Source organism: Ceratotherium simum, chromosome 30 (genome assembly GCF_057802395.1).
Source record: "Ceratotherium simum simum isolate JZ-2026a chromosome 30, ASM5780239v1, whole genome shotgun sequence".
NCBI lineage: Eukaryota > Metazoa > Chordata > Mammalia > Perissodactyla > Rhinocerotidae > Ceratotherium > Ceratotherium simum.
In genome coordinates this window covers 38,316,952-38,389,040 of record NC_141929.1, presented here as the reverse complement: position 1 = coordinate 38,389,040, position 72,089 = coordinate 38,316,952, and the positions used below count along the sequence as shown (strand labels likewise).

Here is a 72,089-nt window from a genome sequence, read left to right as displayed (position 1 = left end):
TGTATTTATTTCCAGGACATTCGCATCACCTCAAAATTAGCAACGCCCCCCCCCTCACACACACACACCCGGGAAAGACCAATCAGATTAACGGCAGGGTGCTTTTTTCAACAGGCAGGCCCGAGTCATCCCTTTAGAATGTTTCCAAGTCCCGTTCCGTTCTCTGATGCAGCACTTTCGGCCCTCAAGGAAGCAGACGGTGGTGGGGGTGGAGGTGAAGGTGGACTGGGGGGCGTGTGTGGCATGTCCGTCCTTCTGTCACTGCAGAAATTATTTCGAAAGGAGGGAGGGACGGTTGGTGTAGGTAGACCGTACTGGGTGACGGGGGTTGGGGAGCTTTCCCTAGAATGAGGAGAGAGCAGTCTTCCCTGTGAAGTCAGGGAGCCGGAATAGGTCGCCCCCACATCGACCCGCTCTGGCACATGGGTTCTTTGGAATTCGAGGCCCTGGCCTTGAGAAACAGCGGGCACGAGAAGGGCACGGGACCTCTCCCTTTTCGTCCTGACCTGAAATCATCGGGAGATGAAGCTCCCACGGGAAAGGTGCCCTCACTGAACCAGGAGGAAAGAAGACACGCTTGTCAGCCCAGACGCTAGCCCGGAGGACTCTGTTTCAAACAAAACCTCGACTCCTCCCATCTCTTGATTGACCTTCCCACAGGTGGCTGGCCTTGGAAGCCTAGAGCCGCTTTCCTTTCTCCTGTCATTTCGCCACAACTGGATTGTCCGTGGTGTGACATGCTCTAGGAGCTGGAATTCAGTCAGAGCCGCCACTTCGGGTGACTTCCGCTTTAGGCTTCTCCCCGAGTGACGTGCCCTTGCACGCGTTCCTAATCTCTCTGTCGTTCTCTTCTGGATCTGTCTTTTTGTTACCGGGCCGGGGTGGGCTCAGCCAAGGACTCAGAAGGGGGATAGCGGCGGGAACATCATTTCTCCTCCCCTATGCCTGCTGAACGCAGGCTTACACACCGGAAACTCCCCCACCCTCACCCCTCAGTGGGATTCTGTACATCCTTCGGGTCACACACAGTCTGCATGCCTGGGCACCGACAGAAAGATTTGGCGACAGCCTTAGCTGCTCTGCGCTGGTTCCAAGTGCCGCCCCGCCTCCCCCCCCCCGCGCCCCCCCCCCCCCCCCCCCCCCCCCCCCCGCCACCACCACCAAGAGGGAGAAGTGAAGTGACTCCGGGGAGAAAGCCGATTCAGAAATTACACATAATTCAGCTGGTACTTGCTGTGAAAGGGGGACGGGGTATGCTTTGAAACGCTGAAATTCTCCCTGCCTTTCCTTGACGGGAATGACAGCGCCTACACCTGCTGTCATTGGCGAGTTTTAGTCACCTCGAGAGGAAGGACCGATTTCAAATGGCTGAACCCTGGTGGGTCACGCTGCAGGTGACGTGACCCTCTCTGACAGACGCAGGCAGTCCCCTGCTCCGGGTCAAGGAGAGAGGGTGTCTGTTGTTCTGTTCTTTAAAATTGTGCTTCAAGATGGACAGCACTTACAACGTAGCCTTTTCACCCTTCATAATCGTACAGCAGTGGCACGAGGTACGTTCACATCCTCCTCGTCGAGTTCACTGTTCCAGGGTTATTTGATTTTTAAAGTCAAATCTCGGGATCACGACTTGGAGTCACCATTTGCCCACTGAGAGAGAGCCCCCCCCCCCCGTTCACTCGGAGGTGCTGTCGGTGGGGGTTCCTTCATGTTTGTCCATCACCCTTCCTCTTCTTAAGGGTGAGGAGGCGATGCGTGAAATCGCCAGTGGGTATGTGGCACGAGACTGAGGACTTCCCGTGGGAAGCGGGTGGGAGAGGGAGGACAGACCGATCCAGCGGACTTGAAGACGAATGATCAGAACCTGCACCTAGAGCAGAGCGTCGCCAGTTAGGAGTTTGCTTGCTGGGCCCGTAACCCAGGGTGGATGAGTCAAACCATCCCCTGCCAGGCCTCTCCCGGCCCTCGGGACTCCAAGCCCGCGTTTGTCCCGTGAACTCCGACACACCGAGATGATCTGTTTGGTGTCCCCCTTTGACTGGGCTCCCCATCCCGCCCCCGCCCACGTGCCACGCGCCACGCAGTGAGGAAGACATAAACCGGGACGTCAGTCCCCACATCCGTGATTCTCAAGTGGTTTAGCGGGTTAGGGGAAGCGGGGGCGGGGGGGGGTGCTCTTTCTGTCCCAGACGAGTCGCGCTTCTCAGACATCCATGCTCCCTCCCTCTCTCCCTGCAGTTTGGAAGCTGCAGCCTAAGGGTGGGGGAGTTGAAGAGAGCCATTCAGTGGAGAGTCGCCCGAGGCGAAGTGAAAGGCTCCGACTTGACCGCAGAGCTTTCTGCATTTCAATGAAACGATTCCGTGAGGCCCATTGGAATGAATGGGCCTGACCTCCCTTCCCCCGCTCCCTGGCTGGCGAGTCCCACCCACTTGGCAACGGAAGGCTAGGGGTATCATCCTCCATGGTGAACCCAGGCCCCTCGTCCGAAGGAAAATCCCGCATGGGCGTGGGTACAGCCGAGTTGGTATCTCGGGCAAAGCCGTCAGGGTGGCGAGATGATGGTGGATGAGAGGAGACTTGTTCCGGGGCCGCCCTCCCCTATGGGTGCGAGTGGGGCTGGGGGCGGGACCCGGACCATGGGAGAGTGTAGGACGGGAGTAGCTGCCCGCCCGCCCGCCTGCCCGCCTTCGGGCTGAGAGCAGCACACACACAGGGCACGCTGGCTCCTGCAACTTCATTTGTTCTGGGAACCTTCTGTGGTGACCCATGAGGTGCCAGTTGCTCTGAGGAACAAAGCTCAACTCCTCTCTCTGCTTCTTTCCCAAGAGGCCTGAGTCTCAGCGACTACAGATGCTTCTGATTGCTCGCTAAATGGACCCACACGCACCCTCCCGTCCTGCCAGACCGGACCCTTCTACAAAAATCTCCACCTGAGGAGTTTTCTCGCCTTACCCAGAGCATACACACCACCCCCACCCCCACAACCCCTCTCCCTCCTTGCCGCTCCCCCGCCTAAATAGCTAACACACACGACACAAAAATCCAGCTGGTCAGGGCCGGCCGGCCCCGTGGCTTAGCGGTTATGTGCGCGCGCTCCGCTGCTGGCGGCCCCGGTTCGGATCCCGGGCGTGCACCGACGCACCGCTTCTCCGGCCGTGCTGAGGCCGTGTCCCACATATGAGCGACTGGAGGGATGTGCAACTATGACACACAACCATCTACTGGGGCTCTGGGGAAAAAGAAGAGGAGGATTGGCAATAGATGTTAGCTCAGAGCCGGTCTCCCTCAGCAAAGAGAGGAGGATTAGCGTGGATGTTAGCTCAGGGCTGATCTTCCTCACACACACACACACACACACACACACACACACACACACACACGCACACACACACACAAATCCAGCCGGTCTCCTTCTACCTCATCCACTTGAGAAGAGTCGCTCTCCTCTAAAGACCTTATCCTCAATGACTTACTGCTGCCTCCCTTTCCCTGGCACAATTCTCTCCCTGGATGTGCCCCATCTTAGACTCGCACAGCACTTGCAGGTCCAGGTCCTTCCCCAGGTTTGGGAAGTTCTCAGCAATTATTTCTTTGAAGACGCTCTCTTGCTCCTTTCTCCCTGTCTTCTCCTCCCTCTGGGAGATTATAAGCCTTATGTTACTTTTCCTAATTGAGCTGGATATTTCTCAAAGAATTTCGTGGTTTTTGAAAAATCTTAGTTCTCTCTCCTCCTCTACCTGAAGCATTTCTAGGCTTCTATCTTAGACCTCACTAATTCTCTCCTCCATAGGGTCTGCTCTTTTTTTTTTTTTTTTAATGCTTTTAACATTATTTTTTAATCTCACTATTTGTGTCCTTCATATCTAGAATTTCTGTTTGGTTTTTCTATTAGAGCTCCAATCTCTTTGTTGAAGTATTCCTTCTGTTCGTTAATTTTATTCTTGAGCTCCTTGAACTGTCTTTCTGTCTGAGTTTTTATGTAACTCGTTGAGTTTCTCTATGACAGTTGTTTTCTCTGTGTGTGTGTGTGTGTGTGTGTGTGTGTGTGTGTGTGTGTGTGAGGAAGATCAGCACTGAGCTGACATTCATGCCAATCCTCCTCTTTTTTTTTGTTCTGAGGAAGACCGGCCCTGAGCTGACATCTGTTGCCAATCCTCCTCCTTTTTTTCCCCCCTTTTTCTCCCCAAATCCCCAGTACGCAGTTGTGTGTCATAGTTGCACACCCTTCTAGTTGCTGTATGTGGGACGCCGCCTCAGCATGGCTGGACAGGCGATGCGTCGGTACGCGCCCGGACCCGAACCTGGGCCGCCGGTAGCGGAGCGCATGCACTTCACCGCTAAGCCACGGGGCCGCCCCCTAGGGCAGCTGTCTTGAGTCCTCTGTCAGATTGTAATCGACTGTGACTTCGGGTTTGCTTTCTGCAGAGTTGTCATTTTCCTTCTGTTCTGCTGTGTTACTGTACTGTAGATCTTCCTGCTGTTTGATGAATTGATCCTCTGCTGGGGCACATTTGTGGTAGTCACGGCCTTCTCTTATTTGGGTCAGGCTTCAGTTACTTTGGTTCTGATTGCCCGGGTCTTGTGTTCCTCCACTGGCTCTCCGTGGGCTCACACACTGCTGTCCCGTGCACCACCTGCACTGCTGTTCCCAGGTTGTCTTGGGGTGCTGGTTGCACTGCTGCCAGGGGTGCTGGGTTCACAGGTGTGCCGTCACTGGTGGGAGCCCAGGGACCCAGGGACTCATATGCGGCCCCCCCGGCTGGTGAAGCGGGGTTGGGTCACCGCTTCTGCTGTGGCTTCTAATGCTTCTGGCCACAGACTCCACCTGCCACGGCGGGGGCGGGGGTGACAGGGGGCTGTTTTGTTTTGTTTTTTTTTAAAGATTTATTTATTTATTTTCCCCCCAAAGCCCCAATAGATAGTTGTATGTCATAGTTGCACAGCCTTCTAGTTGCCGTATGTGGGATGCAGCCTCAGCGTGGCCGGAGAAGCGGTGCGCCGGTGTGCGCCCGGGATCCGAACCCAGGCCGCCAGCATCAGAGAGCACGCACTTAACCGCTAAGCCACAGGGCCGGCCCAGGGGCTGTTTTTTCTGTTCCTGCCCCATCTGCTCACAGTGGTGCCGGTCGGGCCACTCCAAGCTCATGCGGGCAGGACTGCCACCGCTCGGTGGGTGCTCTCACAGGCCAGGCATCTGCCAGTCCGTGAGTGTTTGCACGCAGGCTGGGCTGCCCCTGCCTCCACTCACAGTCACGCTGGCTGCAGCTTGAGGACCCATGTCCTGCATCGTCGCCACCGTCAGGAGGAAGGGGCCGCTTCCCTAGTTCCAGGGCTTCCCGAGGGTCCGGTCCACCCACCTTCAGATGTATAGCTGTGTGGGAGATCAGACTGGGCCAACCCAAAATGTGTCTCTTTGGCTTGATTGTTTTTAAGAACAAAAGACTCTGAAAGGAACTCTGACCTCCCCCCAACTGCCTAAAAGAATTTAAAATAGAAGGGACTATTCCAGGGATGGACTGATGCCATCACATAACTTTTTTTTTTTTTTTTTAAGATTTTATTTATTCATTTTTTCCCCCCCAAAGCCCCAGTAGATAGTTGTATGTCATAGGTTCACATCCTTCTAGTTGCTGTACGTGGGACTCGGCGTCGCGTTGGACGGAGACGTGGTGCCTCGGGGCGCGCCCGGGATCCAAACCCGGGCCGCCAGCATCAGAGCGCGCGCACTTAACCGCTAAGCCACGGAGCCGGCCCTACATAACTTTAATGTAATGTAAAACATGGCTCTCAGCTCACGTTGTCTGTATTTGGCCCATTTACGTTTCCAACGCCGTGTAAATTGCCTTCCTCCTCTTTGAAATCCCAAACCACTACCCCCCACGTCCTCCTCTGTCTAAAAAGCTAAAGCTGAAGGTAATATTTAAACCGGCAGCTCGGCCATGTTGGTGAGTTGTTCCATTTTCCTGAGTCTCTCCCGTGTATACACGTTATAAAGCTTTGTTTCATTTTCTCCTGTTACTCCATCTCATGTCGATTTAATTTGTAGCCCAGCCAGAAGGACCTAAAGAGGGTAGAGGGTTTGCCTTCCTCCCCTACAGCCGCATGGATCTCTCAGCATCTTGTTGTGCTGTGCAGGGAATCCTGTGTCGGTCCGTAGACGTCTGTTTGGTTGTACCTTAGAGGGGAGAGGCGAAGGGAACAAGTCACGCCACCATGATGCTGACGTCACTCTGATAAACTTTTAGCGGGAGTTACATTTTATGGCATGTGTACTTTTTTTTTTTTTTTTGGTGAGGAAGATCAGCCCTGAGCTAACATCCATGCTTATCTTCCTCTTTTTTTTTTTTTTTTTAATGAGGAAGACCGGCTCTGAGCTAACATCTATTGCCAATCCTCCTCCTTTTTTTTTTCACCCAAAGCCCCAGTAGATAGTTGTCTGTCACAGCTGCACATCCTTCTAGTTGCTGTATGTGGGACGTGGCCTCAGCACGGCCGGAGAAGCGGTGCGTCGGTGCGTGCCCGGGGTCCGAACCCGGCCCGCCGGCAGCGGAGCGCGTGCACTTAACCGCTAAGCCACGGGGCCGGCCCTGGCATGTGTACTTAAAATAACTTCCAAAATCTCTTTGGTAGCTTGAAACCTGGATGTTTGGCTAGGTGAAATTAAGGGATAAAACATTAATTGAAGGGCCAGCCCCGTAGGAGGAAGCGGCCGCTTCCCTAGTCCCAGGGCTTCCCGAGGGTCCTGTCCACCCACCTTCAGATGTACAGCTGTGTGGGGGATCAGACTGGGCCAACCCAAAATGTGTCTCTTTGGCGGCCTCAGCATGGCCAGAGAAGCGGTGCGTCAGTGCGCACCCAGGACCCGAACCTGGGCCACCAGTAGCAGAGCGCACGCACTTAACCGCTAAGCCACAGGGCCGGCCCTGTCCGGCTTCTTTCACCCAAAATTATATCTGAGAAATCTGCCCCTGTTGTTGTATGTCACAGTTGGTCTATGAATATACCTCAGTTACATATCCATTCTTCTGTTGGTAGACATTGAGGTTTTCTGCAGTTCGAGGGTAGTATGAACAATGCTGTTATGAACTCATTTCTTGCTGGGAGTAAAACTGTTGGGTATCGAGGGGTGGTGGGCTGTGTGTTGATATTTACTAGAGAGGCAAATATTATTATTATTATTTTTTTTTTTTTAAAGATTTATTTATTTATTTTCACCCCAAAGCCCCAGTAGTTAGTTGTATGTCATAGTTGCAGAGCTTTCTAGTTGCCGTATGTGGGACGCGGCCTCAGCGTAGCCGGAGAAGCGGTGCGTCGGTGTGCGCCCGGGATCCGAACCCGGGCCGCCAGCATCAGAGAGCACGCACTTAACCGCTAAGCCACAGGGCCGGCCCGCAAATATTATTTTTCCACCACCTAAAATGCCTCTCCAAGACACTCCAATCACTGCCAAGCCTTAACCACTGTAGGATGACCAACTCACTTGCTTTTCCTGGGACAGAAAGGTTTCCCAGGACATGGAACTCTCAGTGCTACAACCAGGAAAGTCCTGGGCAAACCAGAGCTAGCTAGTCACCCTACCCCGGTCTACAGAGCTCTCTCCTCCTCTGTATACCGTGATTGATCATTTGACTTAATGTGAGATAGTATGGGACTTTTTCTAGGTGTTTCCCCACCTACCAAAGTTCCTTGAAAGGAGGAGCTAGATCTCACACATCCTTCTCTCTCCCACAATGCCCAGCAGAATGCCTTACACAGAGCGCTTTCCAGATAAGACACTGGTAAATTCTCAAGGCATTATCATAGAATTACTTAGCTAAGAGACTTAGGCATTAAGGAACTCTTCTGAAATTAACTCAAAGCATGTCAGCAAAGTTGTATTATTCCCAGTTCTCAGATGAGAAAACATTCAATTGGGTTATTCACGTGCTCCAAATCACCTGGGCAGGCAGTGGTAGAGGTCAAGAAAAAGGAATTTTCACACAACTCTAGATATTTAGAGTTCTGGGCTTTCTGCAAACACAGCCACCAGGAGATAATGTAACAGCCGTGAAATAGTTAGATCAAGGATTAGCAGATCTATTTCTAGGCTTGAGTATTAATCAGACCCCATCACTTCTTGCAGAACACGAAACATAGTGTTAAGAAATAATGCAGGGCATAGGCCACCACTCTTATTCTCTGAACACTACTCAAGTACTCTTCCTTCTGCATTCCTTCCCTTATACCAGTGGTTAATGCTAGCAGCACATCAGAATCTCCTGGGGTGTTTTTAAAAATTATCTATGCCTGAATTGACTCTAGAGCATTTAATTCAGAATCTTAGGAGGGGTGGGAGGGCCTAAGCATAGGGTTGGTTTTTGTTTTTGTTTTTGTTTTTGTTTGTCAGGAAGATCGGCCCTGAGGTAACATCTGCCAATCCTCCTCTTTTTTTGCTGAGGAAGACTGGCCCTGGGCTAACATCCATGCCCATCTTCCTCCACTTTATAGGGGACGCCACCACAGCATGGCCTGACAAGCAGTGTGTCGGTGCGCACCTGCGATCCGAACCGGAGAACCCCGGGCCAACGCAGCAGAGCGTGCACCCTTAACCGCTTGCGCCCCGGGCCGGCCCCAAGGTTGGGTTTTTTTATTTTTTATTTATTTATTTTTTTTTTATATTGCAGTAACATTGGTTTATAACATTGTAAAAATTTCAGGTGTACATCATTGTACTTCTATTTCTGCATAGATTACATCACGTTCACCACCAAAATACTAATTACAACCCATCACCACACACATGTACCGAATTATCCCTTTCACCCTCCTCCCTCCCCCCTTCCCCTCTGGTAACCACCAATCCAATCTCTGTCCCTATGTGTTTGTTTATTGTTGTTATTATCTACTACTTAATGAAGGAAATCATACGGTATTTGACCTTCTCCCTCTGACTTATTTCACTTTGCATTATGCCCTCAATGTCCATCCATGTTGTCACAAATGGCTGGATTTCATCGTTTCTTATGGCTGAGTAGTATTCCATTGTGTATATATACCACAGCTTCTTTATCCATTCGTCCCTTGATGGGCACTTAGGTTGCTTCCAAGTCTTGGCTATTGTGAATAACGCTGCAATGAACACAGGGGTGCATGTACCTTTGCAAATTGGTGTTTTCAACTTCTTTGGATAAATACCCAGCAGTGGAATAGCTGGATCATATGGTAGTTCTATCCTTGATTTTTTGAGGAATCTCCATACTGTTTTCCATAGAGGCTGGACCAGTTTGCACTCCCACCAGCAGTGTATGAGAGTTCAAGGTTGGGTTTTTTTAAATGCACCAAATGATTCTAATTGCAGCCAAGTGCTGAGAAACACTGTCTAATACTCTAGCCTTGTGTCATTTTCTAAAGCTGGCATGGAAAAGGAGCATGAAGGAGCTGAGATAAAGCCCATGCACGCTTGGTCTCTAGAAATGGCTAGGGCAATAACAGGAGACTCAGACTCACATGCATTCACAACCAGCCCCATGAGTGAGAAACCTAGAATAATTCCCCCTTCATGTTCTATGAAATTATCCTTAGAATCTCTAGAAGCAAAGTGCTAGATAAACATAAGATATTCATACATTTCCATGATCTCTAAAATAGTATCTTCTGAGAGCCTCCTATGCTCCTGCCATTTTCCACATCATTAACATCTTCAAAAATGGATGCAGAAGGACCTGATCTCTTTCCTCAAGCTCCTAGGTGCTGTAACACATGCTACAGAAAAATACTTGTAGATCAACATTGCTATCTTGGGGGAAATGATTTCACTTTGCTATTGCTTTCATATTCCCAGGTTTTTCCATATGACATTCTGCAGTTAATTTCTTTTCTTTTCTTTCTTTCTTTTTTTTTTTTTGTGAGGAAGATCAGCCCTGAGCTAACATCCATGCTAATCCTCCTCTTTTTTTTGCTGAGGAAGACCAGCTCTGAGCTAACGTTGATTACCAATCCTCCTCCTTTTTTTCCCCCAAAACCCCAGTAGATAGTTGTATGTCATAGTTGCACATCCTTCTAGTTGCTGTATGTGGGACGCAGCCTCAGCATGGCCTGAGAAGCAGTGCGTCTGTGCACGCCCGGGATCCGAACCAGGGCCGCCAGTAGCGAGCGCACGCACTTAACCGCTAAGCCACCGGGCCAGCCCTCTGCAGTTAATTTCATAGTGTAGTCATTACCAGTTCATATCAGCCTCCCCTCCAGCAAAGCTTTAGGGGATAGTGTTCTACAGAGCAGACTTCCTCCTTGACCCCATAGCAGCACAACGCCCTCAGCAAATTAGTCATTACATTCCATGGCCAAGCAGAGCTGTCTCCTGTCAATTGCTAAAAAGCAAATTACCGTCTGGACATACACATTTCACACTGATTAAAAAAAGAATTACAGGGACCGGCCCAGTGGCGCAAGCGGTTAAGAGCGTGAGCTCCGCCGCGGAGGCCCCGGGTTCACTGGTTCGGATCCCAGGCGCGCACCGATGCACCGCTTGGCAAGCCATGCTGTGGCGGTGTCCCATGTAAAGTGGAGGAAGATGGGCATGGATGTTAGCCCAGGGCCAGTCTTCCTCCGCAAAAAGAGGAGGATTGGCAGATGTTAGCTCAGGGCCGATCTTCCTCACACACACACACACACACACACAAAATTACAACCGTTGATTCTGCTTTATAAATTAAGGGACAACATCTGTGTAATATGGAATTACAGAGACTTGGCTTAACAAAAGTGTTATATAAAAGAACGGAAACTCGGATTTGGAGGAAAACTCTGACCAAGACAATGTGACTTTCCAAAAACAAGGAGTATGAAATATTTGCCTTTATAAGCCTGTAAGATTGAAAGAACCCAGGCAACCACTAACTCTAACCTAGTATCAATATTACGTTGAAAAGCCAAAATGTTAATTTCCTCCAGCACCAAAGAGGATCTGTCTCACTAGCAAATTTTAAATATAAACACCAAGTCAAAAATAATTCCTCAGTGACTCTGAGCATTGTACCAATGGCGACAGATCTGAAATGCGTTTTAGAAGCAATGAGGGAATTAAAGAGATTTCTAGTGCTGTAAAGCTTCATATTACTTTAGAAAGTGTTCAACTTGCTCGTCTTCCTCGCAGCCTACTTGGCACCTTGTAAGCACTGAAGAAAAGCTGAGCACAGGAGCACCTGAAGAATGCACCGAAAGCTGCATCAATGACAGTAGGCCTAACCCTTCAGAAAGCTCTCGAGATCTAAACTAAGACAGTACATGAGCTCCCACGAGCCTTGACGGAAAGCACCATCAGCTATCATCAGAGAGCTGCCTCTCGCTCCAGGGCCAACTATACATTAGGGATACTTGATTCTATAAGAACATTCACAAGTAACTGCAATGTATGATGCTTCCCATGAAGATAATGCAAAGATTTTAATTAGTTTTTAATTGCTTGCTAAATTGGTCTGATTTTGTTCAAAATGGGCTTTAAAGAGCTACACACCAAGATTATTTCCAATATTTCAGGGAGAAAGTTGTCAGCCCGCCTGGCCTGAAAGTAGTAAACTCCAGAGGCATCCATGCATGGTGAGCTCACACGTGCTGCTTAGTGAGGTAGGATTTTACCTGCCCACCAGCCTTGATCTCACCCACACAAATAGGTCTGAATGCAGAAAACTCTTAATTTGGGATGTAAGTAAACCAAATTAGGGTTGACTGCAATTCTGGAATGTGACTGTGTTCATCTTAAAGTTAATGCCCTGTGGCCACCTCACCCATACTCCCCTTTATTTAATGTTCCAAAAATGTTTTTGTGGTCAAATACCAACCATTCTAGTAAAGATTTCAACGGAAATGAGCTACAGAAACTCATAAGTTTGACCTAGTTACCCACGGGTGGCTAATGTTGAGTATCCAACTTCCTTGGGAAATGGTTCCAACCTGGAGGACTCAAGAAGACTTCCACATTTAGCCAAGATTGAGTAACAAGTATCTTGCCTTAAATAACTAGAAAATTGGACAAAACCTATGAGACAATGGTTTTCCAGACACCGGACAACAGGCAGCACAGGACTGCGATACCTGAGAAGAGAAACACAAGAGGGGAGCTCTACAATTACACCAGCTGAGGCAGTTTCCAGGCCTCAGTACAGGGAAGGGAAACAGAGCCCAGTCGATTCACTAAGGGAAGGAAAGAGAAATCAGAGTTTAGAGGCCAAGGCACCCAGAATTTGCAACGCAGAATACTAGAGGAGGGAAATGCACAGACAGAGAGCTCCAGAAACCTGCAGTGGGGCCCCTTGGATATTGGTTGAGTACCAACCTGCATATGTGTGAGAAGAAACTACCCAAGGCTGAGGAAGTGCCCACCAGAAAAGAATAAGCAGAAAAAATTTCACTCCTACTAGCCAGGGTGAAAAGACCTCAAAATATATGTGGCACCAGACAGAATTCTAAAACAAAGGAGAGGAGGGGGGTAAATTAGCCCTAGACTAAAAGCTGCTCTGGATCTGCCCAAAGAAAGCTTAAAAGCGCACATTGAAAGGATCCAACTGATTCCAAATAATTGCATTCCAGAAAAAAGCCAAAACTACTTAAAGGAATAAAACGACGTACAGCAGTAAAATAAAATTCATTAATGTCCAGCACCAATCAGAAATAAGCAGACAGCAAAGAAACAGGAAAATATGACCCATAACCAAGAGAAAAATCCATCAATAAAAACAGACCTAGAAGCAACAGATGATAAAGCTAGCAAAAAAGAATAGTAAAATAGCTATTATAAATATGCTCTATATGTTCAAGAAAGTAGAGGAAAATATGATCATGATGAAGAGAGAAAGGAAAAATTAAAAAGAGTCCCCCCAAAAAACCCTCTTGGGATAAAAAAATATATCTGAAATGAAAAATTCACGGGATGAGATTAACAGCAGTTTAAACAGTGCAGAAGAAAAGATTAGTAAACTTGAAGACATAGCAATAGAAACTATCCAAAAGGAAACACAAAAAGAAAAGAAAGACAGAAAAATGAATAAACCATCAGTGACCTGTGGGACAAAATAAAACAGCATAATATGCATGTAATTAGTCAAGGAAGGAGAGAGGAGAGAGAGGGTGGGACAGAAGAAATATCCGAAAACATAAACCCACACAGCGAAGTACAGCGAACTCCATACAGGGTCAACATAAAGAAGTCCACACAAAGATGCAGGACAACGAAATTGCTGACAGCAGGGTAAAAACAGCCAAGAGAAAAAGACACGACAGCATCTACTCGTCAGAAACTACGCAACCCAAATGACAGTGGGGCAACAGCTCTAAATACTGAAATAAACTGTCAATTTAAACCTCTCTAAGCACCAAAAGTCACTTGTCAAAACTGAAGACAAAATAAAGGCATTGTGAGACAAACGGAAGCTGGAAGAATGCGTTGTCAGCAGATCTGCACCAAAAGAAATGAGAGCAGGAGTTCCTCAGGTGGAAGACGATGCCAAATAGAAGCTTGTGTCTGAGCAAAAGAAGGAAGAACACCAGAAAGGGTATATATGTTAATAATATTGTAAAAACATATTTTTTATTCTTCTTGAAGGATAACAGTTTAAAGCAAAAATAACAGCAAAATATTAAGAGGCTTATAACATGTAAAATGTTTGACAACAATAACACAAAGGACAGAAGGGGAAATGGACCTCACTTATAACGTGATAAGATATATTACTTGAAGGTCGTATGTGTACACTGCAAACCCTAGAGGAGGGGTCAGCAAACTCAGGCCACAGGCCAGATCCAGCCTGCTGCCTATTTTTGTACACTTCAGAAGGCAAGGGTGGGTTTTACATTTTGGAGGGTGGTGGGTGGAAAGGAGATGCAAGACCATATATGTCATACAAGCCTAAAATATTTACCATCTGGTTCTTCACAGAAAAACTTGCTGAGCCCTGTCCTGGAGCAGGATTTCTCAACTTTGGCACAATTTGACATTTTGGGCCAAAATGTCATTCCATGATGAGGGTAATCCTGCACATTGTAAAGTATTTAGTAGCACCCTTGGCCTCTACCTAATAAATGCAGTTGGCACCCTACTCCCAGTTGTGACAACCAAAAATGTCTCCATACACTGGCAAATGTCCTTTTGGGGTGCAAGGAGGGCGTCAAACTTGCCTCTGGTTGAGAACTATTGCCCTAGAGCACACACACAAAAAAGTATAGCTAATAAGTCAATAATAGAGATAAAATGAGTCCATTAAAAAAAAAATTTAAACCTCAATCCAAAAGAAGGCAGGAAAAGAGAAAAACGATTTTTCAGATAAGACATGAAAAGCAGAAACCGTAAAAGAAAATATTGATAAACTGGATTTGACCAAAATTTAAACTTCTGCCTCTCAAATGATACTGTTAAGAAAATGAAAAGCCAAGCCATAGACAGAAAGAAAATATTTGCAAAACATAAATTTGATTAAAAACCTGTATCAAGAATTAAAACCAAAACCCAAAAACCTTACAACTCAGTAAGACAAACAACCTGATTTGGGGGCAAAAATTGACAAAAGATTTGAATAGACTTCACCAGATATAGAAATGGCAAATAAGCATATGAAAAGATGCTAAATATCATTAATCATATGGAAAAATGCAAATTAAAACCACAATGAGCTATCACCATCACACCCAGTAAAATACTTAAAATTCAAAAGACTGACACTATCAAGTGTTGACAAGGATGTAGAACAACAGAACTCTCCTCCACTGCTGGTAGGAAAGCCCAATGGGATAGCTGCTTTGGAAAATAATTTGTAACTCATAATAAAGTAAAATGTGCACTTACCATACAGCCCACAATCCCACTCACAGCTATTTACTCCCAGAGAAATGAAAACATATGTTTAAAGACTTTTACCCAAATGTTCTTATCAACTTTATCCATAATAACCAAACACTACAAACAACGGATGTGGCCCATCAACTGGTGAATGAATAGACAATACTCAATACCCACACAATGGAAAACTACTCAGCAATAAACAGAAACAAACCCCTGACACACAAAACAACATAGATGTATGTTGAGAGCATTATGCTCAGCTTCAGAAGGTGGACACAAAAGACTACACACTGAGTCATTCTTTTTACATGCAATTCTAAAAAAGCCAAACCTCTGGTGACAGAAAGCAGATCAGTGGGTTTGCCAGGGTCCAAGGGTGGGGGAAGGGGATTGACTGCAGGGGAAAATGAGGGAACTTTTAGAGATGATGGAGACATTTACTATTGTGATTGTGGTGGTGGTTACACAACTAGATATATTTGTCGAGACTCAGAGAACTGTATACTTGAAATTGATGATTTTTTATTGTATCAAAAAAGCTGATTAAAAAAACAAAAGCTCAATAGCCAAGAAGGTTTTGAAAAATAAGAATGGAGTGAGAGTGAGACTATGTTTTCCTCAAGTCATTTCTAGGAAAACAGCCTGCTACATGCAGGATGGCTGGGAAACCTGATGCTTCTGGTCAAATCTGATTTGGATCCTTGTAACAGAATATATATTGGGCTGGAGGTTATTAGCCAGTAGTATTTAAGCCAGAGGGTCAACAGTGGGCAAACATGGGAATTTAGTAAGATATCAAGTAAGTGGAGAAGGAATGAACTAGTCAATAGACAGTATCAAGAGAACTCACTAACCATTTAGAGAAAAAGAGTTCTACATCATACATATACAAAACTAAATTACAGATGGATTAGAAATGTAAATTTAAACAAGATTATAAAAGTACCAGAAGATAATATAAAATATTTTATAATCTTGTAATAGGCAAGCCCTATGTAAACAAGTCACAAGACGCAGAAGAGCAGATTTGACTAGAATTAAAACTTAAAACTTAAGTAAAACAAAATACCATAATCAAAGCTCAGATAGGTCAAGAGAATATTTTATATGTGTATATGTGTACTATATATACTTATAAGTAAATATACTCGTACTATATAAACATAAGTATACTTACATATAATATATACACATAAATACACACACACACTTGAAATATTAAAGAATTAAAAGCCATACTATATAAAACTCTTATAAAGCAATAACAAAGTCAAACTACCGAATAGAACAGTAGGCGAAAGATATGAATAGGCAATATTCAGAAAAACATACGAAAATAATTAATGATAAAATATCAAATCAAATAGACACAAGTCAAAACGACCTGTTCACTCATCAGGTAAGCATTTTTTTAAATGGCAATATTTGTTGTCATCAGAGTGTGGCAAACTGTCACTCCCGTACGCTATTGGTAGCAGTGTAAAGCAGTGCTCATTCTCTTAGAGGGCAGTCTGGCAATCACTATCAAAATTTAAATCCACAACCCTCAACCCAAAAAGTCTTCATCCAATAATCTAACCATGGAAAATCTTAGAGAAGTCACAAACATTGCATTAAACATCCTTTTATGTGTATCTATTTGTAGTAATGAAAAACTGGAAACCTGAATACCCATCAATACAGGAGAGTAGGTTAAGTTATAACTAATCTGTCTCTAGCAGACATCTGTTTTTGCCTGCAAAGCAGCCCTTCCATCTTCTTCTAGGAACAGAAGCCCCTTTCCTCTAGAAATGTTCTTCCACCACCTGGAGAGCGAGTCAATCACAAGGCTCCACCCCTCTCCACGAGGCTGGAAACGCGATTCAGGGGGAACAAGTGACACCCCTCCTGAGGTCCATAGTGACAGGTCAGAGGACAAGTGCAGAAGACAGGCAGAGCCAACCAGAGGCTAGAAGGTCTCTCTCCCTCTGGGACCATGAAAACTGGGACTGCTGAGGGCCATCTTTGCCACCACGTGGAAAAAGCCAACCTGAGGATGAAGCCAGCACCAGGAAAGGCAGGACTAAGAGGAGGGATCAGCTCCAGTCTTCAGATCTCCTGTTTCCCTCATAACCCTGGCTGGGTCAGTTCTTTATCACTTACTCATGACAGAATTCTGACAATGGAGTATCACACAGTCATCAAAAAGAATGAGGTGGATCTGTATGCACAGAGATTTCTACAATATGTTAAGGGAAAATAGAAAAAGTGATTTTCAGAGCATTATTATACTATGCCTTTGTTTTTAAAGGATACATATTTTTCTATTAATGGCGAGAACTGAGAAAAGAGGAGACTGTTCACTTGAACACATAAGACCTCAAAATTTATATAAATATACATAATTTTTTTTTTTTCTTAAAGATTTTATTTATTCAGTTTTTCCCCCCAAAGCCCCAGTAGATAGTTGCATGTCATAGGTTCACATCCTTCTAGTTGCTGTACGTGGGACTCGGCCTCACGTTGGACGGAGAAGTGGTGCCTCGGGGCGCTCCCGGGATCCGAACCCGGGCCGCCAGCATCAGAGCGCGCGCACTTAACCGCTAAGCCACGGAGTCGGCCCAAATATACATAATTTTTTAATCACAATAAAATGTTATAAAATTAAATGCTATGCTTAAAATTTACATCAAGGTCTAATTATCAATTTTATCTCATCTTAATTTCCATAAATGCCTGTGGAATTTTTTTCCTAGAAAGGAATAGAAATAATAACAGGGTTAAGTGGGATTCCTCCTAGGTGCTCATCAGAGTTTTACATATGTTTCTTCTTCAATCTCCCTCTGAAGAGCCAAATCTAGAAAGTGGATATTCTAGAAAAGTGGGGTGTATACTCTTTAGATCAAGTGACCTCTGGCTGAATGAAAATACATTCATTTATCTGTGGCACAGTAACAGAATGAGAAACTGAGGGAGATACTTCTAGAGAACCTCAAATAAAGAAAATACTCAAATCAAGGTACAGAACTTTGCTACCTGCCACAAATTCAAGGTCACACTAAGGGCAGACCATAAGGACAGGGCATATGGTAATTCAATCCACACAGCAGACAGCCTTCTTTTCACCTCCAATGTCACAATCCACGCCCCTCCGGGCTCTCTCTATACTCCCTGTACGTCATCTGAGACGCTCAACTCTTCACGACTGAGGCAAGATGTACTCTATGTAACTTCAGGAAGAATACATTAGGCCTATTCACTAATAATTTATCACATGAATAAAAATTAATAAAAGCCTAGACTTAAACAAACATAGAAATGAAATCTGAAAAACGATCATGCTATAAAAAGCAACAAAGAAGGTATTGACTAGCTACTTGTCATTCTTTTGACACTCTAGTAAGTTACATGAGAATATACAAAATCTAAGCTCCAAGATACAGTGGAAATTCAATTGGAAAACCAATTTTATTTATTTTTTATTTATTGATGTTTTAATAGTTTTTAACATTGTGAAATTTTGGGTTGTACATTTTTGTTTGTCCATCACCATATATATGACCCCCTTCACCCCTTGTGTCCACCCCCCACCCAATTTTATTTTTTTTTAAGTTGAATAAATGGTTTTTAAATCAGTATTTGGCACAAGTTGATGCAGAATTAATTAGCATTACTTTTGCAACAGGATTAAAGAGTAAAAGAAAAATGCCTTTCAATGGCCAAACAAAAAAGCTAAGATAAATCTTTTCACATTTAGTAGCATATGAAAAGGAAGAACTATAATTTATTCAAATTTAAGATACAAACAATCACAGTGAGGAAAAAAATTAAGACTCTTTCTGAAACACTAAAAAGACATCAAAATGTTGTGTTTACCTCAAAGGATCACATATGCTAAGCGGCATGATGGCCCACAAGGCGTTTGGAAAAACACAAGATTCAATTTATTATTTCATCATTGTAATTTTAATCAGTTAGCATATTAATATCACATACACTTTTTTAATATAAATATTTTTAAAACCTGTGTTTTACGATATCAAGAACACAGAGATGATATAGGTTATATAGGTAGTCATTTTGACTGTGTACGAAATGTGATCAGAATACTGTTATGGTAAAAGAAAAGCCCCTTCTTTTTAATCATTTGTATTCAGGAACAGTGAGAATGCTCTATGTGCACTGGCTCTGAAGATCACATGTCACTTCTGTCAAACCTGCTGTGCTGTGTTACTGTTTTGACGATTACACAGCTCAACATAAAAATGCATCCCACTCGATTCTCAGTAAGTCTGATGAGGCAGATAACCTCCCAGTCATAGAAGCTTTTACTTTAAGACAAGCATTATGCAAATACAGCATGGAAATCAGACTTGCTGTAATTGGGGTAAAAAGACAACTGTAAGAACCCTGTATTTCTGACACTGTTGCATTTTTGTGCACTCATCTTGCATTTCCTGCCCTTCTTCCTCCTCTCTGAAGTGCTAGATTAAAGTGTATTTACACTAGAAAGTTACTAATAGGCTTAATACAAGAGAACCATGTTTGAGAAAGCAAGACTTTCTGGAAAGAAACCTCCAATTATTTTCCATATTATACGTTTTCATGACCTTTCTTATAAAAAGGGAGTGTTTTATGTGCAACACCTGCAGATAGAAATAAATCCACATTTCACTCAAACCCAATCAAATATATCAAATATAAAATACACACATGAAGCGAACTATGACAGCAGCAATGATTCTTGGGGCAGCATACGCAAAATCCAGCATTTAGCCATCTACTTGTAGCATACTGGTCAGAAAAGAAATGTGCCAAAACTCCCTTTCCCATTCCACTTGAATTGGTTCCCCACAATCGAAACAAACATCTCCTGTGACATTAAGTTGTCATCAGCTTGTGTGATCCCCAGCTCACTCAACCTTTTCTTCTTCATCTGGCCTTTTTGCGTGGAGGCAGCGACCAGTTCATTTACAATTTCACAATTGCCTTCGACTTGCTCGGAAAGGTCAGATCTTGCGTAAAGCTCCATTCTACCAGTTGCACACTGAATCAGCTCTTCCAGATCCACTCTTTCAGCTGCATCGGCCTCTCCACTTGTCTGAATTTTAAGTGCTCTATTTTCTGCAGAAACAAACAAATTATAACAAATAAAGTTAAATACAAAAACTAATCCAACTAAAACATATATATTTCTATAGTCTATTAGAGCTTTCAAGTTTTTTCTGCTAAGGATTCCTGAAGGACGACAAGGACCACTCACCATCCTTTAAACTGTCCTCACACATGCCCATGCCTAATGCTTCTCTGTGACTGAGATTTCATAGTGATTCGGGGCATGGCTTCAAATTCATGAATTTCCCAGAGTTAGCTCAGCTTTGCTGTCAAGAAAGACAGTTGACAGGGAGGCATTTACTTCTACCAAAAATAAATAGAGGCCAACTCCACGATCCCCTCCAGTAAATGAGCCTGCAACCCGGCACACTCCTTTCTCTGCCTCCAGCCTTAACAAATGCCAGCAGGAGCCACCCCTGCTATCATATGCCCATCCTTAATCTACAATTTTATAGAAAGCCACGCATGATAAGAAGGGAATTGCAGGACCATGAAACCATACATCAAGGTTTGAATGAATAATTGAACTAGTTGAGCTTGAAAATTTTTTTCACCCTGAGATTCTATAATGTTATAGCTTTACCAAGCTTCCCCATCTCCATGCCCCTGTATGCCAGTTATCTTTTTTAAGGAGGAGAGCAAGACTCAGATTTTTAATCAGAGTTTAATGCTGAAATAAAGTAAATTAGACCTGGTTTTTATTTTTAAAAATTACTAAATATACCATACCTTCAGTTTCATCTTGGGCACTTTCTTGCAGGTCAGAGAAAATTGTAGGTTTCACCAAGACGACACCATAACCTTCATTATTATGTATGACATTATTCACCATGGATATTCTTGGAATGTCATAATGCTCATCTAAGAAGTCCTGTGACATTGAAAGCAGATGTTTTAAGGAACTGCCACAGTCAACACTGCCTGCTTTGAAACCTTCTCACTTTTCCAGGCTATTTTAAAAGTAACACAGAAAGCTATGCTGGCCGGCCCCGTGGCTTAGAGGTTAAGTGCGCGCGCTCCACTGCTGGCGGCCCGGGTTCGGATCCCGGGCGCACACCGAGGCACCCCTTCTCTGGCCATGCTGAGGCCGAGTACCACATACAGCAACTAGAAGGATGTGCAGCTATGACACACAACTATCTACTGGGGCTTTGGGGGGACAAAAATAAATAAAATCTTAAAAAAAAAAAAAAAAGAAAGCTATGCTTATCAATATGTGGTAGCACAGTCAGAGCTCTGAGTGACACAGCATTCCTCTGTCGTGTTTGCAAATCTATAGACAGCAAAGTATTCTCACAAGAGACTTTCAATCACCACCTATTGATACTATTAAAATAACAGAACCCAACATGGGAATTTAATAAAACATAATTATTTTTTAGGTGAAATCATTCTAACCCTTGGAAAGAGGGTGTTTCAGGAGGTGCTCACCTTAATGAGTATCCCTTCCTTGCAGTGATGGATCCCATTGTCACTCAGGGTGCACTTACTCCCAGGATATATCTCTATACCAGCACCCTACAAGTTACATTTTAAGGCAATGACAGTCAGTTTTTAAAAGGCAGGACTATAAGAGGTTTATTACAATCACTTCTTAGACTTTAACAGCACAAATATAGTGTTTTATAGAAAGTTTTATTAGGTATTTCTAATCAACATTTCCATTTGCTCCATTTCTAGCAAATTGTCTACCATTTATCACTTTCAAAAACCACACACACACACACACACACACACACACACTACACTGGGTAGGAGTATCAGCACTTGATTGCTGTTCCACTCTCTTTTATTCTGGACAAATCAGTTTTCTAATTCTGTCGGAAAAAAACCAAGTCATTTAACAATTTCAGTGAAAGATGCACATATTCAAAACGACTATCTTCTCAGAGATATTCAATTAGTTAGAGGACAGTATTTGAGTCTAGTAAAATATTGTAATTTGAGGATAGAAATAAGACCCTATATTTTTAAAAACACACCACTCTTTTTTTTTTATAATTTTATTTATTTTTTTCCCCCAAAGCCCCAGTAGATAGTTGTATGTCATAGTTGCACATCCTTCTAGTTGCTGTATGTGGGACGCGGCCTCAGCATGGCTGGAGAAGCTGTGCGTCGGTGCGCGCCCGGGATCCGAACCCGGGCCGCCAGCAGCGGAGCGCGCGTACTTAACTGCTAGGCCACGGGGTCGGCCCAAAACACACTACTCTTAAAATATCCCAACCTAACTTAAAAGTCATGTCTATGAGGGCCGGCCCCGTGGCTTAGCGGTTAAGTGTCCGCGCTCCGCTGCTGGCGGCCCGAGTTCAGATCCCCGGGCGTGCACCAACACACCGCTTCTCCGGCCATGCTGAGGCCGTGTCCCACATACAGCAACTAGAAGGATGTGCAGCTATAACATACAACTATCTACCGGGGCTTTGGGGGGAAAAATAAATAAATAAAATCTTTAAAAAAAAAATAAAAGTCATGTCTATGAGTTAAACAATCAATGGTCTCTACTACTACACACATGTTAAAATTAGCAGCCAACTCAAGTGCCTCATGTACACAGAGTAACCAGAGAGATTCATGCTTGGCCCAATGCACCACCCTGTCCCTCAGCACCACATGGTACCAACAAAAAAGGAACAGTAACAGGAATAATTTATTTCCTGATACTATGCTAGGCACTTTGGGGAGTAAAAATGATTCACTCACACCTCTATAGTTATTTAAGAAATCATTTTTGGAATAATTGCACACACAATATCATAGATGAAGAAGAGTTGCTACCAACCACTTATGACACATCTACTGCACGTATGTTGTCTTTCTAGGAGTAGCAGTGTACCATGAGAAAACATTCATCATTACTTCCCCCTTTGGGGATTACTAGAACATGTAGGGCTGAGTGGCCACTACGCACCAACCTAACTCTCCGTAGAGAAGTAAAAAGATCTGCTAATTGGGCCTTCAGCTAAGAGATTTTCAGTTTGGGGTTATGTACAAAAAAGATTTAGGGGGAAAACATTAAAAGTACAGGGCCGGCCCCGTGGCTTAGCGGTTAAGTGATCGCGCTCCGCTGCTGGCGGCCCGGCTTCGGATCCTGGGCGCGCACCGATGCACCGCTTCTCCGGCCATGCTGAGGCCGCGTCCCACATACAGCAACTAGAAGGATGTGCAGCTATGACATACAACTATCTACTGGGGCTTTGGGGGAAAAATAAATAAATAAATAAAATTATAAAAAAAATAAGACATTAAAAGTACATATACAACAAAATAGTTAAAATTAAATACCAAATTATCAGGAATCACATAGAACTTAAAAAGGAGACTAATTTAAGTCAGCAGCTGCCTAGCAAACCAAAACCAAGATGTCAGAGATGTTAGAATTAGTTGACAAATGATTTTAAAGCAGCCATGATAAAAATGCTTTAATAAGCAATTATGAACACATACTTAAAACAAATGAAAAATGAAAGTCTCGGCAAAGAAATAGAAGATAGAAAGAACCAAATGGAAATTTCAGAACTGAGAAATATAATAACTGAAATAAAAAGCTCAGTGGAGGGCCGGCCCCGTAGCTTAGCGGTTAAGTGCGCGCACTCCGCTGCTGGCGGCCCGGGTTCGGATCCTGGGTGCGCACCGACGCACCACTTCTCCGGTTATGCTGAGGCCGCGTCCTACATACAGCAACTAGAAGGATGTGCAGCTGTGACAGACAACTATCTACTGGGGCTTTGGGGGAGAAAAATAAATAAATAAAATCTTAAAAAAAAAAAAAAAAAAGCTCAGTGGACAGGCTCAACAGCAGAAGGGAAAGGACAGAGGAAAGAACCAGAAGACAGAACAGAAATGACTGAATCTGAACAAGAGAGAAATGCACTGAAAAAGAAAAGTGAGCAGAGCCTCAGGGACTTGTGGGACTACAAGAGAAGATCCAAAATTCATGTCATCAGAGTCCTAGAAGGAGAGGAGAAGGAAGATGAGGCTAAAAAAAAGAAAAAACCTCAAAGAAATAATGGCTAAAAACTCTCAAATTTGGCAAGAGACATAAACCTACAGATTCAAGAAGCTGAGAAAACCCCAAAGAGGATATACTTAAAGAAATCCATGCCAACATACATCATAATTAAACTTCTCAAAGCTTAAGACCAAAAAAAAAAAAAAAAAAAAAAAAACAAGAAAAAAAGAAACACATCTTGAAAGCAGCCAGAGAAAAACAATACCTTATCTATATGGGAAAAAATTCAAATGATAGAGGATTTCTCATCAGAAACCCTGGAGGCCAGAAGAAAGTGGCACAATATTGCTCAAGGGCTGAAAGAAAAGAACTGTCAACCTAGAATCCTATACCCAGTGAAAATAGCCTTCAGGTATAAAGAGGAAATCAAAATATTCTAAGATGAAGGAAAACAAAGAGAATTTGTCACCAGCAGACCTACCCCACCCTAAAAGAATGGCTAAAGGAAGTTCTCTAAACAAAAAAGAAACAATAAAAGGGAAAATCTTAGAACATCAGAAATGAAGAAAATATACAATATGCAAAAATATGAGTAAATACAATAGGCTCTCCTTCTCTTGAGTTTCTGCGTTATATTTGACATTTGAAACAAAACTCATAACACTGTCTATTGTGGTTCTAACTGTACATAGAGGAAATGTTAAAGACAATTATATTATAGATGGGAGACAGTAAAGAGATATTAAGGGAGGTAAAGTTTCTGTACTTGAATTGGTGAAATGACATCAGTAAACTGTGATAAGTTATGTAGATACAATGTAATACCTAGAGCACCACTTAAAAAGCTATATAAAGAGATACACTGAAAAACAAATGGATTTCTAAGAAATGTTCAGGTAACCCACAGGATGGCAGAAAAAAGAAAAGAGAGAAATGAAAAACAGAGAATAAAAAGAAAACAAAAAATAAAATGGCAGAATAAAGAATATCAATAATTACATTAAACGTAAATGGTCTAAATACACCAATTAAAAGACACAGGCTAGCAAAATGGATTAAAAAACAAGACCCAACTATATGCTGTCTACAACTCACTTCAAACAGAACAATAAAGGCAGGTTGAAAGTAAAAGGATGGAAAAAGATATATCATGCAAACATTAACCAAAGGAAAGCATGTATGACTATATTAATATCAGATAAAGTAGTCTTCAAAGCAAAGAAAATTACTAGATAGACAGTAACATTATATAATGATAAACAGGCTGACTCACCAAAAAGACATAGCAATCCTAAATGGGTATGCACCAAATAAGAGAACTGCAAAATATGTGTAGCAAAAACTAATAAGACTGAAAGGAGAAACAGACAAATCCACAATTATAGTTGGAGACTTCAACATCCATCTCTCAACAATTGATACAACTACATAGAAAGTCAGAGAGAATACAGAACTCAAAAACACCATCAACCAACCTGATCTACTTGAAATTTATAGAATACTCCACCCAATAACAGCAGAATACACATTCTTTTCAAGGGCCCATGGTACATATACCAAGATAGACCATATCCTAGGCCATAAAAACAATCTTCAACAAATTTAAAAGAATTGAAATCATACAGTGTTTTCTGACCACAATGAAATCAAACTAGAAGTCAGCAACAAAAGATCATAGTAAAACTCCAAACACTTGGAAACTAAACAACATACTTCTAAATACTGCATGGGTCAAAGAAGGAAAATACAACATACCAAAATTTGTGGAACACAGCTAAAGCAGCGCCAAGAGGGAAATTTATAACATTAAAAGTGTACATTAGAAACGAGGAAAAGTCTCAAATCAATAATCTAAGCTCTCACCTGTAAAACCTAGAAAAAGAGCAAAATAAACCCAAAGCAAACAGAAGGAAGAAAATAATAAAGACAAGAGAAGAAATAAATGAAAATAGAATAAAGAAAATCAATGAAACAAAGAGCTGGCACTTTGAAAAAAAAATCAATAAAATTGACAAGCATCTAGCAAGATTTGACAAAGAAACAAAAGAAAGACTACACAAACTACCAAAATCAAGAATTAATAGGAATATCACCACAGACTCTGCAGACATCAAAAGAATAAGGGAATGCCACAAACACCTCTATACACGTACATTTGGCAATTTAGAAGAAGAAATGGTCTACCTGCCTCCCCAGGCTGACATGAGGCCTAACAGGCTGGATGGGGAGTCGTGCATATCACCAACCCCGGTGCACCAGGAGCCATTGCTGCACCACAGTTTATTGGAACTCCTATCTAAATCTCATCAAGACGGGGTTGGCCTGGTGGTGTAGTGGCTAAGTTCGCGTGCTCCACTTCAGCAACTTGGGGTTCACGGGTTTGGATCCTGGGTGCGGACCTATGCATCACTTATCAAGCCATGCTGTGGCAGGTGTCCCACATATAAAGTAGAGGAAGATGGGCACAGATGTTAGCCCAGGGCCAATCTTCCTCAGCAAAAAGAGGAGGATTGGCAACGGATGTTAGCTCAGGGCTAATCTTCCTCACACACACACAAAAAAATCTCAGCAAGACTTTTTGTAGATACAGACAAGATTTTTCTAAAATTTATATTGAAAGGCAAAGGAACCAGAATAGCTGAAACAATTTTGAAAAAGATAAACAAAGTAGGAGGAATCACTCTACCAGATTTCAAGACTTAATACATAGCTACAGGTATTGGTGGAAGGATAAGTACACAGATCAGTGGAACAGAAAAGAGAACCCAGGGATGGATCCACACAAATATACCCAAATGATTTTTGACAAGGGTGCAAAACCAATTTATTAGAGGAAGGACAGCCTTTTTAAGAAATGGTGCAGTTGCAACTGGACATCCATAGGCAAATAAATGAACCTTAACCTAAAACTCACATTGTATACCAAAATTAACTCAAAAATGGATTATGATCTTAAATGTAAAATGTAAACTATAAAATTTTTAGGAAAAAAATAGGAGAAAATCTTTGAGATCTAGAGCTAGGTGGAGTTCTTACACTTAACACCAAAAGCACAACCCATAAAAGGAAAAAGTCTGATAAATTAAACTTCATTAAAATGTAAAGTTTTGCTCTGTAAGAGCCCATGTGAAGACAAAAAGATAAGCTACAGACTAGCATAAAATATCTGTAAACCACATTTCCAACAGAGGACTAGTATTTAGAATATAAAAAGAACTCTCAAAACTCTACAGTATAAAAGAACAAACAATCCAATTAGAAAATGAGCAAAAGTCATGAATAGACATTTCCCTGAAGAGGAGATATGGATGGCAGTTAAGCACACGAAAAAACGTTCAACATCATTAACCACTAGGGAAATGCAAGTTAAACACAGCTATCAGATGGCTAAAATTAAAAATAGTGCAAATACCAAATGCTGGTGAGGATATGAACAAACTAGATCACTCAAACACTGCTGGTGGGAACGTAAAATATACAACTAGTCTGGCAAACAGTTTGGCAGTTTCTTTCTTTCTTTTTTTTTTTTGTGAGGAAGATCAGCCCTGAGCTAACATCCAGTGCCAATCCTCCTCTTTTTGCTGAGGAAGAGTGGCCCTGAGCTAACATCTGTGCTCATCTTCCTCTACTTTATATGGGACCCCACCACAGCATGGCTTGACAAGCGGTGCGTTGGTGCACGCCTGGGATCCAAACCTGAGAACCCAGGGCCGTGGAAGCGTAGTGTGCGCACTTAACCGCTGGGCCACCAGGCCGGCCCCCAACAATTTCTCTAAAAAAAAAAAAAAAAAAAAAAGTAAACATGCAACTACCATATGACCCACAACTGTACTCCTGGGCATCTACCCCAGAGAAATGAAAACTGTTCACACAATAAGCTGTACACAAATGTTTACAGCAGCTTTATTTACAATAGCCAAAAACTGGAAACAACCCAGATGTCCCTCAACAGGTGAACAGTTAAACTGTGGAACAATCAACCATACATCAGAATACCACTCAGCAATAAAGAGGAACAACCGATTGGTGCATGCAACAACCTGGATGAAGCTCTAGAGAATTGAGCTGAGTGAAACAGCCAATCCCAAAAGGCTACATACTGTATGATTCTGCGTATGTTAACATTCTTGACCTGATGAAATAATAGAAATGGGGAACAGGCTAGGGTTTGCCAGCGATCAGGGAGGAAGTCGGAAGGAAAAGCAAGTGGATGTGGCTGTAAAAGGGCAACGTGAGTCATGGAAATATTCACGGGGACTGAATCAAGGTTCTCCTGGTTGTGACACTGTACTATAGTTTTGTAAGATGTTACAATTAGGGGAAACTGGTAAAGGGTATACATACAGGATATTTCTGTATTATTTCTTACAACAGCCTGTGAATCTACAATTAAATAGTGTAACTTATTTACACTATAAAATATAAAGTATAATTTTAAAAAAAGCAACTGAGCTTCAATTGCTACAAAATCATTTACAAAGTTACAACTTTAAGGATCTAAATCTCTCTTACAGTTATCATCGAGAAACTGTGAGATCTATTATTTTTCTCCCTAATCTCTGTTTTGAAAATGCTAAATAATGGGCCGGCCCCGTGGCTTAGTGGTTAAGTGTGCGCACTCTGCTACTGGCAGCCCGGGATGGGATCCCGGGCGCGCGGACGCACCATTTCTCCGGCCATGCTGAGGCGGCGTCCCATATACAGCAACTAGAAGGATGTGCAACTACGACATACAACAATGTACTGGGGCTTTGGGGGCAACAAAAAAAAAAAAAAAAGGAGGAGGATTGGCAATAGATGTTAGCTCAGAGCCGGTCTTCCTCAGCAAAATGAGGAGGATTAGCATGGACGTTAGCTCAGGGCTGATCTTCCTCTCAAATAATAAATAAATAAATAAATAAATAAAACTGTTAAAAAAAAAAGAAAGAAAATGCTAAATAAGAAGAACTATACAATTGAGTCTGGCTGACTAGTACATATAAGTGTCTGAATTCTTGGAAGAAAGAGAACAGGAGTATGCATTTACATCTTGGTCCCACATTTTATTTACTTATTTAGAACTTAAACCTAAACTACTTCCCCAAAGGATAACAAATTATCATACCTTGGCACCATATAAATCCGAATTCTTCATTAAAAATTCTGCTGAGGTTCGTACTGTTACCCCTGTAGTTTCACACTGCAGTACACAGTTTTCCAACGTCGTCTTGCCATGGTGAATGACTATGATGAAAACACGCATTCCAATGCTTTAGGAAGTAATGTATCTTTTCCAACATTAGAAATGGCCTAGAGCTGACATTAGACAAAGTCTAAATATTTCTCAATAGCTATCATTTAAACTTTGTTACTGGAATTACAAATTCATAATTTACAAAATAATGACTATTTTGAGTTATTTTCTAAAATCTAAAAGCAGCATTCTTAAAAAAGAATGACTTGACCTCAGAAATGCAAAATCAAGTTAAAAGGCACTTTTCATTACAAAAAAAGTATCAGAAAGTAACTTTCATGAATATTCTGAAAGGGAGAAGAAAAGGAGACCCAATTCAAGAAAGGGGACGCAGATCCTAGGAACAAACAATAGGGCAACATGAAGACAGACGGTGTGAGCCTAGGGCTAAAGTGAGCACCAAGAACACAGGCCACAGTGCTGGAATGCTTCAAAGGAGAAAAATCATCACACAGAAACCAAATTATAAGAATAGGCTGAACTCTTTTTCACTTTAGAGTAAGCCTCCTAAGTCATCATGCTTTGTACATAAATAATTAATCAGCCTTTCACATACTCGAGAGTGGTATTTTATTAAACTGTATCTTCCAGGGAAAATAAAGTTTTCCTTCAAAGCCTGGAACAAATAACACACGAAATATTCAGACACTTACTTAAGATTCCTTCTACAGCATCATGCTGAACAAATTTTATGCTTGAGATTTTAATATCTGCACCCGTACAATCCACAAAAGTGTCTCCTTTGCCCCTCTTCTCTATCACAATATCATCTGGTAGACCATATCCTAAGGAAGAGAGCAAGAACACTTAAGATGGGTGAGGGGAAATGTCCAAACACAAAATTGCTATGATATATTTCTCTATTTTAAATGATCCAAATGGTATTTGAGACCAGTCAACCCAGTTGTATGTACATAAAATCTAATTGTCTCCTCACATATCTTGTTTAATTTAAACCAGCTATACAATTTTTAATAACAACTCAATTTGCCCCCATATCAGGAAAACTACCCTATCAATCATCTCAGACCAGCTCAGCACTAAATTCACTTACAAAACTGCTTTAAAAAAAATAATCCTAAGTACTCACAGCTGAGTCAAAGGGCTTTAAAGCATTTAGCCCTCATAAGCCTTTTTTCCAACTGTAAGATTCTATTTTTCTAATATAAATTAGGTTTGAAAAAGCCTAAGCATTTCTCAAGATTTTCTAATTTTAAAATTCTCTTAAACAGATTGACTTAAAATCTGACAAATTGTCTTTAAACAGTTTTAGCTTTTGGAAAAATAGGTCTACTTGGCTAACCAAGAAACAACATTGGATCTCTACAAATCTTAATCAAACTAATAATGCAGGCCAGACCTCTGAATGGGCTTACAAAAAATTGGAGCACCAGAAAACTAGAGAATTTGCCTGACTTGCATCATAAAACAGAACCACATAGACAGAGCTGTAAGAAATAATTCTCACTGTTTAAAATGAGTTGCTGCTTGAGTAAATAAAAGCAGTAACTACATTAAAGAGGCAAAGCCACCAAGGTTTCCTATATGTGAAGAGTGCAGACAAGCCTTCGGGGCACTAGAGAACGCAAGAGGGCTCCAGACCTGGGGATGCTGCCAGTGAGGAACCCAGATGACTGGATTATGAGTCATTTTTTTTTCTGATTCTTTTTATGTGTCTGCCTGTATTTTGCACATTTTCTACAATAACCATTGTTTTTTATCATCAGAAAAAGAAAACATATAAAAATAATCGCCACATTAAGGAAAAAACAGATTATTACATAAACAAGTTATGTATTCTTAGCAGTTTAAAACATAAAACCACCACCTAAGTGAATGGATGTTCTAAACAAGAAAGAAAAACCCTACTATAAGTACTGTTAATACCCTACACATAGTAGGTACTCAGTGTATATCTCTTATTCTAAGTGTTAGCTATAGATCAGATAAGCTAGCAGATAAGCTTGATCTTACTCAGGAACAAGTACTCCATATATTCACTCTAGAGATACCATCTGATTCCCCAAATTCTCAGAAATACCCTCTATTAGTAAATTTACAGTCATTTTTACACTTAACTATCAGAATTCTACATGGTTAGTTATGACATTTTGGCAATTACATTATAATTTCCTCACCAATCTAGGAAGAACTCTTACCCACCATACAATCTATAATATTAATGCTACTTTCACCACGCCAAAAAATAAAGTGTTTTTATTGCAATGATTTATCCTACAAATGTGTTATTTATACACATACATCTATTATATATCAAATATTAGAGAAGAGAAAGAACAAAAATTACACACATAAAACAAAAAAGGGGTGAGGTGATGTACTAGTGAACAGCAGGAAATTAAACTCCCAGCCGTGCTTCCGTTAAGAAGTTCTGACAAGATAAAGAACATAGCTTAAGCAGTTTGTGAACAGCTGCACAAGTCCTAAAATGGTATATGATTTTTTGCTTTATTGCTAACTTGAAGATCTTTTGGTAAATAGCTGAGCAGGTGCATCTATGTTTGATACGTTACGGAAATATACAGGACCAAGATGAATGATTGAAAAGTAACCTAAATTTAGGAATCACTCTAGATGTACAATAAGATTATAACTGCTAAAAAGTTCTTTTTAATAATCTTTCAATATGAAGATACAAAGTGTTGAATTTGTGACATTCAGCAAGCTTTTAAAGAAGTAAGATAAAGATTTTTGGTCCATTTTCAAGTTGGAGCTATACCTCACAAAAACATGCTAAATTTAAAACAAAAAGCCATGCACAACATATGCAAAATAAGGGTAAGCAACAAATAAAAAAATACTAAACTTTAAAAAAAATATTGCTTAAAATATTTTTTTTTATTCTAGAAATGAGATTTTCTTTCCATAAACCACCTACAATCTGGAAAGTATGGTTCTTCCTAATGGTCTTTTTTCTCTGTATTTGTCTTCCCAACACATGTAATGCCACAAAGAACCATACCTCACTCAAGTTGCTCAAACACTGAGTCACTACCGTGTACGCTTTAAATACCCTTAATGTTTTAAGGCATCTCATCTGAAATCAAATGGGTTGAAATCATATTCTTGGAGCTTCAACAAGATCAGTGATTTACTATTTTCTTAAGTGTATCATACATGAGTTTGGTTGTGTGATCTTCCATACTCACCTTCCAACTCAATGGAGTCAGCAATGGAGAATGTGCCATGTACCACGTAACGGCCAGGACAAACAATAACAGTGTCACCTTCATAGCAGGCATTTATAGCAGACAACGGATCACCGTGGAACTAGAAAACAACAACAACATATTGCAAATATACGCCCCCAAAAGCAACCTGAATATTACTCCATGAGCCTTCTTGTTTCACTTTGAAAAAGGAGCCAAAACTGCACGCATAAGTATCTCCTTTGCTGCTGCACTGAGCCCAGTGCAGGCTTGGTGACCAGCGCTGACAGAAGGCAGTGCTCTCACTATCCCCACTGCACAGAAACCAGCTCTGGGAAGCTCCTGTAAACACTCTGTAGAATTCAGGAAAACCTGGGGTACATCGGAAGCAAAATAAAGCCACCTGGAGCAAGAAATTCTCCTTTTACCTGAATCTCTGTTTCCTCCTTACAAGGCTCCTGACAAAGCCTGTCCCTGAGCAGGGACCACAGCAGACCAGTCATCATGGTGGAGGCGACCACATGGGTGATCTTCTGACCATTTGGACGGATGCCCTTTGCTTGGATATTAGAATTCTTCTGATAACCAAACACATATCTTAAAGAAACCACACAGACCCATCAGTTCTCAGTAAGATAGCCGGTGAGAAAAGATGCCAACTAGCTAAGCAGAACAGATACACGTACCTCAACAAAGGATTCTCAATGAGTTTTAGCTTTTGTTTCAACTGTTCGATCTCTGAATACAATTTTAACCCTTCCACCATGGAGATATTTTCCTGCTCAGAATCAGAGTCACAATGTGACAAACTGCTTCTCAGATTTAAAAACTTCCTGTAACTTTCCTCACATTGAGACAACAGGTTGCGGTAGTCAACAATAAGTCCTGAGGGAACTCGGTCTTCAAGAATGTCATAATGCCTGCAAGTTTAAAAGCAAATTGAAATCCACCGCCTTTCAGACACATTTTCCTGTCATTAAGACAGCCCATTCAGTCCTCAAAGACCCAGTAAGAAAAGTGTTTTGTAGTATATAACTCAGGTACACGTTAAGTCTTTCTGAATAGCACTCGATTATAAGTGGAAGCTGTTGCAAGTTTCAAGCACCACTTCACTAAAGTCACTATAATTTTTCTTCTTTTGAGGAGTTGCTATTTTTTCTTCTTAGATACAAGCATTTGTGCTTTAGAAACACTGAAAGTTCACGTTGCACAATTTGTATTATTTGTATTTATATCATTATTTAATAAGAAATTATTTTCTGATATAGTAGACTCAAAATCTTAATAAGCGGGTGGCAGAGGGCAATCTGGGGGTGGGGGTGGGGAAGGAAGTATCCTAAATAGTTTCATAACAATGTTTAAGAATGTCATATTTATAGGATCAAAAATTAAAAATGATTCAAATCATCTAGTCCTTCTTCACATTTAAAGCACTATGGCACAAAATTATGCTGAATATTCCCTCAGGAGGAGTATTAGAGTATTTCAAAAACATAAGCCTTTGAGATTCTGAGGAAAAAAATAAACTGTCATTACTGGAGAGTGATTAAAACAAAATAACTCTGTATTGGACTACTTTATTGGCACTTAAAATTTATTATTAATTTATATATCAAATATATAGACAACAAAAAGTATTTCTAAATGCAATAAAATAATTTATGAATGTACAATCAAGAAAATGGATGTGAAGTCAATGGATTTGAGAATAAACTGCAATATTATTGTCGTTATCTGTAGTTTTAAAATAATTGCTTTATTTCTCAATTAAAAAAGTATATTGATTAGCTATGCCTTAGGCCAGAGCTTCTCAACCTTGGCTGCATATTAGACACACTGGGGAGCTTTAAAAAATACAGACGCCCAGGTCTCCATCCAATTGGTCTCTAGAAGTAGAGAGGTATTTTTTAAAGTTCCTTGGGGATTCTAATGCGCAGCCAAGGTTGAGAACTATTGCCTTAGATGATGTTTTTTTCACTCAGTCATGCTGTAAATAAGATAGGGGAAAAAAAACAGAACCACATCCTAAACAAACACATCAAATTATGGTGAACATTCAAACAGTATTTAAAAGGAATAAAAAATAAATTTATTTCCACTTTTCAAATAAATGAATTAGGTGAAGCTTAAAAAGCAAGGAGTTCGTCTGCTTTGGTTAATCCATACGGACTTAAAGATATTCTAGAAATCCACTTTACAAACAAGAAATTGGGGAGCAAACCACTGACTGCTTGATTAGGTCTATTAAGTTACGAAGATTAAGACTCAAATTTTAAAATAAGTTTCTAAGCATTTCCAATATCCATGCCAATCGGCTTATTTCGTCTCATTATAGTGATACTTCATAGTCTAGAAGCAATGAACCAACATCTGTGTCTCAGACCCATAAGCTTTGAAACAGTGTTTTGAATTAGAAAGGAAAAATATTTACTGCACAGTGCAAAATCCAGACAATATGGTCTGATTCCCTTTAAATCTTGACTGTTGATAGCTCTTCTCCTATCTTAGCCTATAGACCTTTTTGAAGAGTCTGCCTACATTTGATAACATTCTAGTTTATCCATCACGTACCAAAGTTCCTTCTCAATAACTAAAAGCAATTCCTCCCTTATGCTTTCCTACCTGCCAGTGATGTACAAAGTATGTACATAAATCATTTCCTGCTGTTCAAACACGTAAGGCTGTCAAATAGGAATAGTTTTTTTCCAAGTAAAGATTAAATTTGCCAGATATACAATATTCACCTACCATTATATTTCACTTCAATCAAAACCAATCACTGCTCTTTAAGAGCGAGTGTATCAAAATTAGAAAATTTGCAAGCATTGAAATTCTGGCATTTTATTGAATACGCTATGGGAAAATAGGAAATGCACAATGGAAAAATTGGAAAAGCTAAATAGAAGTTATAGCCAATTTATGAAGAGCTGAAATCAGATACACATAATTCTAAACCAGGTAGAACCATTAACCAGACTTTTCACATATTTTTTACTTATTATTTACTAGTAAACCAAGAGAAGCTTACTAAGTCAAATTGGATTCCAAAAATGTAGAGTTACTGGCTTATCTTATGTAACCAAATCATCTTTCACACGTGGAAAAAAATTATCTTGTACAATTTTTTTGGAGTGCAAGTTCTAATTTTATTCTTACTGCTGCACTGCCTATAAAATGACTACTCATGAATATAAGAAAACTTCTCTGGTCTTAGAGCACCATCTAGTGGAAGGCTAAATGCCACATGTAACAAAGCGCAGAAAAACAACTATTTGGGTTGCATGGTTGATTTGTGCTATTTTTGTACGGAAGGGTTTTTCCCGTCCAAAATATGATAAGTTAGAAGAAGAATGTGTTTAGGTATTTTGGAAACTCTTATTCACCACGAATATTAACTATTTAGTATTTTCATCTATTTGTCAAATAAGATTAAAGACAAGAACTTGACACAACATCCTGAGATAAATCTGTTCGTTTAGCCTACTGTGTTTTACTGCAGGAACTTATAATAAAGCCATATATCTTTAAAAGTACTCTTTAACAAAATGACAACAAAAAAGTCTTCTATAATTCAATTTAATTTCACTGTTTTTCAAACAATTGTCTTTGAATTTAACAAAGGCGTTTTTTTTAACACATTAGCTCAGTTGAGTTTTATTCAGATTTATAAAAGTTGTATGTTTTTGAACTCTCTGCTTTCAGACTCAGTTTATAAACACTAAAAGTAGGTTTCTCTGCACTTGTACAAATTCCATTTAGTAATTTGTCTATCGGTTACGCCATTTGTACATCAGTCTGTTTCTGTTTCTGTGGGCCCCTGATGTATATATACAACAGGCAGGTAAAATTAAACCATGGGTGGCTATTTTCCAGCGTGTACAAGGTCACTAATAAATACTTACAATCTCAATCGAGGTTCAACACATCTGACAAAATAATCGTACTCATCCTCCTCTTCTTCATCCCAACTCCTCCAAATGTTTTGGTAGAAAAACCTAAAAAGGAAATTAGTAACATTCAAATTCAATCACTGGCTCAAAATGTTAGGCTTTTGGATGGGTGAGAGCTACAGAGGAAATCAGAACAATTCTACCAACTATGGTGGAGAATGCTATGGATCTGCTACACAGTCTTGATAGGAGTCACACGGACCTTCTTCAGATGGGCTAAAGAAGTTTCTCCACAACACTGGCTCTGGTAGGACTTTCTTTTTATCAGAAGAACTACTTATTGACCATCTGTAACTGGGTGGATGGTAGTGCCATTTGTTGAGACAGAAAAAACTGGGAGAGAAACAGGTTTAGGGTTGACAAGAAAGAGTTCTGTTCTTGCCATGTTCAAATTGAGATGCCTGTGTGACCTCCAAGTGGATGACGTCTGAGTAAAGACGAATATACAAGCCCAGAGCTAGAGGGAGAGCCAGGGCTAGAGACACAAATCTGGGAGCTGCCAGCATATTGATGCATAAAAGCAAGAGATGAGATCATCTAGGGACATAATATAAAGCAGTAGTTCTCAACCCTGGCTGCACGTTAGAGTCCCCTGGGAAGCTTTTAAAAGTAGATTCCCAATCCTATCCAGGCCAATAAATCAGACTCTCTTGAAGGCTGGCAGCAGGGAGAGGGGTTGATATACAGGATCCATATGTTTTTAAAGTGCCCAAGTGATTTAACAGATTTTTTATTATGGAAAATTTCAAACATATACAAGTGCAAATAGTATCATGAATACCATGCATCCATCACCCAGCTTCAACAGTTATCAACTCATGGCAAATCTTATTTCATCTCGGGCCGGCCCTGTGGCTTGGTGGTTAAGTGCGCGCGCTGCGATGCTGGCGGCCCGGGTTCGGATCCCGGGTGCGCATCGAGGCACCACTTCTCTGTCCATCCTGAGGCCGAGTCCCACATACAGCAACTAGAAGGGTGTGCAGCTATGACATACAACTATGTACTGGGGCTTTGGGGGCAAAAAATAAAATAAATAAAATCTTTAAAAAAAAAATCTTATTTCATCTCTATCCCACCCACTTAATTCTGTTCCCCTCCCCCCACAATCCTGACATGGATTATTTTAAAGCAAATCTCAGACATCTCATTTCATTCATAAATTTGTGAATTTCCTGTACAGTATGTTTCTGTAAAATAAATCTTTATACCAAAAAAAAAAAAAAGTTTTTAATTCCTTAATATCAGAATATCCAGTCAGTGTTCAATTTTCCCTAATTGTCTCTTTTGTTGTTGTTTTACATTTGGCGTGTTCAAATCAGGATCCAAACAAGGGACAGCCACTGTCTTTAATTAAATCACTTTATTCTGTAGATTATCCCTCCCTCTTTTTCTTCTTGCAATTTATTTAATAGTTTCCCACACTCTGAATTCTATTGATTGCATTCCCATAGAGTTGTTTAACATGTTCTTCTGTTTCCTTTATTTCTAGTAAACTGATAGTAAGATCTAGAGACTTGAGCAGCTTTAGGAAGGATTTTTGGGCAAAAATACTTCATGTGGAAGTATTATTCCATCAGAAAGCACATGACACCTGGTCATCTATTTTGATGACGAGGTTAAGAATGATCAATGGATTCAATCAATGATCAATCGTGCTGTCAGCCTGATCCATCTACTATGAAGTTCCCCATCAGTTTTTTGCCAATAGTCATAGCAGACATTGATGATCATTGCCTAGAACCTTTATTTCATTACTAGTTGCAAAATACTGATATTCTGATCCTATCATTCTTTCTTCATGTATTAGTTGGACGACTCCCATAAAGAAAATTCCCAGGTGATTCTAAAGTGCTTCCAATGCTGATTACAGAGAGAGAAGAGTAGACAGCCTAGGACTGATCCCTGGGTAACTCCAAACATTCTAAAGTTTGAGCATGAGAGGAAAAGCCAGCCAAGATGACCAAGAAAGAAAGCCAATGACACAGCATCAGAATGGTGGTGTCCCAGAAGCTGGGAGGAGATTGTGTGAAGAAGATGGGAATGATCAAATAACTAGAATGTGACCCAGAGGTCAAGCAAGACGAATCAGAGAAGTGACAACTGGTGACAAGAACATGGAGGACTTTGGTGACCTTAAGCACAACTTCAGGGGTGCTGTAGGGACCGAAACATTACTGGAAAGCCAGGAAGCACAAACTGACTTTAACTCTGTCAAGAAGTTCTACTATTAAAAGGAAGGAGCAGTGAAAATGAAGCCATCTCATAATGCTTGTAAATTGGACTGCCAGTCTCTTCACTTCTAGAGTCCATCTTTAAAAAAAAAAAAATGGGGGCTGGCCCAGTGGTGTAGTGGTTAAGTTCACTCGCTCTGCTTCGGCGGCCCAGGGTTCACAGGTTCAGATCACGGGCACGGACCCACGCACAGCTCGTCAAGCCATTCTGTGGCAGGTGTCCCACATACAAAATGGAGGAAGATGGGCAAAGATGTTAGCTCAGAGCTAATCTTCCTCAGCAAAAAGAGGAGGATTGGCCAATGGATGTTAGCTCAGAGCCAGTCTTCCTCATAAAAAAAAAAAAATGAACCTGAGAATGCCTTTACTCAATTAAAAAAACTCTGCTGGCTCCTTGTTGCCCTCAGACTAAAATCCAAATTCCTGAACATGGTGATATGACATGGATTCACAATCTGGCTCTTGAGCACCTCTCTTGCCTCAGAACCCCAGCATGCAAACTCCTAATTTCACAAGCTCTTTAAAATCTCCGTGTGGCATGCTGGGCATGCTGCCAGAAGTGCCTTCCAACTTCTCCACCTGGGAACCTTATATTGACATTTCAAGACCCAGCTCAAATATCATCCTCACCAGTACCATATTGAGCATTCACATCTGCACGTCCTCCAGTGTTTATTCTCTCAAGACACAAACTTGAGAGGCAACCTTGACTTCTCCCATATCCACTCACATCTCCTCACCCCCCATACCCACTCCACCACCAAGTCCTAGCCATCCTACTTTCTCAATAAGCCTCCACCTGTCCTCTCCATCTCCTCACTCTAGTCTACTCTCTTGCCTCTTAACTGGTCTCCCTATTCCATCTCCCTCCATTTGTTTTCCACACAGCAGCCAGAATGAACCTTTTAAAACACAAAGCTGATCATATTCACCCTTGAATGAAAACCCTTCAGTGGTTTCCCACTGCTCTTAAAGACAACAATGATTAATTGGCTGACATAGCTCTGCAGCTTCTGACCCCTGACAAGCTCTCTAAGCTGGTTACCTAAGTCTCTCCCATTACTGTCTGTGCTCCAGCCATGCTGGCCTTTTGGCTCCTTCAGCTCACTGAGCTCCTGGACCTGTTCCCTCCCCCACCCCTGCCACAACCCCTTTCACCTAGCCAACCCTTCAGAACCAAGTTCAAATGCCATTTCCTCAGGAAATAAGCAGGTAACAGCAACCTGACCCAGTCTTAGAACACTCTGTAATTCTTCATAGCACTCCCTGCAGTTTCCAATCACGTATATATCTCTGTGTGATTATTTCATCAAAGGTCATCTCCCACCTGTAGACTGACAGCTCTCTGGTGATGGTGACTGTGTTTGTTTCGTGCACCAGTCAAATCTCACCCTCAGCACAGGACTCAACGCTTGAATACTTATTGAATAAAAAAACAAATGAAAACCCTCCTAATTTGACCTTTTCTGGGCACTGACCAGAATGTGAGCCATCAAAATTAAGAATATATTTAGCCAGGCTCCCCTTCAAATAATGCCATTACTAATTCCAGATACTTGTCTTTCTATCAACTTTTATACCCATAGATTAGCTCCCTGATTCCTAAACTCATCAATTATCCCTTTACCTTCAAATGCTTCAATTGATGGATTATTTTAAGTGAGAGAAATATACGGGAGTTATTCCAGGCCGGCCCCGTGGCTTAGCGGTTGAGTGCCCGGGCTCCGCTGCTGGCGGCCTGGGTTTGGATCCCGGGCGTGCACCGACGCACTGCTTCTCCGGCCATGCTGAGGCCGCGTCCCACATGCAGCAACTGGAAGGATGTGCAGCTGTGACATACAACTATCTACTGGGGCTTTGGGGGAAAAATAAATAAATAAAAATAAATAAAAGGGAGTTATTCCAATTCTGGACAGAAGCCAATTCTTTATATTTATATTGCTTGGCCTAATATTGAACATCTAGGGTTAAATGTTCTTACATACAATTAAAAATTTTCAATGAGATGTCTTGGAAGCAGGAACCAAGACACTCGGCTTCTTTGTAGAGTATTCAAATTAAGCTTGGCAAAACCAGGTTAACTCACTAATGAGTGAGTTAAAAACTGGAAAGTACTTTTTAAACTACAAAACACCAAGAACATCATTAACATGATCATTATATTATCCAGTCTTCCAGTTCCTGGAGGAATATAAGTCTATTTTAAAATAGCCAAAAGTAAGTCTTTCTTAGTGAATATACTTATGTACAGAAGATCCAAAAGAACTATTTGTATCAGCAACTGACAAAAGATTTATCTGGAAAACTGAAAAAAGCATACCTATTAATTCAGGTATGGGCTTTCCTTCTCACTGAGGGGACAAGGGGTGCACTTATGCAAGTGGAAATCAACCAAAAAAGGTTGCAAGGCATGAGCACATCTGCTAAGGATCCTGGAAATGAGAAAACACCTTTTTTGACCAGACACATCCTTGAAAAAACCGTGTATGGGTCTTTTCAGTGCACAGGTCCTGGTATACCACCTTCATCACTTTCTTTTTTTTTTTTTTTTGTGAGGAAGATCAGCCCTGAGCTAACATCCATGCTAATCCTCCTCTTTTTGCTGAGGAAGACCGGCTCTGAGCTAACATCTATTGCCAATCCTCCTCCTTTTTTTTCTTCCCCAAAGCCCCAGTAGATAGTTGTACGTCATAGTTGCACATCCTTCTAGTTGCTGTATGTGGGACACGGCCTCAGCACGGCCGGAGAAGCAGTGCGTCGGTGCACACCCGGGATCCGAACCGGCCGCCAGTAGTGGAGTGCGCGCACTTAACCGCTAAGCCAAGGGGCCGGCCCCATCACTTTCTTCCTTTCCTCTTATATTCAAGTACGTCAACCATAAGCCTTAGCTTTCAGAATTTTTAAGACAGTTTCCAAATATATACAAACAAAATTAAGAATCTCTTATCTTTTGTTAACATTTGGGGACACTGAGTGAAAGCTATACAGGAATCCTTTGTACTATTTTTTCAACTTTTCTGTAAGTCTGAAATTGTCTCAAAATGAAAACTTAAAACATCTTTAAAAATTTTTTTAATTTAAACAAGAGTCCCTTGTCTTTGAATATTTTAAAATATTGCAATGACCAAGTTTACAGTTTGAGTTTCAAATCTAGGTACAATATAACCCAGAATTACTGCATTTCATCCAAAGTTTCTGGCCACAAGATTATTTTTATCAACTCTCTTTCTACCTGACATGCTCAATTGCAAGCGCTGTCTGGTCAAATACTCCAGAATCATCAAAAACAACCCACAGCTCCTGCAGGGGCAACCGATGTTCCTTCAGCTCGAGGAGCTCTTTCATACACTCCAGGGTAAAAGTGCTCACTTGAGATTCACAGAGGTACGGGTCAGCAAGTCTCACTACAGCCTTCAAGGCTGCAAAGTCCACATCTGTGACCTGAAATTTAAAATAGTGTGACTTAACACATGGAAATCAAAATTAAGACACATATAAAACACTACTTATAGCCTGATTTGTTTGTTTGTTTGTTTGTTTTTGTTTTTTGTTTTTGTGAGGAAGATCAGCCCTGAGCTAACATCCATGCTAATCCTCATCTTTTAGCTGAGGAAGACCGGCCCTGAGCTAACATCTATTGCCAATCCTCCTCCTTTTTTTTTTCCCTTTTTTCTCCCCAAAGCCCCAGTAGATAGTTGTACGTCATAGTTGCACATCCTGCTAGTTGCTGTATGTGGGATGCCGCCTCAGCATGGCCGGACAAGCGGTAGGTAGGTGTGTGCTGGGGAACCCAACCCGGGCCGCCAATAGCAGAGCACGCGCACTTAACCACTAAGCCACAGGCCGGACCCTGGCCTGATTTTCTTTAAGCATGAAATGGGAGGGGGAAGCCTTCTTCTTACCCACATGGAACTTATATTGTAATCGAGGAGACAAATAAATAGGATGGTGACAAGTATGTGACAGAGAATAACTAGCAGGGTTAGTGGTCTGGTTTTCCTGGGATGGTCAGGGGGAGTCACTTCTGAGCTGCGACGAAGATGAAAAGGAAGCAGCATCTGAAGAGCAGGAAGGTGCAAAAGGTCCTGTAGCAGAGATAAGCTTGGCAGCCAGAGGAGCAGAAAGGCAGTGTTTCTTGCTGGAACCAAAGGAAGGAAATGGGGGTGGGGACAGCAGGAGATGAGGTGAGAGCTGGGGGCAAGGAGACCAGGATGTGAAGGGATGGAAGGAGCTTGGATTTTAACGTGTTCTCGAGCACAATGAGAAGCCATAAGGCCAACACCAGGCCTTTGGTAAATGCAATGTATTAGAGGTTTCAGGTAGAGGAAATGGCACACTGCTCTTTAAAACAACAACCCGGACTGCATTTAGAGAATTGACAGGGCCGGGGGACACAACAACGACATCATCATAATCAAATTATTAGCCTGAACTGCAACCAAAGATATTTGCATAATCCAAAATTTAAACCTCAGAAGGAGCAGCTACAGCCCCCGCCCTTGTCTGTAATCCCTGCAGTGGGGACGGCATTTTCTGAAGGAGCTTTGGCAACAACTCGTATTCACACTCCCTGCTGTCATATGTTAGTTTAACAGGGCTTTTGTGGTCCAGTTAAGAAACACTGAGAAAAAATTCACAGCTGTAATTAGAGTGCAAATTTAATGTAAAAAGTCCAGTCAGTTGAAAAATAAGATTGTTTTTACTTTCTGCAATGGAACACATTATCAAGAGATTAACCACATATCTACAAATTTGTTAGGCAAAAATAGGCTAGTTTTCAAATGCCTGTTTGGTTTGAGCTACATAATGGGCTACAACTAGAAGGTAAAAAATTAATTGAAACTCCATTGACTTCATAATCAGGCCTCTTTATTTTTTAAATGGTCTCAAACACCTCCTCCCCATCATAGGTTTACAACCCATTTCCCCTCATCAAATGACACTGAAACTTAAACCACCTCAATTCTCTGGTAGCTCCTCTTCAGCTGCCTTTAAAATTTGCAGAACACTTCACACACCATGGCAATTAGATGTGAAAAACATGCTACTTTCAATCAGCTCATAAACTTTAATTAAAAATATACACTTTGGCTATAACAGTCTGAAGGAAAGTGCTTTTAGCTAGAGACAAATGTCTTAACAACAGAATTAAATTTACCTCAACCAGCACCTCGAACACACTAGTGTGCCAGACTGCCCGCCATCCAGACGGTTCAAGGACCTTCTCCAAGAACTCCGCTGTGAATTCTCTTACCTCAGAGGCCTTGCAGTCAGCTACAAACAAATTAAACACAGAAAGAATGGAGAATGCATAAAACAGAGAGAAGTTAATAAATCCACTTTCTCAGAACCAACAACGGGCAGTCTAAAGGACTGAGATGGACAAACTACTTGTTAACTAAAGATAAGAGAACCAACTCACCTAAAATGTAATCTTGATAGGCTCTAAATCGCTCATAGAACAAAAGATGACTTGTTTGGAACAGTTCTGGGAAATGAGTTTTTCCTTCTGGCACAAAGCTTTGTAAACCGGTACCTGGCTTATCATGATTGCTACAATCACTGTATGAATCTTCATCTTGGAAGAAACCTAAGAGAACAACAAAAATAAGCAGGCTCAACTATCCCAGACACATCCAGTGCTTATACACTGCTACTGTTTTCATATCCTTGCTTAGAAACTCCAAGCAAAACATAAACAAGGATTTGGTATGATGCTTTCCTTACCTCTATCGTTGTCAGAAGAAACCAGTTTTCCAAACTTAAAAATATCTCAAAATCCAAGTTCTACTTCAAAATAATATGAACTTAAAATCTTTCACAGGTTAGGTTTTTGTTGTTGTTCTGTGAAGTTTTTCAGGGAGGCAGAGCAAGAGGGTTGTTTTTTATTTCAGTGGAAATCACCCAAGTTCTCCTTCAAAGGATACAGCTATGATTCTTACTATGGCTAGCAACGTGTAACAGTCAAATATCTTAGTCTTTTTTTTCCCAAAACAATTCCATAAAGCTGCATTAAAGTAAAGAGCTGGTTTCCTACACTCCCTCTCAAACGAGCTGAAGTCTCCTTTTATTTTCTGCAACATCAGTCTGTCAATGGTCCCTCAATAAACAGGGATGAGAGATTCTTAATAGTGCATAAGGTTTACTTCACTAAAGCTACTAGGTTCCCCCTCACTAATTTCAATGACTGTACCTAAGGAAAAGATTAGAAAATGTTAATCACATTCGGGTTGGGCTGTATGTAATTATGTTTCATAAGGCCTGATTTGGCCAGTGGCATATCTAATTCTGTGTAATATGATGTTTTTAATCAACAAAACGACTACTAAATAAACAATGCTGAGGGTAGCATTTAGACTCGCAAAGTAGTTTCCAGAGGTGGTTTCAGGGAACGTATCTGAGACTGTTATTAGCAGCAGTCTTTCTCTCCCTCCACCCCCTACATTTTCTCTTTCTTCGACTTCTTTGCCCCTGTTCAGCCACCAGAATTACTTGACCCAACAGATGACCAAAGTGTACTCAAGGGGCTACTGCTCTCCAACAACAGTGCACATGAGCCTCAGAGGACATCAATATCTTACTAGCTGTGAGACAACCTCTCTGTGCATCAGTTTCCTCTCCTATAAAGGGAAGGTAAAATAGTATGCCTACTTCAATTAAATTGAGAATTAAATAAATTACTTGTTAATCACTTACAACAGTACCCATCACATAGTATATATAAATGTTTGTTAAAGAAGTAATACCTTCACCTCACACCCATTAGGATGGCTACTATCAAAAAAACAAGAAAAGCTATCAAGAAAACAAGTGTTGGCAAGGATGTGGAGAAATAGAAACCTTTGTGCACTGCTGACAGGCATGTAAAATGGTATAGCTGCTGTGGAAAACAAAATGGTAGTTCCTCAAAAACTTAAAAATAGAATCACCATATGACCCAGAAACTCCAGTTCTGGGTATACACCCCAAAGAATTGAAAGCAGGGTCTCCAAGAGATATTGGTACACCCACATTCATAGCAGCATTATTCACAATAGCTAAAACATGGAAGCAACCCAAGTGTCCATCAATGGATAAATGGATAAGCAAAATGTGGTATATCCATACAATAGAACATTATTCAACCTTAAAAAGGAAGGAAATTCCGCAATATGCTACAACATGGATGAACCTTGAGGACATTATGCTGAGTGAAATAAGCCAGTCACAGAAAGACAAATACTGTATGATTCCACTGATATGAGGTACTTAGAGTAGTCAAAATCATAGACAGAAAGTATGATCATGGTTGCCAGGCCTGACAGGAGGGGGAATGGGGAGTTATCATTCAACAGGTATAGAGTTTCAGTTTGCAAGATGAAAAGAGTTATGGGATTGGATTGTGGTGATGGCTATACAACAATGTAAAAGTATTTAATACCACTGACCTATACACTTAAAAAATGATTAAGATGGTAAATTTTATGTTATGTGTATTTTAACAGTAAAAAAAGAGGAAAAGAAAGAATACCTTACGTCAGCACAATTCTTTACAGCCACTTTGAAAGTACTGCTTTTCACACATTATTTCACTTCATTGACACCACTCTGTAGGACCATTGGCTCTGTTTTCCAGATGGGAAAACTGAAGCCACGTGACTTTTGCCAGTTCACAAGAGGGGTTAGTAGTGGAATTAAGTCACATCCATGTTTTCTCACTTTGTCAGGACTTTCTAGTACACAATGCAACTGAAAATGTTAAACTAAAAACCTGAACAAGCTTAAAATATCAGGAAAAATAAATAAATAATGGAATCTCCATAAAGAGGCAGAAAGGACTGAGAACTAGACCTGGGTTCTATTTTCAGACTCTGTCCCAAATTGGCTCCGCTAACTTTGGGTACGTCACCTGCCCTCAGTGCTCAGTGCAGCTATCTAGGCCAAGGGTTCAAGTTGCTTCTTTCGGGAAAGCAGAGTGTGGTTCACGACCTCCTGTGAGATGCGGATAGAAAAGGTGAGCCCTCCCGCACAGAGACAGGCGCCCCGAGCCTCCGGAAGCCCACCCAGACATCCGGGCTGGGAACTCCCGGCCGGTCAACTCCTCCCGGTCTCGGGAAGCTGAGGCCAGACTGCCAGGGAGAAGGGGCAGTTGCCCAAGGTACCGCCCGACTTTGACGTCCCGAGAGTGGGTCGGAGCCTCGCACGGCCACCATCGTCACCCCGCCCACGGGTCCGGAAGGCCTAAGACCCGGGCGCCCTCGGGGGGCCCAACGCCCCAGGCCGCCGCGGACACGGTCCGCCGCTGGGAGGCGGCTCCTCGGCCGGCAGGGCGGGTGCTCACCTTTCTCGAGGGGCGCCGGCTCCTCCTCGGCCCCCCAGCCAGTGGGCTCCGGCCCCGGACACGGCGCCATCGCCTCCGACCCCAGCCAGACACCAGCCAGCACCCCGTCAGCCATTTCAAATTTCCGCGGGCGGCCTCCTAGCCTCGCGATGTGATGATGCGGGCGCTTCTGATTGGAGAGTGGGCCGAGGCTCTGGGGCCAATGAAAGAGAGGCTTGCACGGCCCGTGTCCGCACGGGCCCCCCCCCCTGCAGCCTCCACCGAGCGCGTGACCCGCGCCTGCGCGCTGTCCGCTGGCGGGCGAGAAGCTCTTCTCGCCCCCGGGTTTTGCGTTTCTGTTTACAGGGAGGCGGTTGACAAAGTTGAATTGGGACGTAATTTGAGGTGATTTTCGAAGAACTAACAAGCCATGCCTGGAAATGGGGCTCTTAACCTAGAAGTAAAGAGCCAAAATGAGAGGCAGTGGAGCGTTTATTTTGGGATCACAGAATTGAATTCGGGGAGCACAGGTTCAGGTGGAAACCCAAATAGTGTCCCAATTACAGGAGAGGGGCTTAGGGTTTTTATGAGGGAAAGGGAGGATGAGGTGAGCTGTATTAAAGAAGAGTTCGTTGGTGCTGGGTTAGGTAAGGCTAGGTTTGTACTTCATAGGTTGGCCTGAGGTTCCGTCCTCAGACAAAAGGCCAGACTTGTACTTCATTGACTGGTTAGTTGTGGGTCACCAGTCGAGTCCAGTTTCATCAGTCCTTACAAACAAGATACCCTTCTCCATACTGACTTCTTTGGATGGTTAGTGGTTTGCAAGATAAAGAAAACAAAATGGGCAAGACGATTCCTCTGAAATGGCTGCTCTGGCTCTATTTTAAAATGGCTCCACTCATGTCGTCTTTCACAGGGTATAGAGGAAAAGGCCCTGGATGGAGAACCAAAAACATAGTATTTAGACTTGCTTGTGCCATTACTAGTGGTATTACCTTGGGAGAGTCACGTCACCTCTCAGAAGATCATCTTCAATTGTAATAGCATATTGGCCTAGGTGGCTCGGAACCTTTCACCACCAAAAATCAGCCTCTCTCTCTCTCTCTCATTTACTACAAACACACACACACACAGAGAATATTTTCAAAGATGTCAGATTAAATTTAGTAAGTAAAAGTATGTTTTACCCATATTTATTAATCAAAGGCAACTATAATCTCTGATAATAACAGCTAACATTTATTGAGTATTGTGTGCAAGACACCCTCCTGCACACTTTACCTGCTTATCTTCTTCAGTCTTCAAAAAACACCCTACGGGGTGCCGGCACAGTGGTTAAGTTCAGCACACTCTGCTTCAGCGGCCTGGGGTTCATGGGTTTGGATCCCAGGCTCAGACCTACACATCACTCATCAAGCCATGCTGTGGCAGCATCCCACATACAAAATAGAGGAAGATGGGCACGGATGTTAGCTCCCGGCCACTCTTCCTCATGCAAAAAGAGGAAGATTGGCAACAGGTATTGGCTCAGGGCCAATCTTCCTCACTCCACGCCACCCCCACCCCCCCCCCACCCCCCCCGCAAATCCTATGAGACAGGAAATATTATTCCCATTTGACAGATGAGGAAATGGAATCACCAAGAGGTTAAGTATCTTGCCCAATTTAAGCCAGCATAGCCAGGATTACAAACCAGCCAAACTCCAGAAGCCACCCTTTAATGCTTCTGCCAGGCCATATCTGGTCAGAGCTGAGATGGGCCAGCGATAGCAGAGGTTACCAGAAGACCAGGTGGGATGAGTCCCACAGAAGGCCAAGAGCCTGGTAGTGACAGTCAGGCTGCGCTGTCTCATCACAGGGAAAACATTTCCGCTTACTCCCTTGAGGGAAGACCTTGGGCTAAAGTCTCTCAGATCTCTTACAGCTGAAATGCAGTGGAGCCAGGAGAGGCAACTGTGGAGACCTGCACTTAATTGAGCTTGCTTTTCCAGGAAACAAGATTTCTTTGACTTGCGTACAGACTCTGATCTTAGATTTATTCGTTTACTGAGCAAACATTTATTGAGCACCATGAAGTGAAAACACACAAAACAATAAAATCAAAACTAGCATCAGACCTTGAGGACTAAGCTAGCTTTCTCTTAATTGTCTTTTTAACTCTCCCACCCACAAACCCCACAAGTGGCAGGATTTTTCCTCACTCATCTCCCTCAGTGCTGGAGACAAGATAGCTCTCTTGTTCAATTATCAAATATTTCATCAACGGTCAAGATATTACCCAAACCAGTGCTTCTGGAAAAGTCTTGGAAAGGAGTAGGAGGCCACAGGGTCAGAGACAAAACACCCTTGCTGCTGCAAAATCCAGTAAGGACAAATTATTTGTTAAAGTGGATACTTTTCCGAACCTCTGTCAATGTTTATTTGTTACTTGCTCGGATTATATCAAAAGTTTCTAGAGTTTTCCCTAAGCGGAGCCCTTTTAGGAGCACACATTTCTTGGGAGTTTGCTTTCCCTGCCCCCTCACCCTTATCCTAAGGAAAACGGTTTGCCTTCTTCCTTTCCAATCCCTCCACCCACGGCCCATCACAACATTCTACCTGCCCTAAGGAGGGGGGGTGGCACCCATTATTCCTGGTCTTTTTTATATCTTCGCTCTGTTTCTCACCACTAGGTCCTTGTACTCTCTTTACACATGGGCTCAAATGTAACTGCCCTCCCCGAAAACTTCCCAAAGCCCATTTGCAATCTTGAGACACTGTTGTCACACTTTTTTTCCTCTATGACACCAACTGCTCTGAGGGAGCGCCCTTCCTCTCCTGCTTGCCTGGAGGCCAGTGGCTCCCTCCAGAGGCCTGCCCCTCTGCCCCTGGGCCCTCTGCAGCCAAATCAGCGCACTAGGTTCCCCAAGGACAGGAAACACCCTCTAAGGTGGTGATTCATTGTATAGCTAAGGGCTTTGGCTCCCCTGGGAGACAGGGGTCTACTATAGTCCTGCTACCCAACTACAGAACGTGACTGCACGCGCATATGAATGAGTTTCTGAAAGCAGACATGGACCAGTGCAAATTCTCAACATCAGAGGAGGGTAAGGAGGGCCCCCAGATCCTGGGAGGGGACCCCCTGGAGAGGTTTATCCCTCCATCCACTGTTGTAGGGAGCTCCATGTGGCCCCAGGGTGAGCAGGTAGCCCACGATGTTCACTCCACTGTAGGGAGAGAAGAGATGCTAGGTCCCTGCTACTCTGATTTGAGAGTCTGAGGCTCTCATTGACAAAAACAAAAACAAAAAATGACAGCCAGGTCTGAATTTTGGCTTGTATTCTCCACTAGAGGGCAGCTTAAACTTTCAAAAGAAAATAAATCTTTAGCACTTGGTAAAACATTGAGGAGTCCTTCCAGTAAGTTTCCTCCAGGCCCTGTGTGAGGCTCTGGAAATGAGAAGGGAACAAATAAAGCGAGCTCTTGCCTTGTGAAGCTCACAGTCCAGAGAGGGTACAGACATATTAAACACACAAGAACATGCAGTGAATGTAGAGTCAGAACCTGGAACAACTGCCATCAAGGAGAGAGAATCCCAGGCATAGCGCTCTTTGCGTTGGAGGCTGTGGGAAGACCTCTCTGGGGAGAGGATGTTGGGCTAAAAGCTTCAGGATAAGACAGAAGCAGCCATGGTGGGAGAAGGCAGGGGATTCAGGAAGAAGAGGGAAACCTAGGAAGGGAAGGGGGTGATTCAAGAAGAGGGGAGCTCCAGCTCTAGAGGCCCTGAGGAGGGGGACAGGGTGGTGTGTTCCAGAAGCAGAAAGAGTGCTTGAGGCTTCAGCACAGAGTGTGAGGGAGGAAGAGGCTGGAGATAAGGCTGCTGGAGTAACGATCCTTCATAAAAAGTCCAAGTTTTATTCAACACATAATGACATGCCATTGATGAGCTTCAAGGAAGAAGAGGTGACTTACCTGATGCTCTTGCCAGAGCTTTCTGGCTGCTGTGTGGAGCATGCATTGCAGAGAGACTTTGGCATTTGGCTACATCTGCCTCCTGCCCACATAGATCATGTAAAGCTAACAGGAACACCACACGTTTGCCCACTGCTCTCCAGTTTACAAAAGTCATTTCATTTGATCCCCAGCCCTCGCCTCATGTCTTTCCCCTTTCTCAACTTTGCTATGCAATGTTTTCCTAGAGGAAATTTGTTCAGTGCATTCTCATGAGTCACCCAAAGTTAGACAGATCCGTAAATGGGGAGCCTGGACTCTAACCAAGTCTGCTGGGCTTCTGGTTCAGGGCTCTTTTAATTTTGACTTTAGCCGGATGGTCCAAATATATGTTAATTGATATGTATAGATAAATATAAATATATTTACACATATATTTTTAATTTTTTTTACTTATATTTGTCTACACATATCAAGTAAAAGTGATGCTCATGCACTAATCTTCAAAACCCTGCAGGGAGCAGGCCAGGCATTTAACTCTCCGTATGCCTGGACACATGTAGTCCAGGGAACCGGTCCAGGACAGAACTGAAAATTCTTAAGAAGGTTCAGAAGAGAGGAAAAGAGCTAGTGCCATTCATGTGCCCTCTCACTCCAGCCCTTGGACACCCCTAGACCTGCACAGCCCCGTGTTTATGCTTATATTAACTGACGGTAAGAACACAAGTCAGTCCTTCTGCTTCCAGCTATGATGAGCAAGTAGGACTGAATTGACTTCTAACCATAAACAACTAGAAAACTGGACAAAATATGTGAAACAACAGTTTTCAAGCCACAGACATAGCAGGACTGTGATCCCTGAGAGAAGGGAAACAGATGACAAGAGCCCTGTAATCACCCCGGCTTTCTGCCTGGAGGCAGCTCCTAGACTGTGGTGCAGGGAGGGATTGGAGCAGAGCATGGCATCCCACTGAATTACAGAAACAGAGATCAGAGTTTGGAGAGACAGAGGTGGCTGGGATTTTCAGGAAGGAGGACGGGAGAAAGACCTGATCACAAAAAGAGATCCAGAAATCTGCAGAGGGTTCCCCTCCTGTCTGTTCTTGAATAGTGAGCCACGCGTACACAGGGTGGAACTCCATGAGGCTGGGCCAAGAAGCTATAAGTTAAATGAGAACCAAAACTCACACAGGCCAGGGAGACATCTGAATTCAGACTAGCCAGAGAGGAGATTCCTCAAAGGACTAGTAACTAGACTATATGAAGAATTCTTAAAACTCTACAGTAAAAAAAACACAAAATAACCAATTAGAAAATGGGCAAGAGACATCAACAGACATTTCTTCAAGGAAGATATACAAATAGCCGAAAAGTACACCAAAAGATCCTCAACAGCATTAGCCTTCTGGGAAATGCACATCAAAACCACAATGAGATACCACTTTATATCCACCAGAACGGCTATAATCAAAAAGATGGAAGCCAGCCCTGATGGTCTAGTGGTTAAAGTTTGGTGCTCTCACCATGTCAGTGGCATGGGTTCACTTCCCAGTCGCGGAACCACACCACCTGTCTGTCAGTTGCCATGCTGTGGTGGCAGCGCACATAGAAGAACTAGAACAACTTACAACTAGGATATACAACCATGCACTAGGGCTTTGGGGAGAAAAAAAAAGAGGAAGATTAGCAACAGATGTTAGGTCAGGGCGAATCTTCCCCACACACACACAAAAGTGGACAATAACAAGGGTTGGCAAGAATTGGATGAAAATAGAACCCTCATACACCACTGGTAGGAATGTAAAACAGTGCAGTCACTTTGAAACAGTCTGCTAATGGTTAAACATAGAGTTACAATATGATCCAGCAATTCCACTCTTAGGTATATACCCAAGAGAATTGGAAATATACGTCTACACAAAAACTTGTATGTGAATGCTCATACAGCATTGTGAATAATGCAGCATTATTCACAATAGCCCAAAAGTGGAAACAACTCCAATGTTTGTCAATTGATGGATGGATAAACAAAATGTGGTATATCCATATGATGGAATATTATTCAGCCATAAAAAGCACTGAAGTTCTCATACGTACTACAACATGGATAAACCTTGAAAACATTCTGCTAAGTAAAAAAAGCCAGTCACAAAGCACCACATACAGTATGATTAGTTTTATATGAAATATCCAGAATAGACATATCTATAGAGGCAGAGTGTAGACCACTGGTTTCCTAGGGCTGGAGAAGATGAGGAGTAGAGTGGGATAAGGGAGGTAATGGTTAACAGATGCAGAGCTTCTTTTTGAGGTAATGAAAATTTTCTAAAATTGATTGTGATGATGGATTAACTCTGTTAATATACTAGAAGCCACTAGCATTGTACACTTGAAATGGATGAATTGTATGACACGTGAATTATATCTCAATAAAGCTATTAAAAATACCAGAAATTGGGAAAACACTAGAACAGTTACCTCACAAAAGAAGATATACAAATAATCAATAAGTACATGATATAATGTTCAGTGTACTTAATCATCAGGGAAATGCAAACTTAAGCCACAATGAGACAGCACTCCATACCTACCAGAATGGCCAAAATTTAAAAAAACTCAGTGGTTTACAGATGGTTCTGCATGACATGCAGGCACCACTTGAGAGTGGACAGCTGCAGCACTTGGTCCCTCTCTGGACACCCCTGAAGGACAGCGGTGAATGGAAATCTTCCCAGTGGGCAGCAGTTCAAGCAGTACACCTGGTTGTTCACTTTGCGATTATATACTGATTCATGGGCTGTGGCCAATGGTTTGGCTAGATAGTCAGGGGCTGGAAGGAAAGTGATTGGAAAATTGGTGACAAGGAAATTTGGGGAAGATATATGTGGATAGACCTCTCTGAATGGGCAAAAAATGTGAAGATATTTGTGTCTCATGTGAATGTTCACCAAAGGGTGACCTCAGCAGAGATTTTAATAATCAAGTGGATAGGGGGACCCATTCTGTGGGTCCAAGTCAGCCACTTTCCCCAACCACATCTGTCATTGCCCAATGGGCTCATGAACAAAGTGGCCATGGTGGCAGGGATAGAGGATATGCATGGGCTCATCCACTCACCAAGGCCGACCTAGCACCAGCCACAGCTTAGTGCCCAACCTGCCAGCAGCAGAGACCCACGCTGAGTCCCAGATAAGGCACTGTTCCCCAGGGTGATCAGCCAGCTACTTGGTGGCAGATTGATTACCATGGATGACTTACATCATTAAAGCGGCAGCGTTTAGTTCTTACTGGAATGGACAGCCTGGGTACAGATTTGCCTTCCCTCCACGCAATGCGTGTGCCGAAACTACTATCCATGGACTTACAGAAAGCCTTCTCCACCACTGTATTCCACACAGTATTGCTTCTGATCCAGGAACTCACTTCATGGCAAAAGAAGTGTGGAAATGGCCCATGCTCATAGGATTCTTACCATGTTCCCCACCATCCTGAAGCAGCTAGTTTCATAGCAGTATGGACTTTGAAGACTCAGTGACAGTACCAGATACGTGGCAATACATTGCAGGGCCAGGACAAAGTTTTCCAGAGGCTGTATATGCTCTGAATTGGCATCCAACATATGGCACTGTTTCTCCCACAGCCAGGATTCACAGGTTCAGGAATCAAGGGGCAGAAATGACTGTGGCACCACTATTACCCCCCCCCTTTTTTTTTTTTGTGAGGAAGATTGGCCCTAAGCTAACATCTGTTGCCAATCCTCCTCTTTTTGCTGAGGAAGACTGGCCCTGAGCTAACATCTGTGCCCATCTTCCTCTACTTTATATGGGACACTGCCACAGCATGGCTTAACAAGCGGTGTGTTGGTGTACCCCCAGCATCCAAACCTGCGAACCCCAGGCCGCCTCAGTGGAGCGCATGCACTTAACCACTACGCCACCAGGCCGGCCCCACCACTATTACCCTTAGTGACCCATTAGCAAAAATTGTGCTTCCTGTTCCCATGACATTGTGCTCTGAGGGCCTAAAAGTCTTAGTTCCAAAGGGAGAAATGCTTCCACCAGGAGACACAACAATGATTCCATTGAACTGGAGGTTAAGACTGCCCCCTTGTCACTTTAGGTTCCTCAAACCTCTGAATCAACAGGCAAAGAAGGGATTGACTGTGCTGGCTGGGGTGATTGATCCTGATCACCAAGGGGAAACTTGACTACTCCTCCACCACGGAGATAAGGAAGAATGTGCCTGGAGTACAGGAGGTCCTTTAGGGTGTCTCTTAGCACACAGATCCCCTGCTTTTCCAAAGTTTGCTTTACGGCACTTCGCTTTTATGAAAGACCTACATTAGTAGTACCTGTTTTCACTGACTGAAAAAATCTGAAGAGGATTTGCACTTTTACAAATAACGGCAAAAAAGCAACCTAGGCTTCAGCGTTTGTTTTGCAGCCAGCCGTTATAGAGGCAGCGTGTGCCCCGAGCAGCAGGAGTGGTGCCGCCAAGCTCCTTCCCCGGGAACTACACTCAGCGTCGCAGCCTCAAGCCGCCATAGGTTTGAACTGTGTTTGTGAGCATCTGGGCTATATCTTGACTTATTTTGTGCATCTGTTAGCAAGATGTGTCCTAAGGTAACTGCTTCTTCACTTTCCTCCATTTCAGCTTAGGAAGGCTCTACTTTCGGATAGCAGAGGAAATGTGTATTACCATGCCCTGTGATTAAAGTCAATGGAAAACTAAAACTCGATCCAGGCAGGACTACTAATGACCCAGATCCTTCAGGAATGAAGGTCTGGGTCACCCCACCAGGTAAAGAACTACTTACAACCAGCTGAGGTGCTTGCTTAGAGCAAAGGGAATATGGAATGAAGAGTGAAAGGAGGTGGCTGTAAATACCAGCTACGACCATGTGACCAATTACAGAAACAAAGACTGTGATTGTCAAGAGTATTTCCTCCTTATTTTGTTATGAATACATTTGTGTGGGTGTGTGTATACATATATATATATAGTTTTCTTTTTTCTCCTAGTCCCTAGCATGTAACATAAGATACATTGACCTTACATCATAATATTTAAGTATTGTTAATTTTACATCATCGTATTTAAGTTATGAGATATCAAGAGGAGTAAACATCACTCAAGAACTTTATCTCCTCTTCTGGGAAAGGGGTTAGTGTGTTTTTGGTTGCACACAGGATAGTTGTATCACGTTAGGGGAAATTATGACCTTCTTATAGTCTTTATTTGGAGATTAAGTATGGCTTAAGGAGATGTGTATGGGTGCCATGTTGACAAATTGTGGACTTGCGATGGTTAATTTTGTATGTCAGTTTTGTGTGCTCGGATATCTGGTTACACATTATTTCTGAGTGTGTCTATGAGGATGTTTCCAGAATTAGCATTTGAATCACTAGATTGAGTAAAAAGGATTGCCTTCCCCAGTGTGGGCATCAGCATCCAACCCACTGAGGGCCTGAATAGACAAAAAGGTGGAGGAAGGGAGGATTTGGAGGAAGGGAGGTGGAGGAAGGGAAGAGAATGTGACAACACTCTCTGCCTGACTTCTGAGCTGGAACATCCATCTTCTCCTGCCCTCCGCACTCCTGGTTCTCAGGCCTTCAGACCTGAACTGGAATTTAGACCATCAGCTCTCCAGCTCTCAGATCTTTATGTAAATTTGACATATATATATTTGATGCATACATATTTACATATGTGTTTGACATATATATACTTGACACATATACATATATATTTGACACATATATATTTGAGATATTTATGTATACCCCAACCCTAACATGGACAGAGCAGCCACATATGTGTTGTAGGCAATCTGATGAGTCCAAAGCAGGGCAGACTCTCATGAAGCATCTGATTTGGAGACAGGTGCATTTTTAATTGAGTACCTCTTCATTACTTTAGGTACTTGTAACTGAGGGGCATCCATAGTAAAATAAAGAAAGTAAATAAAATATTAAAATTGACTTCTGGCCCCAGTTAAAGTGACTCACACTCCCCAGGCTTCTGTGTCCCGTTCTGCTGGGCTCAGTCACCTCCTCTCTGACACTGGCCCTGTCTCTTCCACTCAGTATTTATGAGCCATTCTCCTTGTCTTTGCAACTCTTGCCCATCCTTTAAGGCACAGGGCAAGCCCACATCCTCCAGGGAGCTTTCCTTGCCTTCTCTGGACTTTTTGCAGCCATTAATCTTACCTCTAGATCTTATTTGATGAGTTAAGAAAATAGCACATATATTACTATGTCACAACTTTTTTAGACAATTTGATAACTGCATTTAATTATAGGTGATTGCCTTTGTAATCCTGTGTGTTTTACTTATGCAACAGTCTTCACCCATGGGACCACAGCACAGAAGAGGTTAAGAATCTCTGCTTGTGCTCTCCTACCCTTGACTCTCCTATCAGCCCAGACAAGGGAGGTCCACGGCCTGGAGTGGCCACAGGTGCAGCCATCAGGTGGCTGTGGAGAAAACGTCCTCCCCTCCCAAGAGTTGAACCTTCCACCTTCTCATTGGAAAACACTTCCAAGAAGGGCTGTGGGTAATCAGACTAGCAAAGAGCCCTCTTTATGGCAGATGGGAGGCTCCAGCCGCTCAGCAGGCAGCATTCCTGGGAGTAGGAGTTGTCGAAGGAAAAGAAAACTTCGGGTTCAGTGAGTACGGGCCCCTGGCCAGGCCCAAATAGCCCCACCTGGACTTAACGATGACATCAGGGCCACCAGGGCCATTGCTGCTGCATGTTGGACTGCAAGGTGGGCTGAGAGAAGCTGCTGTGGACTGAATGGTTGTTCCTCCCCCAAAATTCAAATGTTGAAACCTAATTCACAATGTGATGGTATTAAGAGTTGGGGACTTTGGGAGGTGATTAGGTCATGAAAGTGGAACTCTCATGAGTGGGATTAGTGCCCTTTTTAAAAAGACCCCAGAGAGCCCCCTCACCCCTTTTGTCAGGTGAGGCCACAGCAAGAAGACCGCTGTCCATGAACCAAGACTGCTGGTGGGTCCTCACCAGACCCTGAATCTGCCAGTGCCTTGATCGTGGACTCCCAGCCTCCAGACTGTGAAAGATGAATTTCTGTTGTCTACAGGCCACCCCATCTACAGCATTCTGTTACAGCAGCACCAACAGTCTAAGGCAGAGGCAGAGCTTCCTTCAATTCTCATTGGGTTCATTGTGCCTGGATTCAAATCCCATGTCTGCCACTTACTAGTGATGTGCCCTTGGGCACAGTGCTTGACCACTTTGTGCTCCTGCCTCTTCACGTGTAGTGTGGGGATAATAAGAGCAACTGCCTTGTGGGACTATCAGGAGACAGACATGAGTTAACACGCACAGCTCCTTAGAAAAGAGCCTGGCAGGTAGCAAGCAGTGTGTAAGCGCCAGTTTTTGCTGTTGCTGTTGCTGTGCTTTATTCCTTACACAACCACCCACTCACTGAGGGACGTGGGGCACATACCCAACTCACAGGGGCCTGGCACATAGTAAGTATTCAATAATTGCCCACAATTGTCATTTTTACCATGATTTCAAGCCCCAGGCACAGGACTAGCTTTCAAAAAATTAGTCAAGCCCCAATTTGAAAGAAGATTCCAGCCACAGGGCCTTTGGCTCAAAACTGTGGTGCTGGTGTCCTGGAGTAGCCATTGCCAAGAATGATGACCCTGAGTTCAGGGAACACAGTTTGACCTCTGACATTAGCCGAGTTCACGTGATAATGAGGATGGAGATGAGTCTGACCAGACTGACCTGGTACGTGAGTTGCTGTCACAGCCAGACTGCTGACCTCTCTACCTCTCCCGCCTGTCCCTGCCTCACCCATCCTTCCAGACCTAGCCCCATCTCCTCCAGGAAGTCCACTCTGGCTCCTCTAGCCCCCAGGATCCCTCACTGCTGTGAGGTTCCCAGCCCTGGCACTCCACAACTCAGCACCAGGCCTTCCATTGCCCCCTGAACCAGTCCCCAAGTGCTTCAAGGGCAGATGAGGTGAGGATGGAAAATTGGGGAAGTGGATCATCCTGGAGGAGGTACCTTAAAGAGACTGCTCCCTTGAACCCCAGACCTTCCCTGAGACCTGTCTTTCCTAAAGCTTTGCCCTTTCCTTTTCTTCCATTCTATAAGCTACCCGAGATTCTTCCAAGGTTTATTTCTGTTGTTGCTGAGTTTTGCTTTAGTTGGCCATTCTGTTTCTGTTTCTGTTGCTTCCCACCAAATAGCAAGAGATTGACTCAGAGGCTATTTATAGAGTCTCAGTAACTTGGTTCATACATACTAAGGAGAATAGGTGGTCATCTCCTCCTCCCACATTGGGTCATTCCAGATCCTGTAGTCTGGACTTATGGGCCTTGTTTCCAGATTTAGGGAAAGGTTGCAGTTTTGGCCAATACATTGTCCAGTCAGTGAGTGACCTTGTCCTGTGGTCCCTCTTGTCGTTTTATCTGAAGAATCTGAGCCAGGGCCAGATAAAGGGTAGGCTGGCAAGCATCTGCCAATCTGGAGGGAAGTTACATCATCCGCTGGGAATGTGGGGCCAATAAGCCAGGTCTCCACAGGCACAACCTTACAGAACTAGGGGAAGCTAAAGTGCGCCCTACTGAGGGAGACATTGCCCTTTGGGGATGATGAAAACACTCTCCACTTTTTCTTTTTGGTGTTTTTAAGACACACACGTAAAAGTCAGATGAAATTTTGATTCCAAATAATGCATGTAATAACGACATTCACCTTGAACAAATTATTCCTTTTTTTAATCTGTTAAACCCTTTAATGTGATTCCATGTGGTTTTCTGGTTTGGAAAAACCATGAAAGAAAACAGAACAACTACAGGAAAGTGGGAAATGTTTTATTGATCTATTTCAGTTGAGATCAGGTGCATCCAGGGCGGTATGGCAGTAGATTATTGATTTATTACAAAGCCTTGACAATGAAGTGACTTGGTAGCAGTTAAAAAGAATGAGGTAGAATTCTAGATACTAAGATGGACCATCTTTAAGATATATTGCTCAAATAGCAAGTTAAAGAGTAAGTTGTCAAAGTTACTTTTATTTTAAAAAATTAGGGGCCGGCCCTGTGGCTTGGTGGTTAAGTGCGCGCGCTGTGATGCTGGTGGCCCGGGTTCGGATCCCGGGTGTGCATCGAGGCACCACTTCTCTGTCCATCCTGAGGCCGAGTCCCACATACAGCAACTAGAAGGATGTGCAGCTATGACGTACAACTATCTACTGGGGCTTTGGGGGGAAAAAATAAAATAAATAAAATCTTTAAAAAAAAATAAAAAAAATAAAAAAAAAATAAAAAAAAAAATTAAAAGAACTCACACACATACTGTCCATTTTCTATGGGTATATATATGCATTCTGTGCGTAATTTTAATTTAGTCTCTTTTTTTTAAGATGTGTGCCTGCCTGGCCCCTTCAGTGTCTTTTTCAGAGAGGTGATTTTGCTTCTACAGCAACTGAAGGGTCTATTGTAATCAAATATTGAGCCCCATTAAATTGCAATCTTCCCATCGCCACTACAGCCGCTCCGACTTCTATGCTGAATTATGCTGCTTTTCTTCTGCATCCTCGATCAGGCACTCAGCACTCATTTCACTGTGATGGCTAAAGGCCATTCAGAATGCCTCTCTAGATGGTTTAAGAATAGGCATTAAAAAAATTATGTCCAGGGGCCAGCCCGGTGGCATAGTGGTGAAGTTTGCATGCTCTGCTTCAGCAGCCTGGGTTTCGCGGGTTCAGATACTGGGCATGGACCTATGCACTGCTTATCAGGCCAGGCTGTGGCGGCGTCCATATAAAGTAGAGGAAGATGGGCATGGATGTTAGCCCAGGGCCAATCTTCCTCAGTGAAAAAGAGACGGATTGGCAACAGATGTTAGCTCAGGGCTAATCTTCCTCAAAAAAAAAAAAAATGTCCTGAGAGTGACGTCAGCATCATGGCAGAGTGAGCTGCTCCCTTAGTCTCTCCCCCTAAGATACAACCAAAAAGATATTCATTAACCAACAGAGGACACTCACACAGCACAATAGGATGTCTGAGAGATCCACACAGCCATACATCTGAAGGTGGGGGTACTGGATCCCCAGGAAGCAGTGGAAGGAGGTAAGTGGATCTCTTCCCTCTCCCCAGTGGCAGCAATCTAGGGCACAGGACCTCATGCAGTGGCTGGCACATGACTCTAAGAGGTGACAGGGGAACAAGCAGGCCTCCATGGGAACACTTTTGCTTTCAGAGTTGCATCCCAGCCTACAGGAATGCTCCCCACTGAGGTGGCTCAGCCACTGTGTGGGCACCCCCACCAAGCCCAGCAGCCCAGGCAGGCTGCCAGTGAGTGCAGAGTGGGCTCGGGCATGCAAAGAAAGTGCTCCTTCCCTCCCCTCCTGCCTGGAGTACCAGCCCAGCCAGTTGGCCAGGGCAGCAGATCCACACCAGAGCACCTGCACCTGCATGTGGGACCTGCCAAGCAGCGGCGGCCAGCAGGCAAACACAGATGAATTCTATTGGCACAACTTCCAGTGGACACAGTGTGTTCAGAAAACACAGCTCCTCCCCCACCACCCAGTGGTGACAGGTGGAATCTGTGACCAGATACTACCATTATGTGCTGGTGAAGGTCCACTTCATCAAACACCATGAAGAAATACATTAACACTCCAGATCAGAAGGAAAATGACAAAACAGAAACCAATCCTGAAGTCACAAAAATTTATAATCTAAATGACAGAGAATTCAAAATAGTTATCATTAAGAAATTCAACGAGTTACAAGAAAATTCAGAAATACAGTTCAATGATCTCAGGAATAAAATTAATGAGCAGAAGGAGTTCTTCACAAAAGAGATTGAAACTCTGAAAAAACACCAAACAAAAATGCTGGAGATGAAGAACACAATGAATGAGATAAAAAGCAATCTAGAATCCTTATAAAACAGAGCTGACATTATAGAGGACAGAATTAGTAATTCAGAGGACACAAATATAGAAATGCTTCAGGTGGAGGAGGAGAGAGAACTAAGACTAAAAAAAAATGAAGAAATTCTCCAAGAAATAACCGACTTAATTAGCAAATGCAACATAAGGATTATAGGTATTCCAGAGGAGAAGAGAGGGAAAAAGGAGCAGAGAGCTTGTTCAAAGAAATAGTAGCTGAGAACTTCCCAAACCTGGGGAAGGAACTGGAATTACAAGTAAATGAAGCCAACAGAACTCCTAATTACATCAATGCAAAAATACCTTCTACAAGGCGTATATTAGTAAAACTGGCAAAAGTCAGTGACAAAGAAAAAATATTAAGGGCAGCAAGGCAGAAGAGAATAATCTACAAAGGAACCTCTGTCAGGCTTTCAGTGGATTTCTCAGCCGAAAACTTACAGGCTAGGAGAGAGTGGAATGATATATTCATAATTCTAAACGACAAAAACTTTCAGCCAAGAATACTCATTCCATATTAGTTCATAAAGAGCTTCCTTATTCTTTCTATGGCCAGATATTATTTCATTACATGGAAGTACCATAATTTGTTTATACATTTATATGATACTGAATATTTGGGTTGTTTCTAATCTTTTGAATAATCTTGTGCAATTTTCATTTCATATGTATATAAATATATATGGAGGAAAATTCTTAGAAGTGGAATTGCTGGGCCAAAAGGTAAGTGCATGTTAAATTTAAATGGATATTGCAAAATATCCACAAAGGTGTTTTACCAATTCACACTCCCACCAAGGACATATGAGAGAAATTCCCCCATTTCCCTTTGTGTATGAGCCCACGAGAGGAATTTGTTTTGCTGAGGTGGGGATTGTGTGACAGAGAAAAGGGAGAAAAGCATCTTGTGTGACCAAGGAAGGTGGCAGTTGTCAGAGAAAAAACCATTTGTTCTAACTGTTAAAGGAAAAAAGTATTCAAATGACATTTAAAGCATGGTAAGGAAGACTTTACTCAAGTGGGGGACCATCGCAATAGGTATAGGGACAACCGGGATGGACTTTTGCAGTGAAGGAGAGAGATTGGGCTCAACTTGGAATACAGCATGTCCTCTCAAGCTGGGGACAAGGCAACTTGTGCATGGGGGAGGCGTGTCACTTAAGAGTGAAGCTAGACCAGAGACAAAGGAGGGGACTGAGAAAAAGCCAGCAGCGGCCACCACATGGAAGGACTGAGCCTGTGCTCCAGCCCCACCCTCCTCCCTTCCTCACCCAACAAGTTCGTTTTCACACCCCACAAAGAACAGAACACAGAAACACAAACGTCTCTATCTGTTGCCCTGACTCAGAGCCAAGCAACACCTTGTTGAAGTATGAGTCCAGGTCTGAAGGCAGGAGAAGACCAATGGCCCAGCCCAAAGACATCAGGCAGAGAGAGAATTCTCCCTTACTCAGAATTTTTGCTCTGTTCAGGCCTCCAACAGATGGGATGAGGCCCACTTTCACATTGGGGAAGGCAATTTGCTGTACTCAGTCTACCAATTCAAATGTTCATCTCATCCAGAAACACCTTCACAGACACACCCAGAATAATGTTTAACCAAATATCTGGGCCCAAATATCAAGCTGAAACATACAGTTAGCCGCAGGAAGATACACCCCTATTCTTCCTGCAACACGCCATCCAGCCTCAGCTCGCACGCACCTCTGGTGTTAGGGAGCTCACTGCCTCCAGGGAAGCCTATTCCATCATTGGAAAACCCTGCCCATCAGAAATCCCATCCTTACATTGAGTGGAAATGTTCTCCCTCCTAATCTCTGCTCATTGGTTCTATTTACTGACTTTTCTTCGAATTCCACAAATATTTATTATTTTGAGAATCTCAAGCACCAGAGAAATGTGTCCCAGATAATGCTGCCTCATCTTAATCCTACAGACAGCCAGCTCTTTACAAGACATGGCCAAGTTGGAGTCATTGCTAGGAAGTTCCAACCCTTCCCTAATGAAGATTCTATAGTGTGGACACTTATTTTTTGGCTGCCTAGCATCTACTTGCCCCATTTTAACAGCGTCCTGGTTTCCCTGTGGGGAATGATCTCTCCTCCACAGTGTGGAGTCTTGGTAGGAGAGTAAATCAAGGGTCCGACCCCCCACCGATGAGGGCGAAGTGACCAGGCCTGCCCCTTTCCACCTGGTACAGCCAGGGAGTGGGCATGTGGCCTAAGCATGATTTGGCCATCAGCTCCAGGAGTCCTTCCAACAAATTTCCTTTCACTTACTTTATTTATTTATTTATTTATTTTGTGAGGGAGATCAGCCCTGAGCTAACATCCATGTCAATCCTCCTCTTTTTGCCAAGGAAGACTGGCCCTGAGCTAACATCCATGCCCATCTTCCTCCACTTTATGGGGGACACCGCCACAGCATGGCCTAACAAGTGGCGCGTCGGTGCATGCCCGGGATCCAAACCGGGGCCGCCAGCAGCGGAGCACGCGCATTTAACCGCTACGCCACGGGGCCGAATCCTCCTTTCACTTAGTTTAGCCAGAGTTGGTTTCTGTTGCTTACAGCTAAGTAAACTAAGTAAGGTAAGGGCCTAGTTCTGGGGGAGAGGAGCACACAGCTCAGAAGTAGGACATAAGCCCATGAGGTAAAAGGGTTTGAAGGCAGATTTTAACCGTTTCCAGGATGCCAAGGCCCACACTGGGCGTGAAGAAATAGGTAGGAACCATTAGCTTCTAGGTTTAAAATCCCATCTCCCAATTATTTACAAATCATATATCTGACAAAAGACTTAGATCCAGAATATACAAAGAATATATTTGCAACTCAATAAGAAGACAAAAAAATACAATTTTTTAAACGGACAAAAGATTGGAATATGTATTTCACCAAAGGAAATATGTGATGGCTAATAAGCACATGACAAGATGTTCAATATCTTTAGTCATTAGAAAAATGTAAATTAACACCACAATGAGATACCACTTCACATCAAAAAGACAGCCCATAGCAAGTGTTGATGAGGATGTGGAGAAAAAAGAATCCTCATGTCCTGCTGGTACAGCCTCTGTGGAAAATAGAGCAGTTTCCTAAAAAGTTAAACATAAAACTTACCATACAATCCAGAAATTCTACTTCTAGGTATTTACCCAAGAGAAATGAAAACAAATGGTCACACAAAGACCTGTATCCAAATGTTCATAGAAGCTTTATTCATAATAGCTGAAAAATGGAAATAATCCACGTGTCCATCTACTGGTGAATGGATAAGTAAAATGTGGTATACCCATGTAGTGGAGTACTCAGCAACAAAAAGGAGTGAAGTACTGTTACATGCTCCAACATGGATGACCTCAAAAACATTACGTTAAGTGAAAAGAAGCCAAGTACAAAAAGCCACATGTTGTATGATTCTATTTATATTAAATGCCCAGAAAAAGAAAATCTATAGACAAATAGCAGATTAATGGCTGCCTCAGACTGAGGGTAGGAACAGGGATTGATTGCAGATGAACAGGACAAATCTTTTTGGTGTGATGGAAATGTTCTAAAAGTGGATTTTACAACTCTGTAAATTTAATAAAAATCGTTGAATTGTACACTTAATAGTGGGATACTTATATGGTATATCAAATATATATCCCATCTTTAAAAATCCCATCTTCCGTTTTTGAAAAGAAGGCATTAGAGAAGGAGCTGCTTTCTATCCACTGTAGCTGACATTACGTATTACATTTCTGGTGTGATGGACATGTAAATTCCTAAAACAACAGAGCTAGAAGGGCTCTCACTGGCAGTATTAGTTAGAATTCTCTTTGTTTAAAGTGACAAAAATCCAACTCAAAATGATTTAGTCAAAAGAACGGTACCAATTATCTCACATAATTGTAAAGATCAGGGGCATATTGGTTTCAGGCACAGCTGCCTCCAGGGGCTCAAATGATGTCACAAGTACTTTCTCCATCTCCTTCTCTATTTTTCTCTATCTCAGTTCAGCTTTCCTCTTATGTCACCTTCTCTATCCTCTCCATGGGAAGGCCCCAGGAAGTTCTCCTAATACAATAATCACAAAGAAAAAAGAGCTCCTCTTTCCCAATAGTTTCCACAAACATCCCAGGTTGACTCTTACTGACTCAACAAATCACATTTTATTTCTTATCCAATTGCCATCATGGAACACATATTTGCCCCAACTACATGGACCAAGGGTGGGAAAAAAGTGGTTCCCGAAATAAAAATCAAGATATGATTATCAGAAAAGGACTGGATGCTTGGCAGGCAAAAACAAGAGATGTTCAATATAGAAAACATCCTGTTAGACCCTGAGGCCAACAGGAATTCGGAGACCTGCCTAAGGCAGCGAAAGGCAAAGAGGAGTGTAGGGATCACATGCTTTCCAGTATGCCAGAAACACAAGCATGCTTCAGCCAATGTGGGTCAGCACCATGGAGAGCAGACTCGCCTACTTCTTTGCAGTGCTCTGGCCCTGGGCCCTGCAGGCAGAGCTGGTTGCCAGTCAAAGAAGTGGTATCTCATTGTGGTTTTGATTTGCATTTACCTAATGACTAATGACATTGAGCATCTTTTCATATGCTTATTAGCCATTTGTATATCTTCTTTGGAGAAATGTCTATTTAAGTCCTTTGCCCATTTTTTAACTGAATTGTTCATCTTTTATTGTTAAGTTGTAGAAGTTGTTTATATATAAGGATATTTAACCCTTATCAGATATAGGATTACCAAACATTTTCTCCCAATCTGTAAGTTGTATTTTCACTTTGTTGATAATGTCTTTTGATGCACAAAGGCTTTTAATTTTGATAAAGTCCAATTTATCTATTTTTTTTCTTCTTTTGCTCATGTTTTTGATGTCTAAGAATCCATTGCAAAATCCAAGGTCATGAAGTTCCTAAAACCTGTTTCCTTCTAATTTTCTTCTCTCTCCCCAAGAAATCTCATTCATACAGGTATATGTGCAAATAACACCAAAATGTCTGTCTTCACCCTAGACCTCTCCTTTGTTGATTGCATAGACCTGGTTTCATCTGCTTACTTGTCTCCCCACTTAGCAGTCTCAATGGCACCTCAAATTCAGCATGTCCAAGATCAAACTCACGATCTCCCCACATCACCCCAAATAGCTGATCCTCTTCCAGTGTACAGTATCTCAATAAATGGCACCTATGTCCTTCCTTTCAAATATATAAGCCAAAGTCTGAGTCATTCTTTTCATCTCCTTCTTCCTGAACCCCAGTATCTAATCCACCTTCAAGTGATACCAATTCCACCTGCTACACTCCATTGCCACTGCCACCTTCCTAGTCCAAGCCACTGTCATCTCTCACCCGGACCATCCCAATAGCCTTCCAACTACTCTCCCTACATCCACTTTGCAGATCTATTCTTTACAATACAGCCAGGTCATCTTTTCAATATGCAAGTATCATATTATTACGTCTTTGCTTAAAATTATTCAAAGATTTTTTCATAATGCTTTTTGGATATAGACCCAAGTCATCTTGTATTTTTCTCCCCCTGCTCTCCTTGCTCTCTGTACTTCAGCCACACTAACCATCCTCATTTCCACAGACACACCAAGCCTCCCCTCACATCAGGCCATTGCACAAGCTGTTCTCTGGTCCTGGAGTGCAGTATCAGTCAGAGTCCTGGCAGAAAACAAGTGGTACGTTCAAAAGAGGTCACTAAATTAGTCCATCCAGGCTGCCATAATAAAATACCACGGACTGGGTGGCTTATAGACAACAGAAATTTTTTTCTCACAATTCTAGAGGCTAGAAAGTCCAAGATCAAGGTGCTGGCAGATTCTGTGTCTGGTGAGGGCCTGCTTCATGGTTCAGAGACAATTGTCTTTTTGCTGTGACTTCACATGGTAAAGGGGGAAGGGATCATCTCTCTAGGGTCTCTTTTATAAGGGCACTAACCTCATTCATGATGACTCCACCCAAAGGCCTCCCAAAGGCCCCATCTCCAAACATCATCACATTGAGGACTAGGTTTCAACACATGAATTTTAGGGGGACATAAACCTTCAGTCTATAGCAGTAACTTACTTAATAGGGTTTAATGATGAGACTTCTGTAAAAGTCACAAGCACAGCTAAGGGAAACACCACCCAGGGACTAGCAACAGCTGGATTCACAGTCAGGCCTGAAGAGGCAAGTGGAGGGAACAGGTGAAGCTGATAGTTGCAGGTGAAGGGCTTGTCAACAAAAGGAGGTTCTCCAAGAAGCAGGTGCCAAGATAAGACTAAACACGCAAGGATTTTATTAGGGAAAATGCTTATGAGAGGAAATGGGGAGGGAAACCAGAAAGGCAGGGAGAACCATCAAACATGAGGTAAGTCTGACCCCAAATGAAGAATAGAGGGAATTAAGGCAAATCCTTAACTGCTGTGCAGACTAAAGAAATTTTGTCAAGATTGTCAGGGAGTCCTTGAGCCAAAATTGGCCATCAGAGGAGTCTCATGTCTCCCAGGAATGCCTTTTTATCCCTCCTGCACATAGTCGTTGGCTGGGAGCAGTCCATGCAACACAGCCTTGGTGCAATGTGGGAATGGATTTCAGAGCACAGCAACCAGGGCCTTTGGTTAATTATGCTTCCTGCAGAGATTTGTCTTGTGGTTGCCACAGAGGCTGTGGCCATAAGTAGAGGAATGCTACCCCAGGCAGGGAGGGAGCCAGGGGAGTAAATACCACAACGTCACTCTGCTCCCTCTCACTCATCTCTTGGGGGTGCCTCCCATTGGCCAAACTCAACTGGAAGCAGGAGCCTGGCGAGGCAGTCCCTGGAGGTCATCCCTCCCGGGCGCAGAGCAGGATTGAGAAGAGGAGAAAGTGGATCCTGAGGGGCAAACGGGAGATGGGGCATGAAGATCTTCCTCTTCCCCTCTCCTCACCTAATCATCTCCTACAATCTCTCAGCCTCCAGCTCAAACATCCCTTCTTCAGGAAATCTTGCCTGGACCATCAAGGTAGGAGAGGTTCCTCTGTTGGTCCAATCCTTTCCTTCCTTGCACTTACCAGTCTGTAACTGTACCCTCGGATTTGTGCCTGTTTTCTCCTGTCTGCCTCCCCCTACCAGACTGTAAGCTGCAAGAGTGCAAGGCCACTTCCAGTACTCCTCACCAGTGTATTCTGGGAGTCTTGCACAGTGCCTGGCACAAAGTAGAGGCCCAATAAATATTTCTTGAATGAAAGAATTCAGAGCTGAAAGCGCCCCTAAACCTCGAAACATGCTCATCATTTATTTACATATGGAGAAACTGAGGCCTAGAGAAGAAAAGTGATTGCCCAAGATAACCTAGACCAGCACTTCTCCCACTATGGGGGCTGAAATATCTTGGTTCATTTTTATTTCCATTTTGTTGCAGACTGATACTTTTGTAGTATACAATAAAAATGAATTATTAGAAAAATGAAATAAAAACACAAAGACCTACAAAATACAAACCACATTTGTTATTATTAGATTCAACAGAAATAAAATTGTGCTGTCAAATTTCTATGTTTCAAAAGGCTAACTTAATTTCTATGTTTATCTTGTCTCAGACAAGAAACAGTTGGCAGGCATTGACATAAACCATCCATGCTGGGACCCAGTGCACCCCCGCCCCCAGCCCTACCCCAGGCTGCGTCCTGGGCAGGGCTTGGCTTTCCAGCTCCTCCACGTCAGTGCAGGAGAGAACCATCGGCAAGCCACCCCTTTCCCAGCCCTCGTCTCCCTAGAACAGGATTTGGAGCCTGGGCCAGTTTTGGAGCCAATTTTCCTCTGCAGTGAGTTGGCAGGGACCAGCAGCCCCCCAGATGCAGTGCTTCAGGAGCTGTGAGGCACAGAAATGCGATTACAGAGCTGCCATCTGCGTACTGCTGCCTGCCTCTCCCTCGCAAATCCCAACTCTCTCCTCCAGAGCACAAGGTGAGCAGGAGGCTCTGCTACTTTCTGGCACTCCACAGCCTGGGGGTCTCTCCCTGGCCCTGCAGAGACCCTTCTCCAGCCTCCCTTGCACTGGAAACACTGATCTGTTTCTGAGAAAGGCCTGAACAGCAGCAGATGCAGCCATCACAAAGTTGGGTGCCTGAGCCTGAGGAAGCCTGACTATGCAGACCAAGGCGCTGGTTTCAGTGGGGAGACCCAGGTCCAGAGAGAGTAAGGCTGCCCACATCCATGCGGGAGTGAGGAGCCTGGAGCCCCTTCTTACTTCTCCTCTTCTCAGTGGTCTCATTAGCATCTGCTGTGATTGCCATGTACTCAAATGTGCCTTCACCTCCCAAGAGGTCCCCCGCCTCCTCTCTGGCTTCCTTCCAATCTTTGTTCACACCAAAGCCAAAAGCAGGTCCCCCCTCTGCTTAAAACCCTCCAAAGGCTTCTCATTGCTCTCAGAATCAGGTGCAATGGCCTTGCCAGAGCCAGCAAAACTTGCATGGCTGGATTGATCCACTTAACTCACCAACAGAACCCCACTCAGGTGTCTCAAATGGATTTCAAGCTCATTATATCCAAGATGAACTTGAGCATCCCTGTAGACCTGTCCTCCTCCAGAGTTCCTCGTCTTGCCAATGACACTACCTTTCATACAGCTGAAGAATCCAGAATTAGGGAGTTACTTCTGATAACTCCTTTCCCTCACCTTCTGTAGCCAAATCAGTGCCGAATGGTTTTTCCTCCTAAGTATATTTCAAACCCATCCTCTTCTCTCCATCTCTGGCCCTCCAGTCTAGTCTCAAGGTTCCATCACCTCTGGCCAAGTGACTGTGTTAACTTCTGACCCAGAACCATACATCCACTCAGGCTCTATGCTTTCTCCTCACTGCCGCCAAACTATGGGTCATGTCCCCCTCAAGCCTTTCAGAGCCTTCCCACTGGTCTTGCAGCCAATCTCTGCGACTCCCTCACTCACTTCTCCCAGGTGCTCAAATATCACACTCTCCCCCACCTCAGGGCCATTGTACATACTACTCCCTCTGCCTGGTGTGCTCCCTTCCCTGTCCTCTCCCCCTAGCCCCAGTAAATGCCTACTCCATCTACACGTCTTCACTAGAACAAAACTTTGACAAGGTAAAATCCCTAGCATATGCATTCCTAGCTCAGATAGATGGCCTTGTTCTTGATTTCAACGCAGAGGAGGAGCCACCCACCCACATACTTCCCTTCCCACCACCTCTCAAACCCCCAGGCGTCAGCAAAGCTCCTCTTTGCCAACGTCCACCTTCAGCAGGCTCCTGGCAAGCCCTGGCTCTGCCCACTGGACTGGCACAGAAAGGCAAACCATAAGCCCATGAGTCGGCCCCAGGAGTTGACCCAGGGACTGTGCTCCCAGCTGGCACACACTATAGACCCAAGCTCTGAGGACAGGAGCTTAGGATCCCAGCACTGCACTGCTGAGACACACCTCAGAGATAATATTGTCCACCTACCTCATCATGGTCCACATGGCAACTGGAGCCCAGCAGGGGAAGGAGTTTGTCCAAGGCCATTTTGTGGGTCAATGGCAGAGTCTAGATAAGAAGCAAATCTCTTCATTCCCACTTCAATGCCCTTCCCACATTAACAAGGAGGGGAGACAGTATGAAGACGTACCATCAAGAGGCTCCACAAGAAGCAGACACAAAAAGGGAGGTGAAGCAGAAAAACATGGGACTGTCTCTTGAGCTCACTTGAGACAGCCCTGAAGACTGTGAGAAATAACTGGGTGAGACTGTGGTGGAGGAAAGGGGGATGTGACTACAGGAGGTCCTGCTCCGTGCTGGTAGGGACCAGAGCTGGTAAAAAAGTAACAGTTATTACCATCAGTAGGACCTCTCCCTCTCCACAGTCGGGTAAGGTCTAGGAAAACCCAGTTTCGATTTTATAAGAAGAAGATCAGCCCTGAGCTAACATCCATGCGAATCCTCCTCTTTTTGCTGAGGAAGACCGGCCCTGAGCTAACATCTATTGCCAATCCTCCTCTTTTTTTTTCCCTTTTTCTCCCCAAAGCCTCAGTAGATAGTTGTGTGTCACAGTTGCACATCCCCCTAGTTGCTGTATGTGGGATGCGGCCTCAGCATGGCCGGACAAGCGGTGCGTCGGTGCGCACCCGGGATCCGAACCCGGGCCGCCAGCAGTGGAGCGCACGCACTTAACCTCTAAGCCACGGGGCCGGCCCCCCAGTTTCCATTTTAATAACACAGCAACTTGTATGCAGGACTCTCTGAGACTAAAGTGGAAATATCTTTTAGGATACTTTTCGGCTGTTTCAAGTTTGGCAGAGAACACCCAACTAAAAATGCCTTAAACAGTACGTATATTTATTCTCCTATTTTCCAAGAAGTGCAGAGGAAGTTTCAAGCATTGGTTCTGTGACTCAGTGAGGTCATTAAGGTCCAGGCTCTCCCCATGTTTTCACCCTGTTGTCCTCACTATGATGATGCTGTTCCTCTCGTGGTTGTGAGACAGCCACAGCAGCTCCGAGGGATCGCATCACC

At 43.0% G+C, this 72,089-nt stretch overlaps 1 protein-coding gene across 2 annotated transcripts; it reads right to left on the bottom strand.

The window, feature by feature from the left end:
• Positions 1–18,224: 18,224 nt before the first annotated feature.
• On the bottom strand, positions 18,225–46,900 carry SHCBP1 (SHC binding and spindle associated 1). 2 transcript variants are annotated; one of them, XM_004443432.3, is made up of 13 exons: positions 46,755–46,900; positions 43,857–44,024; positions 43,593–43,708; positions 41,667–41,875; positions 36,156–36,248; positions 32,940–33,173; positions 32,682–32,850; positions 32,254–32,374; positions 29,737–29,868; positions 28,955–29,073; positions 21,333–21,419; positions 20,631–20,772; positions 18,225–19,910 (listed from the first exon to the last, which is right to left on the bottom strand). In XM_004443432.3, the coding sequence occupies exons 1-13, from the start codon at positions 46,867–46,869 to the stop codon at positions 19,585–19,587; spliced, it is 2,031 nt and encodes a 676-aa protein (XP_004443489.1). In that variant the 5' UTR covers positions 46,870–46,900; the 3' UTR covers positions 18,225–19,584. The 2 variants fall into 2 exon arrangements, with proteins under 2 accessions (XP_004443489.1, XP_087276455.1); XM_087420329.1 differs by lacking the exon at positions 21,333–21,419.
• Positions 46,901–72,089: the final 25,189 nt, after the last annotated feature.

What these genes read in the sequence shown, in the direction of transcription:
- SHCBP1 (XM_004443432.3), bottom strand. Translation starts at nt 46,869, where the DNA reads ATGGCTGACGGGGTGCTGGCTGGTGTCTGGCTGGGGTCGGAGGCGATG. An exon ending in CTTGCAATTGAGCATGTCAG is followed by an intron (nt 36,249 to 41,666) that starts GTAGAAAGAGAG and finishes TTTCCTTTTTAG; the next exon opens with GTTTTTCTACCAAAACATTT. An exon ending in AGGAAGGGATACTCATTAAG is followed by an intron (nt 20,773 to 21,332) that starts GTGAGCACCTCC and finishes TCAATGTCACAG; the next exon opens with GACTTCTTAGATGAGCATTA.